This window comes from Glycine max, chromosome 7, assembly GCF_000004515.6.
Source record: "Glycine max cultivar Williams 82 chromosome 7, Glycine_max_v4.0, whole genome shotgun sequence".
NCBI lineage: Eukaryota > Viridiplantae > Streptophyta > Magnoliopsida > Fabales > Fabaceae > Glycine > Glycine max.
The window spans coordinates 23290290-23362378 of NC_038243.2; the positions used below are offsets into that span (position 1 = coordinate 23290290).

Below are 72089 nucleotides of genomic sequence, written 5' to 3' on the forward strand. Positions count from 1 at the left end.
TAAACTCGAATGTCCCGTTGGCACGCTAAGCACAGTTGCGTGCTAAGCGCGTAATACGAATTTTAGTTTTTAAAAAGTAGAGGCAGAGGAACTTGGGTTGCTACCATTGCACCCAAACCTCTGCAACCTCACATCCCTAAGCATTCTTTTGTTTTTGCTGTGTGCTTACTGCTCCTCTGCATCCTTTTTGCTTCCTTGCAATGACAATCCAAGTAAGTTAGCATTTCTACTTTTACTTTCATGCTCCAAACCTGAGGATAGTTGATTTATAGTTTTAGTGACTAGTATTGTTGTAGGTTAGGTTACTTAGTTTCAGGGTTAGATATTTTAGGACTTTAGGTAGTTTAGAAGCCCATTAGGGGCAATGTGGTTAAAAGGGGTGAAAACCCCTCTATATCTTTCTGGGATTCACGATGAACGCGCTAAGTGCACTTGCTACGCTTAGCCTATTCATCACAATTGTTAAAAATTTTTAGGATTTTTGATGATCGCGCTAAGCCGACCATGTTGCGCTAAGCGCGTTCATCGTGGCTGTTGAACCATAACGATGCGGATGCTAAGCACACCTAAGCGCTAAGCGTCAATGGTATACTAAGATACTCATAGTAGTTCTGGCGCTAAGCCCATCTTGTTGAGCCAAGTGCCACTTAGGTTCTGTTTCTTTACCTTCATAATAACGCTAAGTGCGCCTATGCACTAAGCCTCAATGTCTTTCTATTGAGGCTGAGCTAAGCGCCAGTATGCTGCGCTAAGCTCCAATCATCTTCTGTTTCTAAAATTGTAGACTTAGGGCTAAGCGTAGCTATGCGCTAAGCCTATTATGTAGAGAAAAAAATGTTTTCTGTGTCTTCGAGCTAAGCGCCAGCTCGCTGTGTTAATTTTGTAAGGCGCGCTAAGCTTAGCATGCTGCGCTAAGCGCTAAGCTTAGCATGCTGCGCTAAGCGCTCAGCTCTATTTTCTGTTAAATTTTTCTGTTTTCTTGAGAATAAACCTGTACTAATCTCTTGTGTTTTGTCTTATATTTTGCAGATGGCTTCTAGGAAAAGGAAGGCACCGTCTACACCTACCCAAGTCAGATTTGATAGATCCAGATTCACTTCCCAAGAGGCTTGGGAAAAATACACTGACATTGTGGTGCCTCATAAGCTTTTACCAGAAAGGAATGTGGTGGTCTACTATACAGTGTTTGATGAGTTCAAGGGGGAACTCGAGAGATGCCACTGGGATGAAGAGTTGACTGATTTTGTTGACGACAACATTGATGTTGCCATTGTGAAGGAATTCTATGCAAACCTCTCTGACCCCGAGGACATCTCACCTAAGCAGGTGAGGGTGAGAGGTCATCTAATTAAGTTTGATGAGGATACTCTCATTTGATGAGGATACTCTCAACACATTCTTGAAGACCCCTGTTGTTGTGGAAGAGGGGGAAACACTTTGTGCATATTCCAGATTTGCACTCCTGAGGCCAGACCCTCAGGAGTTAGCTGTTAAGCTCTGTATCCCATGGAGGGGATTCAAGCTTAATGCTGATGGTTATCCGTTGAAGATATTGAGAAAGAACATGACCACCCTAGCGCAGACATGGAGTGTTCTATCCTTCTCTAACCTAATTCCTACCTCCTATACTTCTGATGTCACCCTAGATAGAGCCAAACTCATTTATGGCATCATCATGAAGATGGATATGAATTTGGGGTACCTCATTTCCCACCAGATCTCCCTCATAGCACAACATGACAATCCAGACTTGGATATCGTGCCTTGATCACAGCTTTATATAAGGCTAGGGTAGTTCAGTCATATTCGAGGTCCCTAGAGAGCCTGAGTTTGACCATTAATTTGGCATATATTAAGAAGAACTGTTGGAATCTTGATGATCTAGCAGTAACTTTCAGAGGACCTAGGAAAGCCAGGGGTAAGAGATCTGAGGCCCCTTCCACTTCAGCACCATCAGAGGCACCAACACCTTCTTCTTCTACAGTACTTCCCTCTCCATACACTCAGACTCCAGTTATTCCTCCTACATCCACACAGATTCCACTTCCAGCTCCTCTCTCTACAGGTCCAACAGATTTTATTTTTACTCCACAGATGCTGCACTCTATGCTCCAGATCATCCATAGGGGGCAGTCGATCATCATGCAGAGCATTCAGGGCTTGGGCTTGCCCTCCATTATGAGCACGGAGGAGTTTGATGCTCAGGTGGCCTGGCCAGGAGACCAGCCCCCTTCCTTTGGAGGGGGTGGGGCCTCTGCAGCCCAGGAGCCTATGACTTAGGAGCCACCAGCATCAGCACCATTGTTTGCGCCTAGCAAGTGTACCGGATGGCACAAGTAGTATAAAATGGTAAGAACCGAGTATCGAACTCTCGGAGAACTTGTGTTATTTGGCAAGCTATTTCGGTAAATAGGTGTCTGGTATGAAAAGATGATTATGGTTATGAATAGGTATGTAAACTATCTATGCAAAAAGAAAGAAAATCACGCAAGAGAAATGTTCTGTAAAAACAAGTAGAGAACGTGTTGGTCTTCCTAATAGGTTCCTGATGCTAAAACGGATGTTCTCTATCTAACAATGCTCATGTATTCCTATGTTGTCTCCTGGACTGCTAGACCCCGATTCCTCATGATAGCCTAGCCTAATCCTGATCAAGCCTCGTCTGCAGATTCCTCTTCTAAGACTAAACTCAGCCATGACTGCATTAAGACACACATACACAACTAAGTTCTTGTACCCTGATTCCTCATGACAGTACAACAACTTAGCCACGTACTATCAAGGACTTTAGAATCAGACCAGCTTCCACTATTGAATGACCCTAACAAAGCATCCATCTACGTGATCAAGGTAAAGGCATACTAGGATGAAAAGTAGATAGCACAGAGAACACACAAAACATCATTACATAGATAGAAGTATATTTACATCAGGTACCTATAGGGAAGATCCAACAGAGGATTTAGCTTTCCATAGTCCGGAAACCTCCTTTACAACATAGAGAATAACAAGATGAAAGATTGCAAAAATACAAGTGCTGAGGATGTCTCCTTCAGCTCTAGGATCTCACAATCACTCACAAACTCATCTCAAGCTCTCAGAACGGCTTCTGCTTTGAGCTCTCGTCTCTACAAATCTTCACACAGCAAAATCTCTCAGAACTCTCTGGAACTTGGACCTTTCTCTCTCTAGAACTTCCTAAACATGAAAAAGCTTCAAGCCAAGGCCAGATTCTTGTGCATGCAGAGGTTTCTAAAGAAAAAATGCCAAACTCTCTCAAAAAATATGATTTCTAGCTTAAATAGGTGGGTTGGTCTGTGCTCTCGTGCTTAGCGCAAATCTGAATTGCTTAGCGTGCATAAGTGGATTTCGACTTAGCGCGCTTCTATCACTTAGCGGATGAGCTGAAGCGGTGCACTCAGCGAACCTGACAGCTCATCTTCTTCTGGATTCTTCCTCTCGCTTAGCCATTGAGTGTCACGCTTAGCGAATGCTCGCTAAGCCAGCAGATTGGCTTAGTGAGAAGGTGAAAACAACACTTTTACCAATTCGCCTCCTAAAATTGAGAGAAATTGATTATTAAACACACAAAACAAAAGTATAAATTATCTATTACCTATATTTATCAGAAAGTACTTATAATATTACAAAACAACTATAAATTGGAGGATTTTGATACAATATACACAAGTTTTATACACAAAAGTTAGTCCTTTTCACCAACTAACAACCATCACCAGCAGCAGTAGAGGAGGAGACAACACCAGATCAGACCACATAGCCATCTCCATCCTCTGCACCTGCTGCTGAGGAGACTCAACCATCAACACTGGATCTTAATGAAGACCAGCCACATGAGGAGTAGGACATTTAAATTTTTTGCATTCTGAACACTTTAGTTATTCTTAGTTATTTTATTATTATGTCATTTAAATTTTAGTTTTTATGTTTCCGTTCTTTAAATTTCAGCATTTGAATTTCAGTAGTGTAGTTGTTTGTTTGCTTGTACAAAAAGCTTGATTGAACAGTGAATTGGTTGAACTTTGTATGCAGTGGCTTGTTTGGTATGAAATGAGTGTTTGAAAATGAGTTGATTGAGCAAATGTATGAATTCAATGGATTGGAATGATTGGATGATTCTGTTGATCAAGTTTGCAGTCATTAGAAGAGAATGAGCATGTGATTGGAAGTATGTCTGAAAATGTTAGTTGGTTGTCAGATTGATTATGAAGGAATGCATTAACCATATCCTAGTGAGAGTGTGATCCTTAAATTTTGAGAGAAATGACTATCATTTAGTACTGATTTTTGTGTGAGTCTCTAAAGTATGGACTGGATACATGAATTTGAGGATGATGAAGGCCATGTTTGATTATGAATAGCTACATAGCTAAAAAGCTGACCATATGTTTGAATGAATTATCCCTTGCAACCAGTTTGAGCCGAATGAATTGATTGATTGATTGAACCTAGAGCCTATTCAGTTGTATCTTCTGCTACCTTATTTTAGATTGTAGGAGAACATCATCCACTGAAGCTGGGTTCTGTCATACCCTAATTTCGTCCAGGGACCATTTTTTGTCGGCATGCGACCTTCGTTTGACCACCTCAAATTGTTTAACACCCATCATTGTGGAATCCTTAAAGTTCTGAGATGTTTCGAGAAGAAACCGGTCAAAAACACAAAAAAGGGGAGTGTATTTAGCAAAGTTGGGTGTGTGTAAATAAATTGTTACACTCTAATTTCATCCGAGGACCATTGTTGATCGCTTCAGAAGGCTTTACACTCATCGTGGTGGAATCCGTAAAGTTTCGTGAGATTTCGGGAAAAAAAATGGGGGGGTGAACTTATCAAGATAGGGGTGTAAATAACAATTCTAATCTAGGCCCTTCCGGAACATTTTGGAAGTTGGGTTGCTAAAGGAGGAAGCAACTGGGTGGGAAGCTCCTCCACGTTGTTGAAAAATGGTTTTCGGGGCTTCCATGGCTTCCATAATGGTTCTGTAAAATTTATGAAAACCTTGGGTAAGCATATTTCACTTAAAATTGGTGAAAGGGAAGAGAAAAAAAAAGATGAAAATGAAATCCAAAACACTTCCGTAAGGCTTCCATAACTTTTTCGTAATGTACGAAAAGGGGGGTGAACTTAGTAATTGGGTGCGCTAAGAAATCTTCCTCAAGAAGCCTCTGGGCGGCAAACACCTCCCTTTTTCCCTATAAATAAGGGAGGGGGGGCTGTTTCAAAATATTCATGACCCCTTGGCTATGCATTTCGGCTGTTTTCGGTGAAAAAATGTGTTTTCGTGAAGAAAATCCAAGCCGAGGTGCTTCCGTAACGCTTCCATAAGTGATTATGTGGAAGTTCTTCATCGTTCTTCACCATTCTTTGTTCGTTCTTCGCCGTTCTTCAGTCTTCAATTCATTCTATGCACCCTTAGTGGTCCCTACTTGTTTTGTGTACTTTCACTTTAATTTCGCTTACTTTCAATTTTCTTTTCTTCCGCTTTAATGAGCTTTTAACCGTTTATTTAAACTGTTTTCTCGCCTAATAAATGATAAAATGAATTTCAACCGATCATTTGTGTTGTAATCTCGTTTAATCACCGTTAAAATAAAATCTAACCGATCGTTCACACTGTAACCACGGTTAAACCAAAAAAGGCAAGATAATAATAAAATAATGAAAATATCTTCGAATAAAATAATAAAAAAAAATCAATCAGACATTTTTCTTTGGAAGTTTCCTTGAATGAATTGACTAAATAACCAAAGTGAAACTAAAGCGAAAATCAACTCACAAATCAAGCTTTGTTCGCAAAAATCACTAAAAACCATTTTAAGGTCCAACGCCTTAAACGGTCCTCTTTGCTTTTATCGGTCAACATGGACCGTTCAAAAGCATAAAATCAACATGTAACTTTACCTCTTTTGCAAGATCTACGTAGGTCTGATTTCCTCATCACAATTGAGGATACGTAGGAGCAAAAGCCCCGCTTTTGTCGACCACCCCAAGAGATCGTTAATGGTCCAACGTCTTAACGTTTCTCTCCTTTCAAAAACAAAGAGATCGTTAATGGTCCAACACCTTAACGTTTCTCTCCTTTCAAACGAATCAAAAGACCGTTTAAATGGTTCAATGCCTTAAATGACTTTTGTGCGGTTAAAATCGATCTTGCGGAAAAAAAATCAAAACAACTTAACCCACGTTTAGTGCTCAAAGAACTACGTAGATCTGATTTTCTCATCGCAATGTAGGATATGTAGGAACGAGGGAAACACCCTTGTCGAGCACAAAAACATAAAAAATACAAAAGGCATAAAAACTTAAAAAGGGGAAAATAAAACAAATCGAAGACATGATATTGCACACTTGGTTAAAGGTTGTCGTGCCTTGTGACGGACGCGTGGGGTGCTAATACCTTCCCCGTGCGTAAAAGCAATTCCCGAACCTTTCACACTTAAAGTTCGTAGACCACACCTTTTTGGTTTTTCTGATGTTTCCTAAAATAAACATTGGTGGCAACTCTGCGCGCCTTCCTCCTTTGGAAGACGCACCCGTAAGCCCTCGCGTCGCCCTCCTGCCAAAGGGTAGGTTGTGCAATATCATGACTTCCTCTTTTGTCAGTTTCCTTTTATTTCCCTTACGTTCTTGCATATAACTCTTTGATGCTTTTAGTGTGTTTTTAAAATGTATGCATGAGATAGATATTTATTCATTTGATGCACACAAACACCAACACTATTTGTACACACGGTGAGTTGAAAAGGGGCCCAATACCCGGTCAAGAGAGATATGATCACCTTGGGAATTATCACTAAAAGCCTTTTAGTTCCTCTCGTTTAGGTCCCTAAAATAGGGATACAAAGCGAACACGTTGCGTGCCTTTTAAACACTTCCATGCATATAACCTAAATGTCATGTACGCCTTTGCTGTATGATTATTTGTGGGTATTGCCATACTGTGTACATCTCCGTGTTGCGCGTCTGCATCATGTCATCACGCATGCGTTGTATGTTGGTCTCATCTTTTGTCACGATATTGCCATACTATGTACATATCCGTGTTGCGCGTCAGCATCATGTCGTCACGCATGCGTTGTATGTTGGTCTTGCTTTTGTCACGAGAAGCCAGAAGGTCCATATCACCTTCTTAACTGCACACATGGGGCACTGTGCCCCCGAATGCATTTTTTCGGGCTCTCGTGTCCGTAAATGCATTCATATCATGCATCGCATAAGCATCTCTTTATGGCATCGTAAAGGACGTATCGTTCCTGCATTTGTCACTTATCATTTCATGCATTGCATTTGCATAAGTCATTTCATCACCATGCATCTGCATCTAACATGTTTTTTTGCATACCATTTGTTTCCATGTTTACTCATACGTGATCCTTGCATTTTCCTCTGCAAAACAAAAACAAAAAAAGGAAGCATGAAAATTCACGTTGCATTCTTAGTTGCATATGTTCATTACCATGAGCCAACCATGTTGGGATCATAAACCTGTTTCACTTAAAAACAAAATGATTGAACATGGTACTTAATGCATGGTTAACTAAGAAAATATGTTTCTTCAGGCATCTCAATTTCATAATTACATTTTCCATGCATAGCATACGTATTCCCGAGCCTTTCATCTCTATGAAATGTTGTCGAAGTATTGGCAATCAGAATTGTCATTCCTTGGATTATAGGGTTGAACCAAGCTCATGCTTTTACGAAAAGGTTCATCAAGTCAAGTTGAAGTATGGAAGTAACCATCTTGCAAAAATTGGGGCAAAAGATGGATCAGGTTACATCACTGCTTCATCTACTGCCAAACACATTTAGGGCTGTTGATGTCCTTGTTACTTCCAGTTTCACCTTGACAAAGATGTCATGGACCATGTTGAAAATCTAAATTGATTCAACCCCATGTCCTGTGTAAAAATTCGCAATAATTCAATTGTGCATCATTCGCATACATCTATGCTTTTCATTGGTTGCATTGCTCATTGCATTCTTTTCTTGAAAAAAAATGAACTTAATCATTGTTATCAAAAGGAAAGAACACGTTTTACGGTGCCATTACCGAACCCGTGCTAGAGCTAGAGTAATGGGTGAAGTAGAAGAGGTGCAAGAGCAGATGAAGGGTGACATAGAGGCCTTGAAAGAGCAAATGGCCACAATGATTGAGGCCATGATGAGCATAAAAGAGATAATAAAGGTCAATGCGGTTAAAATAGCCGCTACCAGCACCATTGCTGAGGTGGACCTACCCCCCCAATGAGAATGTCAATAACTCTGCTCCTATACTCATTCAGAGCCAACAACCTCAATCTAATCATGCACATGTCTCTTGACCCATGGGGGAGACACATGAAATGCCCCACCACAATCTAGCCGACTTCGAGCCTTGCCTCGGATATGCCACTGAAGGGCAAGCAGTTAGTGATATACCCCTGCAAAACACTTTGGAGGGCCCTCAGTATCACCCACAACCACACGTCTTGCATTCCACAACGGGTACAAACCCTCATGTTATGGCAGAAATTGGAAAGTTGGATCGTCTAGAGGAAAGGCTCAGGGTCATTGAAGTATGTGAAGATTATGCCTTTGCTAACCTAGAAGAGTTGTTGGACTTTGACAAGTACAAGGGAACTACTTGCCCTAAGAACCATCTAAAGATGTATTGTCGGAAGATGGGGGCATACGCAAAAAGATGAAGAACTACTTATACATTTCTTTCAAGAAAGTCTTACTGGGGTAGCTGTTACCTAGTACACTAACTTGGAACCTTCTCGAGTCCATTCATGGAAGGACCTAATGGTTGCCTTCGTTAGGCAGTGTTAGTACAATTCTGATATGGCTCTAGATAGGATGCAACTATAGAACATGTGCAAAAAGGAGCATGAATCCTTCAAAGAATACACCCAAAGGTGGAGGGATCTGGCAGCCCAAGTGGCACCCCCAATGACGAAAAGGGAGATGATAACAATGATAGTTGACACATTAACAGTGTTCTACTATGAAAAATGGTGGATTACACACCTTCAAGTTTGACGGATTTGGTCTTCGCTAGCGAAAGGATTGAAGTGCGTCTGAAAAGAGGCAAATTTAATCATCCTGCTTAGAAGAATGAGAAAACTGGGCCAAATGAAGAGGGTGAGAATGAAGGAGAAACCCATGTTGCGACTGCCGTTCCTACATGGAAAATCCCCCACCAGCTCAACAACATCATTACTCAGCCAATATCAGCCCTTCTCATTACCCACCACCCAGTCATCCACAAAGGCGATCCCTAAATCAACCACAAAGCCTGTCTACCGCACTTCCAATGATGAACACCACCTTTAGCATAAACCAAAACACCAACCAAGAAATGAATTTTGCAGCGAAAAGCCTGTAGAAATCACCCCAATTTTAGTGTCCTATGTTGACTTGCTCTCATATCGACTTGATAATTCAATGGTAGCCATAACCCCAGCCAAGGTTCATCAACCTCCATTTCTCCGAGGATACGATTCGAACGCAACATGTGCATATCATGGAGGAGTTCCGGGACATTCCACTGAGCACTGTATGACTTCGAAGCGTAAGGTGCAAAGTCTAATTGATGCGGGTTGGCTAGAACATGAGGAGAATCACTTGTGAATCCTAGCATTGATAAGTGACACCACACATGGGGCAATTTTGAAAGCTATTGTTAGATGTCTCTATTGACTCATCAGGATTTTCAAGTTTATGCCATTATTGTAAATCACAGTTACAATGCTAAATAAAATGAATAAATTCGACATCTTTGTCCCTCATCTTGTCATAATTACATCTTTGCTTCCACTAGAATGTGGGTGTAGGCCATTGGTTTGTTTGCTCAAGCGACCCGCGCTCCTGAGTTTGGACTTCCAAAACAGTTCAATCAGAAATTACTTGTGCTACACATTTGGTGAGGATGCCTTAAACAACGAGTAAAGCAGAAAAGTTCAAAAAATAAAAGGAAAAAGCATTTGATTTACTGTGTTTTCAAGTAAAATATAGACGTTCATGTGACCTCATTTTATCATTCCGGAAATTTTGTCTTTTTTAGAGAGAAGTGAGTTATCAAGAATAGGAGTCATTTGACTTAATCCGTCAATTGAAAAAATCCTTCAACTATTTCTCATCCTTGGAAAATTCTTTTTGCAAGAATCAACCGCTTCTTTCATTCTTCCTTGCTACAAAGTTGTGAAAACAAAACAACGATGGGTACCTCAGAGCCCTACATTGGGGCAATGAAAGGCACCATGCAAAAACCTCAAGTGAACCTAGGGGCAGATTAGAAGTTCTCACCCAATAGGTTCCCTACTACAAGGTCATGACGAAAGACAATGATTGGTACCTCAAAGTCCTACACTAGGGCAATGAAAGGCACCATGCAAAAACCTTAAGTGAACCTAGGGGCTGATTAGAAGTTCTCACCCAATAGGTTCCCTACTACAAGGTCGTGACGAAAGACAATGATTGGTACCTCAAAGCCCTACACTGGGGCATTGAAAGGCACAATCCAAAAACCTCAAGCAAACCTAGGGGCAGATTAGAAGTTCTCACCCAATAGGTTCCCTGCTACAAAGTCATGACAAAAGACAAGGTTGATACCTAAAAGCCCTACACTAGGGCAATGAGGGGCATCGTGCATGAGCCTCAAACGAACCTAGGCGCAAATCAAAAGTTATCACCGGTCGATGTTTTTAAATGAAAAAGGGGGGGACAAACCTTGGGATTTCAATGGATTGATTAAACGGCTCCATTGTCATCACCCCAAAATTGTGAGGTGACTAAATCAACAAAACATACACTCTGAGGGAGTTCCTGAAGAGATTTGCAAAAGATTGGATGAGGTTGCATGAATTATCAGCTCTTTCAAAAGGACAGTCAATCCGTGTTTTCCAAAAAAATCAAAATCAAAAAATAGGGAAAGAACGTCATGAACATTGTACAACTTTCCATTGCATTGCATTGTTGCATACGAAGTCCGCATTTACCGCATTTTTAGACAAAGGTTGCATGCATTAGGCTCCCTAAATATCATGTTAACTGCATAGATTTCCTACATCTAATGTCCAATCTTTTTGAATTTTGGATGACCGACCCTCTCAATGAGTCAATCTCTTACTTTCTCATAAGGGTGGACTCTTCGGTACCAGTACCCTCACCTTCAGAGGGCTGCACGCCCTCCCCTTCAGACGATTGTGCATCCTCGCCTTTAGAGGACTACATGTCCTCCCCATCAGAGGGCTACACGCCCTCACCTTCAAGGACTACATGTCCTCGCCTTTAGTGAGCTGCACTCCCCCGCCTTCAGAGGGCTACACGTCCTCGTCTTCCGAGGACTACACGTCTTCACCTTCAAAGGACTACATGTTCTCGCCTTTAGATAGCTGCACTCCCTCGCCTTCAGAGGAGTACACATCCTCACCTTCAGAGGATTACACACCATCAGAGGACTACAAGTCCTCGCATTCAGAGGGATACATGCCCTCGCCTTCAGAAAACTACACATCCTCGCCATCAGAGGGTTACATGCCCTCACCTTAAGAGGGCTAAACGCCCTCACCTTCAGAGTACTACACGTCCTCGCTATCAGAGGACTACATGTCCTCCCCTTAAGAGGGCTACACGTCCTCGCCTTCAGAGGACAACACATCCTCGCCTTTAGAGGGCTGCACTCCCTCGCTTTCAGAGGGCTACATGCCCTCGCCTTCAGAGGACTACACGCCCTCGTCTTTAGAGGATTGCACTCCCTCACCTTCAGAGGGCTACACGCCCTCGCCTTTAACAGACTACACGTCCTCGCCTTCAGAGGACTACACGTCCTAACCTTCAGAGGACTACACGTCCTCACCTTCAGAAGGCTACATGCCCTCGCCTTCAGAGGACTACACGTCTTCGCCATCAGAGGGCTACACGCCCTCACCTTCAAAGGACTACACGTCCTCGCCATCAAAGGGATAAAGCCCTCAACTTTAGAGGGCTGCATGCCCTCACCTTCAGAGGACTACACGTCCTCCTCTTCAGAGGGCTACACGCCCTCACCTTCAGAGGACTACACGTCCTCACCTTTAGATGGCTGCACTCACTTCCCTTTAGAGGGCTACACGCCCTTGCCTTCAGAGGACTACACGTCCTCGCCTTCAGAGGACTACAAGTCCTCACCTTTAGAGGGCTACATGCCCTCGCCTTCAAAGGACAACATGTCCTCGCCATCAGAGGGCTACATGTCCTCGCCATCAGAGGGCTACATGCCCTCCCCTTCAGAGGGCTACATGCCCTCCACTTCAGAGGGCTACACACCCTCACCTTCAAAGGACTACACGTCCTCACCATCAAAGGGCTACATGCCCTCAACTTCAGAGGGCTACACGCCCTCACCTTCAGAGGACTACACGTCCTTGCCTTCAGAGGGCTACATGCCTTCGCCTTTAGAGCGCTGCATGCCCTCGCCTTCAGAGGAGGCTATCCTCCGCCCTTAATGCTTAATCAAGGCTTGCGATCGTAGGTAAGGGGCTAGTAGTTTGCTTTTATCAGTTCCTAGGCACCCCCTGATATTGTTGGGCGACCAACTGTGTGAGCACAACTAGAGAGGGAGGCTATCATGCAGCTACTATGCATACCAGGTCAAAATTTCACCCAGACCACCACAGGGAGACGAGTGAGGATCATGCGGACCACCACAACTCCGATCTCCCCCTGCCAAAGTGTCAGTTGGTTTGTGCCATCATGACATAGGTAAGTATGCACATCGCTCAACTGACTTCTGATGTCATCTACTGTTTGCAGGGATCGCGTTCGTAAGACAGCTAGTGGACCCGGAGAAGTCCAATAGGGTCCTGGGGTTTCCAACTCTGATTACGGGCCTCTGTCAGTTCTACGGGGTGCCTGTCGCCCCCAGCAAGGTCATCAGGCCCCCTACTAACTGAGCTTTCATCAAGAAGTACTGTGCCCCCAAGCAGGCACAGGGCGAGACACCACAGCATGCCATTGGGGACGGGACTCTTACACCGCCACCACCTCCAGAGCCCCTCAGCTCATCTATAAAGGCTGGAGCGTTGCCTACGACCCGTGACCGACCAGTAGGCGACCTAGTACCTTTTAAATTTCAGCTTGTTATTAGGTAGCAAAAAAATACCTCACAATATATATATATATATTGTGAGGTATTTTTGCTATATATATATATATGTTTAGGTAGCAAGATACCTTGGATACGCATGTATATAGCAAAAATAGCTCACAAAAATATACATTTGTTTAGGTAGCAAAATACCTCATGAAAAAAAAAATAGAAAACAGAAAAGTAAAATAAAAATACTTTGGTTGACTAATAGCCAGCATGCTTTTGAAAAGAATTAACTTCCAGTTTTTCTTTGAAAAAGATTCACCGATCAAAACAAAGGGTTTTGTTGAACAAATGTGTATACACCTGAAGGGTGAATGTTGTAAAAATTTTCCCGAACACCTAAACTGGACTCAGATGAATGCATGAATTGATAAAGGAGCATATTTTGAAAACACTGGGTTGACTTAATAGGGAAAATGAATTCTGAGCCCTAGTGTCACATGACCATAAAAACTTGATGCTTGAGTGTCCACATGGGTGCGTGCATGACCAGTTTTGCATAAAATTTCCAAATCATCATTGTTGCATGTGTGTCATGGAAATAATGTGGGACATCCGCTTTATCCCTGAACCACTGGCCAAACCCACACCCTGACATATATCATTGATGTGCCATTATTTTCTCCTATTTCTTAACCCTTTTTGCACCATTTTAATTACTGATTAGTCTTAATTGTCAAATTAATTAGGCAGTTTTATTATTTGGGCTCATTAAGCTAATTTGATGTTTTTAATCTAATTTCAAGAATTAATGAAGCATTGGGCTTGAATCAAGAATTGGGCTTGGACTTGAAGTGGGCAGACTATTTTATTCTACAAAATTTTATCTTATCTAGAAATTATTTAGATTTGATCTCATCTAGATATTATTTCATCTAGATCTTATCTTATCTTATCTAGATTTGATTTTATTTTATTTATGGGCTTGGATTTAAAACAGATTTGTAAGCTTTGGGGCCTGGAAAACTATATAACAGCACCAAGGTTCTAGTTTAGGCTCTCTTCTCTCTCTCTCCCCCCTCTCTGTCTCTCTCTCTCTCCTCTTTCGTTTTGAGTTTTAGGCTTCTCTTCTTCTTTTAGATACTTTTTTGTTTTGCAATTCTAGTTGTTACTTTTCGTTTTAGCAATAAAATTTTGCTCTCTATTGATTAATGAAAGGCTAAGTCTCCAGCATTGTTTTCTCTTGAGGATCAAGCACAGTTCTCTTTGAGGTTCTATTATTACTATTAAATTCTGTTCAGTTTTTCCTCTTCACTAATTACTCTGAATTTGTTGCTATTAATTCATGCATGCTTAGTGCTTGATTAATTGTCTCTGCGCTTAATTTACGTTCATGCTTAATGATCGTTTATGATTAATTGGTGTATGTGTTTCTTAATCACATAATGAATGCCTTATATTAAATTTCGCTTAGTAATTTAATTTAGGGTTTGATTAAGTGGTTGAACTGATGAAGGATAAACTCTCGTAACCTAGGATAAGAGACTTGCTTGTGAATCAAGGGGAAGCAACGTGTTTTAATTCTGATATTTTCTATTTCAATTTTACTCGCTGTTTAAGATACAAAAACAACAAACCCCCCCAATTCATTACTATTTTCCTACTATCTGTTATGAACATTTGGTTTATCATTGCTCGTTGGGAAACGACCTAGGATCACTTCCTAGTTACTACATTTTAATGTTTATTTGATTTGGGTACGACCTCGATCAAATTTGGCGCTATTGCCGGGGAGCAGTGTCCAAAGGTTCATAATAGCTAGTGATTCATGTTTTATGTTTAGTTGTTTTAAGTTTTCGTGTTGTGTTAGTGTTGTTTAGTGTCGTTTAGTGTCTTGTTATTTTGTTTAGTGTGTTGTTTTGTTTTAGCTTTTCTGTTTAGCGCTTTCCCTATTTCAGTTTTTGTGTTTTGCTGTGAATAGTGCTTTGCGACGGATTTAGCGACCACTTTTGCTGATCTGGAAAACACAGTAGTAGTGCAAATCCCTTAGCGACTTAATTAATGACTGTTGTTGACAATTTAATTGGCGATTTTTGTTTTGATAGTTAAGGTTGTTATTTTTGGCTGAATTTTGGTGTGGTAGGTTCTTTTGATCCATATTTTGTGGGAAAAATAGTTGTAGCCCTTTGTTTGGTCAGATTTGAAAGTTCCAAAAAAGTAGTGAATTTGATTTTTGTCAAAACTTCAAACGGTCATAACTTTTGCTCTGAGTATCAGAATGACTATTATTATATATGTATTTGGGGTAGAAAAAAATTTCCCATATTGTGGCAACCTACCAAAGGCCGGCTGAGGTCTCTAGCTAGCCAAAATCGTCTGTTTACTAGTTTTTTTTTATTTTTCAAGTTTTATTGTTTTATTTTTCTAAACTTTCCTTAGGTAGTTTCCATAGTTAGCCTTTGAATTTTTGCCTTAAAATTTTTGTGCCACCTTTTCATGATTTTAGGGTGTTGCTCACAAAATTTCAAGTCATTTGGATATCATTTGAGGGTAGCTGTAGTTCAAACCTACACTGTTACTTACATAAGAAGGCAACTAGTTGTGCATTCTGAATGTATTGTATGACTAGGGGCAATCCATCTGACTTACAACCCTTTGATCCTGAGATAGATAGGACATTTCATAGATTAGTTAGGCATTATTTTGTACCTTTTGAGCATCCTGAGCATTCTATTATTGGTGAGTCTGAGCATTTTGTGGTTGATAATTTCGAGCATCCTGATTTTGAGCATTATAGTTTTGAACATTCTGAGAATATGGCACAACCTCCACCCCGTGAGAGGACTCTAAGGGAAATGGCTACACCTGATTTCACCTACAAAAGCTTGTGCATCCAATACCCTGATGAGGATGTCCCATATGTTCTTAAAACTGGACTGATGCATTTGCTTCCAAAGTTTCATGGCCTTGCAGGTGAAGACCCGCACAAACATCTGAAAGAATTCCATATTGTCTGCTCCACCATGAAACCCCCAGATGTCCAGAAGGATCACATATTTCTGAAGGCCTTTCCTCATTCTTTAGAGGGAGTGACAAAGGACTGGCTTTATTACCTTGCTCCACAGTCCATCACGAGTTGGGATGACGTCAAAAGAGTATTCTTAGAAAAAATTTTCCCTGCTTCGAGAACCACGACCATCAAAAAGGATATTTCAGGCATTAGACAACTCAGTGGAGAGAGCTTATATGAATATTGGGAGAGATTTAAGAAACTATGTGCCAGTTGCCCTCACCACCAGATTTTTGAGCAGCTTTGTCATACCCTAATTTCGTCCGGGGACCTTTGCTCGATGACGTGCGACCATTCTTTGGTCCTCGTGAGGTGCTTGGCACCCATCATTAGGCAATTTGTGAAATTCCAGGACATGCCGAAAAACCAAAAAAATATTGATGCACAATCCGTAAGTTTCCGTGACACACCGGAAATCAAATGGAAGCATCGTTGCATAATTAAGTGAGGTTCCGTAACATTCCGTAAGTCAAAAAGGGGATGATTATGTAATCCGCAAGGTTCCGTAACATTACGGAAAGAAAACAAGTATCGTTACGAAATTCGTAAGTTTCCGTAACTTTACGAAAAAAGAATCACCAAAAAACAGCAGAGGGGGGTGTACTTAGTAAAAATGGGGGTGCAAATAGCACCCAGGCCCACTTGGGCCCTCCAGAATATTCCTCCAGAAGGCGATTGCTTCTGGAGGAAGCAACCCTGCTCGCCTGGGCGAGTTGAGCTCGCCTGGGCGAGCTGGGCGGCAACCACCTCCCCTATTTTGCTATAAATAGGGGAGGAAGTGAAGAAGGAAAGGGTTCAGCCCCTTAGGCACTTCTCTCTCTTTCGAATTTACTTGGAAAAATTGTTTCCGTGAAGAAAATCTAAGCCGAGGCGCTTCCGAAACGTTTCCGTAACGTTTTTCGTGAGGAATCTCGCAAAGGTTTCAACCGTTCTTCGACGTTCTTCATTCGTTCTTCATCGTTCTTCGATCTTCAACGGGTAAGTACCTCGAACCAAGCTTTTCGATTCATTCTATGTGCCCGTAGTGGCCCACATTGTGTTTCGTGCATTTTTATTCTCGTTTTGTTTACTTTTTATACCCCCTGTTGACGTGCTTAAGCCATTTTACTTAAGTCATTTCTCGCTTAACTTAAAAATAAAATAAGTTCCCACCGAACGTTTGAATTGTATTATCCATTAACTTCGGTTAAAATCAATTCCGACCGTTCGGTCGTGCCGTAACCACGTAGGAAATCAAAAAGAGGTAAAAAAATAATATAATAATCAAAAAATATCTTTTAGTAAAATAAAGCGGAAAATCAATCGGACGTTTTCTCTTTGGGATTTCTCATTCTTAATCGAATTGATTAATAACTAAAGTGAAACTAAAGGCTAAAATCAATTCGCCTAGTCAAGCTCGTCCACAAAAATAGGCTTTTGAAGTTTGTCATCTCAATTTCTCACTAAGTAAAATGGATCATTTTTAAGGTCCAACGCCTTAAAATGATCACCTCTTAAAGTAAAAAAGAATCACTTGATAAAAAAGAACTACGTAGGTCTGATTTCCTCATCGCAATTGAGGAATACGTAGGAGCAAAGGGAAACACCCTTGTCGACCACAAAAAGAGAAAAATATAAAAAGGGTATAAAGGATATAAAGACATAAAAAGGGAACATAAAAAATCAAAGTCATGTTTGCACATTCGATTAAAGGCTGCCGTCCCTTGGGACGGACGTGTGGGGTGCTAATACCTTCCCCGTGCGTAAAAACAACTCCCGAACCTTTCACTTAAAAGTTCGTAGATCGCGTCTTTTCCGGTTTTTCCGACGTTTTCCTCAAATAAACGTTGGTGGCGACTCCGCGCGTATTCCTTTCGTGGAACACGCTTCCCGCGAGTCTCGCGTCGCCCTCCCGCCGAAGGGTAGGTTGCGACAGTTGGCGACTCCACTGGGGACTGTTTTTTAGAGAGTTAGGCCATTTAATCTTGTGCAATGTTTTATCATGACTTTCTCCTTTGTTGGTTTCCCTTTATTTGTCTTATTTTCTTGTGTATATAAACTATTTGTTGCTTTTAGTGTGTTTTAGAATGTATGCATGAGGTAAATATTTATTCATTTGATGCACACAAACACTAACACTATTTGCACACACTGTGAGTGAAAAAGGGCCCTATACCCGGGTTCATGGGAGCATAAGGAGTGGAGGTGAATCTGTGATCATGCTAGGTCTCCGACTTGCTTGATTACAGTGAACCCTCATCTAGAGCTTTTCTCTTTGAAAACTTATTGTTGCTAGTAGTCCCTACTGCTGCAATATGTTCTTCGAAGGGGATGATACCTCTAGAAACCATCAAGAGAGATATAACTACCTTGGGAATTATTGCTAAAAGCCTAGTTAGTTCTCTCCCTTATAGGTCCCTTCAATAGGGGCACGAAGCAAACACGCTGCGTGCCATTTTTCACACTGCCATGCATGAGTATCATATACCCTTTTGCTTATGTTCGGTAAATATTGTCATACTGTGCACATTCCCGCATTGTGTCTTTTGCATAGGCATTGCATATGGGTTCTGTCTTGATCCCTACTGTAAACAAACCAACGGAGGGTCCGTGTCGCCTTCTTAAAAACGTGCGTTGGGGCATTTCGCTACCCCTAGATGTCGTATCTAAGAAGGTGACAAATTCCCCGGACCCCCGTATTCGTAAATTGCATCTGTGTCATATGCATTTCTTCATGCATTCATCCATCCCACCCATGAGATATCGGAGTTTTGATTTGCACCAGCTTTTGTCTCACTTTAGTAAGCATGGGAACAAATCAAACCGGCAAGAGGTTCTACCAAGTCAAGGTCAAAAGCCCAGATACCACCAGCATCAAGGAATTAGGGCGGTTGATGGAACCCCTCCAAATGCAAGCCTTCCGCAAGACTTACGGAAAGATCTTAGAGTTGACCATAGCAGAGGTGTCCATAGAATCCATTGCATCACTCACCCAATACTACGACCAGCCTTTGAGATGCTTCACATTCGGAGACTTCCAATTAGTACCAACCATTGAAGAATTTGAAGAAATTCTAGGATGTCCTCTCGGGGGAAGAAAACCATATCTTTCCTCCGGATGTCTCCCCTCTTTGAGCAGAATTGCAACTGTGGTCAAGGATTCAGCAAGAGGTTTGGACCGCATAAAACAGACTCGGAACGGCATAGCGGGTCTACCACAGAAGTACCTAGAAGACAAGGCGAGGGGTATGGCCAATCAAGGAGACTGGATCCCGTTTATGGATGTGTTAGCTTTGCTAATTTTTGGGGTCGTCCTCTTTCCAAACGTGGATGGTTTGGTAGACCTAGCAGCAATCGACGCTTTCCTTGCCTACCACCATAGCAAGGAAAGTCCGGTGGTAGCTGTCTTGGCAGATCTATTTGACACATTTGACCGAAGGTGCGAGAAGAGTAGCGCACGAATCATGTGTTGCTTACCCGCCCTCTGTGTTTGGTTGGTTTCACACTTGTTCCAACAAGACACAAGACATCCATGTCCGCTCCTGAGCCATCGCTCGTGTACTGAAAAGAGGAGAATGGATTGGGACCAGCTCTTGGCCGGGATAGGAGGTAGAACAATCAGTTGGTTCCCCCGATGGAAGGAAGGAAAAGAAGGAGTCCTTTTCTCATGTGGAAGATACCCAAACATTCCGCTGGTAGGAACGAGGGGTTGTATTAATTACAATCCCACGCTCGCTATAAGACAACTAGGGTACCCCATGAGGGGAGCACCGACGGAAGAAAGCATGTCTCCTTTCCTTGTGAGGGATCTCGGCGCACAAAATTCCAAGACTATACAAAGAATCCATAAGGCATGGGAAACCCCGTTAAGGAAAGATCAAGAGCTTAGAGGCATTCGTAATGGCATCATTGGTGGGTACCACGAATGGCTGAAAGTTCGCATACGAGGTTTAGATTGGCTCGCCAAGTTAAAAGTCGTCAGCGAAGAGAATTTTGAAGCACCGGAAGAGGACGAAGAAGTCCAAGCTCTCAAAAGCGAGTTAGGAAAGGCAAAATTCGCCAAGGAGAAGTTCAAGTTGGCTGCTACACACGTTCGGAAGGAGTGTGCCGGGTTACGGGAAGAGAATGCAATTACCGCAAGAGCCCTTGAACAAGAGACCAAGAGGGCTCGCAAGGAAGAGTATGGCCGGAACAAATTTCGCGGAGCTCTATGGGGTAGCAATAATGAACTCAAGTTGCGAAGGGAAGAAAGGGACCAGTCGCGAGCACATAGCATGGTTCTGAAAGAGGAGTTGATTGCTTGTTCAAGGTCCAAAAGAAGCTTGTCTCAGCGTTTATGCGAGACAGAGACCAACATGTTAGCTATCATCGCCAAGTACCAAGAAGAGTTAGGTCTAGCCACGGCCCACGAGCATAGAATCGCGGATGAGTATGCCCAAGTATATGCGGAAAAAGAGGCTAGAGGAAGGGTGATCGACTCTTTACACCAAGAGGCAACCATGTGGATGGATCGGTTTGCTCTTACCTTGAACGGGAGTCAAGAACTTCCCCGATTGTTAGCCAAGGCCAAGGCGATGGCAGACACCTACTCCGCCCCCGAAGAGATTCATGGGCTTCTCGGCTATTGTCAGCATATGATAGACTTAATGGCCCACATAATTAGAAATCGTTAGGAAACTTGTATGGTCTCTCAGACCTTGACTAGATACGACTTCCTTTTTGAAATAAAATGAGTTGGTCCCATGTTTTAAAAAAAAACTTGTGCAAATCAAATCACTCCTACATTTCATCTCTAGCATGCATTTTCTTTCTTTACCCACTCCTCACGTTTGGTTTTTTAGGGAAAAACACCATAACTAAACGCGCCGCAAGGGATCCCTATCGCACCAGATCCAAATCTAGAACGATGGGTGATCAAGAGGAGACGCAGGAACAGATGAAAGCCGACATGTCGGCTCTAAAAGAACAAATGGCCTCCATGATGGAGGCCATGTTAGGTATGAAGCAGCTCATGGAGAAGAACGCGGCCACTGCCGCCACTGTCAGTTCGGCTGCCGAAGCAGACCCGACTCTCTTGGCAACTACGCACCATCCTCCCTCAAACATAGTAGGACGGGGAAGGGACACACTGGGGCACGATGGCAGCCCTCACCTGGGATACAACCGAGCGGCTTACCCTTATGGATTGCCGCCCAACTATTCACCACCCATCTTGCAAGAAGATGCGGGCCACATTGCTTCTCCCGTCCATGAAAAAGAGCCTCCTCAGCAGCCCGACGAAGTCCATAAAGACCCTCAAGATTATGCTCGGAGGGATGTCGACTTTTATCCCCCGATCCCCGAAGGGCCGGCACCCGGCACGTTGCCTCAACCCAACATCGCAGCATCGCCAATAGTTTTGTCCATGGAAGGGCCGCCCCCGGCAACTGAAGAAAGGAGGAAGCTCGATCTCCTTGAGGAAAGATTGAGGGCTGTGGAAGGATTTGGGGACTATCCGTTTGCAGACATGACGGATCTTTGCTTAGTACCAGATGTTGTTATTCCCCCGAAGTTCAAAGTGCCGGACTTCGACAAGTATAAAGGGATGACTTGTCCCAAAAACCATCTCAAAATGTACTGCCGTAAGATGGGCGCTCATTCTAAAGATGAAAAGCTGTTGATACACTTCTTTCAGGATAGCTTGGCCGGAGCTGCGGTAGTGTGGTACACTAATTTGGAAGCTTCCCGTATCCGTACTTGGAAGGATCTGATTACCGCCTTCCTAAGGCAGTATCAGTACAATTCTGATATGGCTCCTGACCGTACTCAACTGCAGAATATGTTCAAGAAAGAGGGTGAAACCTTTAAAGAATATGCGCAGCGATGGAGGGATTTGGCGGCACAAGTAGCTCCTCCCATGGTTGAGAGAGAGATGATCACGATGATGGTAGACACTCTGCCAGTGTTCTACTATGAGAAGCTAGTGGGTTACATGCCGTCCAGCTTTGCGGATCTGGTGTTTGCCGGGGAAAGAATCGAGGTTGGATTGAAGAGAGGAAAATTTGATTACGTTTCCTCCACAAACGTGAATGCCAAAAGAATCGGGGCGACAGGGGCAAAAAGGAAAGAAGGAGATGCCCATGCCGTCTCTTCAACACCCGCGTGGGTCAAACCCCAGCAAACACCTCATGGTACCCATCAGTACGCGCAACATCACCCGAGCTTCTCGGCTCATGCGGGGAACGCCTCTAGTTCAACACCCGTGCAGCCTAAGGCACCCACCCAGAGGGAAGCTCCCCAAGTTCCAACTCCAAACACGACTCGACCGGCCGGTAATTCCAACACGACAAGGAACTTCCCTCCGAGGCCATTGCCGGAATTCACCCCGCTCCCAATGACGTACGAAGATCTTCTACCATCCCTCATCGCCAATCATTTGGCCGTGGTAACTCCCGGAAGGGTCCTCGAACCCCCTTTCCCGAAGTGGTATGACCCTAATGCAACTTGCAAGTACCATGGGGGTGTCCCAGGGCATTCCGTCGAAAAATGCTTGGCCCTTAAATACAAGGTCCAACATTTAATGGATGCCGGATGGCTGACTTTCCAAGAGGATCGGCCCAATGTGAGGACCAACCCGCTCGCCAATCATGGAGGGGGAGCAGTTAATGCAGTTGAATCCGATAGGCCGCACAGGTCTAAACCTTTAAGGGATGTGGCAACCCCTAGGAGGTTTATCTTTGAGGCCCTACAAAAGGGAGGTGTAATTCCCCATAGTGGGTGTAAGGAGGATTCCTGTTTGCTACATTCCGGCGAGATGCATGACATGGAGACGTGTTTGGAAGTAGAGGAATTGTTACAACGGATGATAGACCAAGGTCGACTAGAAGTCGGCATTGAAGGAAAAGAAGAGCAGCATATATGCATGCAATCTACGGAGGGGAGCGGTGTTGCGAAGCCCAAACCCTTGGTGATATACTTCACTAAAAGTGCAGCCTCGCAAAAGCCCGGGCACCCCTTAATGGCCAAACCTGTTCCTTTCCCGTACCAAAATAGTCACGCGGTCCCGTGGAGATATACACCTCCGGGGAAGAAGGAAGAAGAAGTCACTGACGTCAGCTTGCTGTCAGCTAAAGTAACAAATATCACGGGGCTGAGTGGTGTGACCCGTAGTGGTCGTGTGTTCGCACCTCCGGACCTACCAGTCCAACCCGCCGACGTCAAAGGAAAAGGAAAAGTGGTGGAGGAACAAGATGGCAAAGCACCCCACGCTTCGAATAAAGATATTCCAGCAAAGGGGCCCTTAGAGAAAAAGGATGGTAGAAAGGAGGTGTCGCTAGAGGAAGCCAGCGAGTTCCTTCGCATAATTCAGCAGAGTGAATTCAAGGTTATCGAACAGCTCAACAAAACCCCGGCTAGGGTCTCGCTGTTGGAGTTACTTATGAGCTCCGAGCCTCATCGGGCTCTGCTAGTAAAAGTGCTGAACGAGGCTCACGTGGCCCAAGATATCTCGGTAGAAGGTTTCGGAGGGCTGGTCAACAATATCACTGCCAACAACTATCTTGCCTTCGCCGAAGAAGAAATCCCCGCCGAGGGGAGAGGGCATAATAAGGCTTTACACGTGTCAGTCAAGTGTATGGACCATATCGTAGCCAAGGTACTCATCGATAATGGTTCCAGTTTAAACGTGATGCCTAAGAGCACTTTGGAGAAGTTACCATTCAATGTTTCCCACTTAAAACCAAGTTCAATGGTGGTTCGGGCCTTCGACGGCACTCGCCGAGAGGTTAGGGGAGAGATCGATCTCCCAGTACAAATAGGCCCTCACACCTGTCAAGTAACCTTCCAAATAATGGATATTAACCCCCCCTACAGCTGCCTGTTGGGGCGCCCGTGGATCCACTCAGTGGGAGTCGTGCCGTCTACGCTCCACCAAAAGCTGAAATTCGTAGTGGAGGGGCACTTGGTCATCGTGTCAGGCGAGGAAGATATCTTGGTAAGCTGCCCATCCTCCATGCCTTATGTGGAAGCCGCAGAAATCGTTAGAAACTGCTTTCCAGTCTTTTGAGGTGGTCAGCATTTCCTCCGTGGACTCCCTCTTTGGGCAACCTTGTCTGTCCGATGCAGCGGTAATGATGGCCCGAGTTATGTTGAGGAACGGTTTTGAACCCGGGATGGGTTTAGGAAAAAACAACGGCGGCATAACTAGCCTGATAAATACTCAAGGAAATCGTGGGAAGTATGGTTTAGGCTATAAGCCCACTCAGGCAGACATGAAAAGAAGCATTGCGGGAAGGAAGAACAATGGTCAAAGTTCGCATTGGAGACAAGAAGGTGAAGGAAGCCCGCCCTGCCACATAAGTAGAAGCTTTATAAGTGCGGGTTCGGGAGACAAAGGTCAAGCGTTCGCGATATGCGAAGATGATATTCCGAGTACTTTGGATTTGGTACGACCATGCTCTCCTGATTTCCAGCTGGGAAATTGGCGAGTGGAGGAACGCCCCGGCATTTACGCAACAAGCATAATGTAAACCTTTACGGTTTTAAAAGCTCTATAGTTGGGCCTAGGCTTTAGAGTTTTCATTTTGTTAAGGCTTTGTGTCTTTTGTTTTTGAATTTATAATACAAGGATCTTTCTTCATCTGTTCCTGGTCTCTACCCATTCTCATTCATTTGCATGTTTACTTCTTTTTCTAAAACGGCAGATTCGATGACGAGTCCCCCGAAGGTACTAATACCTGGGACCCGTCTATCAACTTCGAGCAAGAAATGAATCAAACGGAAGATGAAGGAGATGAGGATGTGGGACTTCCTTCAGAACTAGAAAGAATGGTCGCCCATGAGGACCAAGAAATGGGGCCTCATCAAGAAGAAACAGAGCTAGTAGACTTAGGAATTGGCAGTGGAAAGAGGGAAGTAAAGATAGGTACAGGCATTACCGCACCTATCCGTGAAGAATTAATAATCCTGCTAAAAGACTACCAAGACATCTTTGCTTGGTCATACCAAGATATGCCCGGTTTGAGTTCTGACATTGTGCAGCACCGATTACCTCTAAATCCCGGGTGCTCCCCGGTAAAACAGAAATTGAGGAGGATGAAGCCCGAAACATCCTTGAAGATAAAAGAAGAAGTGAAGAAGCAATTTGACGCTGGATTTCTGGCCGTCGCTCGGTATCCAGAATGGGTTGCCAACATCGTACCAGTTCCTAAAAAAGATGGGAAAGTACGAATGTGTGTAGATTATCGGGACCTGAATCGGGCCAGTCCCAAGGACAATTTTCCTTTACCACACATCGATATCCTCGTAGATAACACGACCAATTTCGCTTTATTTTCCTTCATGGACGGTTTCTCTAGTTACAATCAGATAAAGATGGCGCCCGAGGATATGGAAAAGACTATTTTCGTCACCCTGTGGGGAACGTTCTGTTACAAGGTGATGTCCTTTGGACTCAAGAATGCCGGGGCAACTTATCAACGGGCCATGGTAGCTTTGTTCCATGATATGATGCATCAAGAGATCGAGGTCTACGTGGACGACATAATTGCTAAATCTAAATCTGAGGAAGAACACCTTGTCAACCTGCGGAAGTTGTTCGAAAGGCTTAAGAAATATCAATTAAGGTTGAATCCCGCTAAGTGTACCTTTGGGGTCAAATCAGGGAAATTGCTTGGTTTCGTTGTAAGCCAGAAAGGGATAGAGGTAGACCCCGAAAAAGTGAAGGCTATCCTTGAGATGCCGGAACCCCGTACAGAGAGGCAAGTCCGAGGGTTCCTGGGGCGCCTGAATTATATTGCCAGATTCATATCGCAGCTCACCGCCATTTGTGAGCCGTTGTTTAAACTCTTGCGCAAAAACCAAACTGATCGGTGGAATGAGGATTGCCAAGAGGCTTTTGGAAGGATCAAAAAGTGCTTAATGAGTCCTCCCGTGCTTATGCCACCAGTACCGGGAAGGCCTCTCATTTTGTACATGACAATCTTGGACGAATCAATGGGGTGTATGCTGGGGCAACATGACGAATCCGGGAAGAAAGAGCGCGCTGTTTACTACCTAAGTAAGAAGTTCACGACCTGTGAGATGAATTACTCCTTGCTCGAAAGAACGTGTTGTGCTTTAGTATGGGCGTCCCATCGCTTAAGGCAGTACATGCTGAGCCATACTACCTGGTTGATATCCAAAATGGACCCGGTCAAGTACATCTTTGAAAAGCCAGCTCTCACAGGACGAATCGCCCGGTGGCAAGTCTTGCTATCTGAGTTTGATATAGTCTACGTCACCCAAAAGGCGATAAAAGGAAGCGCTTTGGCAGATTATTTGGCTCAACAGCCTCTTAACGACTACCAGCCCATGCATCCGGAATTCCCGGATGAGGACATCATGGCCTTGTTCGAGGAAAAGTTGGACGAAGATCGGGACAAATGGACTGTATGGTTTGACGGAGCGTCAAACATTCTAGGTCATGGCGTTGGGGCAGTGTTGATCTCTCCGGACAATCAATGTGTACCTTTCACAGCCAGGCTAGGATTCGACTGCACCAACAACATGGCCGAATATGAAGCATGTGCCCTAGCCGTCCAGGCAGCAATTGACTCCAATGTCAAACTACTCAAGGTGTACGGCGACTCAGCGTTGGTAATCCATCAGCTGAGAGGGGAATGGGAAACTAGAGATCCCAAGCTGATACCCTACAAAGCCTACATCAAGGAATTGGCTAAGACTTTCGATGAGATCTCCTTCCATCATGTTCCCCGCGAGGAAAATCAAATGGCGGATGCACTTGCTACGTTGGCATCTATGTTCCAGCTAACACCGCACGGGGACCTACCCTACATTGAATTTCAGTGTCGTGGAAAACCCGCACATTGTTGCCAAGTGGAAGAGGAACGGGACGGAAAGCCTTGGTATTACGACATCAAGCGGTATGTCGTAAGCAAAGAATACCCGCCAGAGATTGCCGACAACGATAAAAGGACTTTGAGGAGGTTGGCAGCCAGTTTCTTCATGAGCGGAGGCACACTGTATAAGAGAAATCACGACATGACACTCCTGCGATGTGTGGATGCCAAGGAGGCAAATCACATGATCGAGGAAGTCCATGAGGGCTCGTTTGGAACGCACGCCAACGGGCATGCTATGGCCAGGAAGATCTTAAGAGCAGGTTATTACTGGCTTACCATGGAAAGTGATTGTTGTGTCCATGTGAGGAAGTGCCACAAATGTCAAGCATTCGCGGATAATGTCAATGCCCCACCGCATCCTTTGAATGTCATGTCCGCCCCTTGGCCTTTCTCCATGTGGGGAATAGATGTCATCGGGGCCATTGAGCCCAAGGCCTCGAATGGTCATCGCTTCATCCTCGTAGCAATAGATTATTTCACCAAGTGGGTCGAGGCGGCTTCATATACCAATGTCACGAGGAATGTGGTGGTCAGGTTCATTAAGAAGGAGATCATCTGCCGATATGGTTTGCCAAGAAAGATTATCACGGACAACGGCACCAACCTGAATAACAAGATGATGGGGGAAATGTGCGAGGAGTTTAAAATCCAGCATCACAATTCCACACCCTACCGGCCAAAGATGAATGGAGCCGTGGAAGCAGCCAATAAGAATATCAAAAAGATTATCCAAAAGATGACCGTGTCATACAAGGATTGGCACGAGATGCTCCCATTCGCGTTACACGGTTACCGGACTTCAGTGCGAACGTCAACTGGGGCAACGCCGTTCTCATTGGTATATGGGATGGAGGCGGTGTTACCATTTGAGGTAGAAGTCCCGTCATTAAGGATCTTGGCAGAATCCGGATTAAAGGAATCAGAGTGGGCTCAAACACGCTACGATCAACTCAACCTCATTGAGGGTAAGCGCTTAACGGCCATGAGTCATGGGCGCTTGTACCAGCAAAGAATGAAGAGCGCGTTCGACAAGAAAGTACGCTTACGCAAGTTCCATGAGGGAGACCTTGTGCTAAAGAAAATGTCCCATGCTGTCAAGGACCACCGAGGGAAATGGGCCCCGAACTACGAAGGGCCTTTTGTTGTGAAGAGGGCTTTCTCCGGAGGAGCCCTGGTGCTTACCAACATGGATGGCGAAGAGCTACCTTCACCCGTGAACTCTGATGTCGTCAAACAATATTATGCTTAGAAGCTGGGGCAATTAAGGATGTCGCTGCATGTTCTCTATCTTTATGCGTTTTCTAGATTTCCCCCCAGGGATTTCCGGTCCGTTGTATCTCTTGTTACGATCTTTCAAAGAAATGAACATGGATTTGAGGCTTTTAGTCCTCACATTAGTTTCACACCTTGCGTTAATTTGTGATCGCCTGAGCCCTTCCGCTCAGTTCATGGGATCCCCCAAGCGCTTAATTAAAATTGAACCTGAACCAACTTTCCCTAAATTTTCTGCGTTTGAAAACATTCATGCATACGCATACGCATACGCATGTATATTGTTGTGGTAAAACAGGGGCAGGATCACCTTGGGCTACCTTCTGGAGTGAAGACAAAATATGAACGGCAGGAACCAATCAAGGTAGGGTAATGATGCGGCCAAGATTGGCCATACCTGGTTGTTTATTACTTGCAGGTACTTAAGGATGAACGCAAGCGGGATGGGGTCACGACCGACTGATCGTTGCTCTTCTCTGTGCGAAACAAGCAGGGAATGTCGCTGCAAGGCAGCCCCGTATCCTTTGTATTTTGCAGCTTTCTTTTACTATTTGTTTGTTTTAAAAAGGAAAAGGGTAATAATAAAATAAGTAATCAACGCCTAATTCTAACCTAAGTAAGTTCAAGTTAGGCAAAATGCTAATCCATGAGAAGGAAGGGGACATGGTTAATGTTCCCCTCAAAAAAAAAAAAAAAAAAAAAAAAAAAAAAAAAAAAGTGCAGGTTAGCTCGCCTGGGCGAGCCACCCCTGCACCAAATTATAAAAATGACGAAAGGGGGGGCGTTTTTACATTCAAAAACTTCTTTTCCCCCCTTTCAAAAGCCATACCCACGGGATTGACGAATTTGCAGCCCTAGGGTCATCCTTTTTCGCATTTTTTGATTCCGTTTTGCGCTTTTGTTCATCACCAACAAGTAAGTATTCCATCCCTAAGCTTTCTAGCTTTTCATTGGTGTATTTTGATCTCCTTTTGGTGCTCTAAATTGTGGGAGTATGTTCAAATATATGGGGCAATTTTGATTTGTTTTCTTGCTTGATTAGGTTGAATTAGGGGTTGGTATGAGATGGCCCTAGGCCTATAATGCATTTTGAAACAATAGGACATGCCACATTGTCCCCGTTCTCTTGCTATTGATGCCTAAACGCGCGCCCACCAAGTGTTCGGTGAAATGCCTCAATGGCATTAGCGTGTGACTTTTGTAAGGAGACAACCCATGGGGTATTTTGGTTTGTGCATATTTTCTATTTTTTTTGGAATGTGTATTCATTCCCGAAAAAGGCTAGAGTAATTGCCCCACATATATCCTAGTCCTAGAAATTGAAATTTTATGCAAAAAGAGCACAAAAGGAGGTGCATGTTGGGTAAAGTTACCCCTTTTTTGGCCAGCAATCAGCTATGGGCCACGCTACAATATTTTCCCTATGCCTAGATGGTTAGGAATTTTGCTCATCATAAATGTGTAGGTTTAGAATAGGTAGCAAAATACCTTTGGCAATTTACACTTTGGGTATGATAGCAAAATACTTGGATGTATGTACATATAATTTTTGGTAGTCAAAATGTCTCACAAAAATATACATAAATATGTTGCATGTTATGTAAAGAAGATACATTACCAAAAAATGTATACCTTTTAATTTGAATACAATTTTAGTCAGCAAAGGAAAATATACTTGAATTTGCATGCGGCTTTAGGTAGCAAAAACTTGAAAAGAGCATGAAATGTAGCACCTTATTGTGTAGATAGTCAAGATTCATCATGAAGTTTGTGTATGTATAGGTATTAGAAATACCAAGATGTGCACATGTGCAATTTTTGGTACCCGAAAATGCTTTGAGTATGCATGTATGTGAATTTAGCCAAGGAGATGTGTGTGATGTAAGTAACAAATACACCTTGGAAGTACGTGTAAATAATCTAGGTAACGAAGCTGCCTTGATTGTATATGGGTGCATTTTTTTCGGAGAACGTTTGTAAGGAAATATGCGCATAAGCTTGCTCTAAATTTACATTGATGTTTGTATTTATGGGAGGAGGTTATATGCCATTTTTGCTTTAAGAGTAACGTCCCACTGGTAAAACTAACTTTCCAAATGTTTGCCTTCGCAGGAATGGCCCCGAGGAAGCTTGCCTCAAAGAGGTCCAGGAAGGACAAGGCGGCCGAAGGAACTAGTTCCGCCCCGGAGTACGACAGTCACCGCTTTAGGAGCGTTGTACACCAGCAACGTTTCGAAGCCATCAAGGGATGGTCGTTTCTCCGGGAGCGACGCGTCCAGCTCAGGGACGACGAGTATACTGATTTCCAGGAGGAAATAGGGCGCCGGCGGTGGGCACCACTGGTTACTCCCATGGCCAAGTTTGATCCAGAAATAGTCCTTGAGTTTTATGCCAATGCTTGGCCAACAGAGGAGGGCGTGCGTGACATGAGATCCTGGGTTAGGGGTCAGTGGATCCCGTTCGATGCCGACGCTATCAGCCAGCTCCTGGGATATCCGATGGTATTGGAAGAGGGCCAGGAATGCGAGTATGGCCAGAGGAGGAACCGGTCTGATGGGTTCGATGAGGAGGCCATCGCCCAGCTGCTATGTATACCGGGGCAGGATTTTGCCCGGACTGCTGCAGGGAGGCGAGTGCGAATCATGCGCACCAATATGACCACCCTGACCCAGATATGGATGACGTTGCTCCTCAGCAACATCCTGCCCACCGATCATAATTCCGACCTCCCCATGCCTAAGTGCCAGCTGGTGTACGCCATCCTGACACGGATGAGCATCCATGTGGCTCAGTTGATCGCTGATGCCATATATATTTTTACAGGTATGGCGCCCACTAGGCACCCTTTGGACCCAGATAAGTCCAACAGGGCCCTGGGATTCCCCGCACTGATCACAGGACTCTGCCAGTCGTTCGGAGTCCCCGTTGCACCTACCAAGGTGATTCGGCCGCCCATCACCCGGGTTTTTATTGAGAAGTACTGTACCCAGAGACAGGCTCAGGGTGATGCTCCACAGGCCGCAGGCGTGCCACCGCCACCTCATCAGGCTGGCCAGGCTGGGGCATTTGACATAGAGCAGTATTTACGGCATTTGGTTCGCCAGCAGGCGGCCAACCACCGAGCACATGTACGGACCCATGACTGTCTGTACCAGATGAGCCTTAGCATGCAGAGCCAGGGCTTCGCTTCTTTTTCATGCCCTACTCCAGACCAGTTCAGGGCAGAGGTAGCATGGCCCGGTGATTGGCCCGAGGCCCAAGCAGGAGAGGCACCCCCAGAAGCTCCCGGCGATGGAGAAGAAGCCCATGAGGATGAGGAGATGGCCGATTTGCTTGACTTCTTGGGAGGGAGTGGAGACACGTGACTGGGAGATCCCCAGATTCATGTTTTCTTTCATATTTCTTTTGTCATTTTTATTCTATGTTATTGTTTTGACTTGAGAGACTAATGTTTGTTTTTGTTGTTTCGATTGTCATTTGTACAGTGCATACATTTTTGTTTAGATTGGTGCGTTAGTATTTATATATCCTTACTATCGATGATGTTTGAAATTCTGGAACCGTGTAGAGTTCTTCGTTTAGGAACATCGTCCAAAAGTATATATGTAAAATAAACAAAAAAAAATCATGATAAAAATAAAAATAGAAAAGAAAAGAAAATGAAATGGAAAAGAGAACAAAAGGGAAAGAAGAGGGCAAGTAAAGAAAAAGAGAGCAAATAAGAAAAAAGAAGAAGGCAAGTAAGGAAAAAGGTGGAAAAAGAGAAAATAAGTTGTCTAGCTAAAAAACGACATGCTTTTGAAAAGAGACGATTTCCAACTTTTCTTTGAAAAAATTCTGATCATAACTAATTTTTGGAAAATGTGTCTACACCTGAAGGGTGAATGCTGTGAAATTTCCCCGGACGCCCGAAATGGACTCGGATGAATGCACAAATTGATAAAAGAACATATTTTGGAAACATTGGGTTGATTAAAATAGAGGAAATGAATCCTGAGCCCTAGTATCACATGACCATAAAAATTTGACACTTAAGTGTCCGCATAGGTGCATGCATGACCAGTTTTGCATAAAGTTTCCAAATCATCATTTTTGCATTTGTGTCATGGAAATAATGTGGGGCATCCCTTTTTATCCTTGAGCCAAACCAAACCCTGACATGTATCATGTCTAGCCATTCTACAAGCCTTGAGCCAAAATCCTGACTCACCATAAACCTTACCCTCGGAAGCAAAGAAAAAAGAAGGAAAGGGAATTTCCAATCAAAGAGAAAGCAAAAGAGGAAGGAAAGGAAATTCCCAATCAAAGAGAAAGCAAAAAAGGAAGGAAAGGAAATTCCCAATCAAAGAGAAAGCAAAAAAGGAAGGAAAGGAAATTCCCAATCAAAGAGTGGGAGAAAGAGAAAAAAGAAAAGAAAGGAAATTCCCAACCAAAGAATGGGAGAAAGTAAAAAAGAAGGAAGCTCCTGGTCAAAGAAACCAGAAGAAATGTGCAGAGAGGTCTTTAGACCAGACAATATCTGAACAGTACAGAATTGTCACCAAATGAACAAGAAGAAGGAAAGGAAACCACGACCTAAAATGGTCTTCTCCCTTTGATTACCAACCAAAATCCCGTGCGCTAGCGACTTTTTTTTTCCCTCGCCCCGCACTAAACAAAAACAGAAAAAGAAAAAAGCCAGAAAAATCAAAAGCCAAAAACACACAAAAGCCGAAAAACCCACCAAAAGAACCCATTCCCAAGGGAAGCCCTATTGATCCATGATCACGCATGTAATTTTTGATTTGATAGGAAATAATTTGCAAAGTCAAGTCATGACATATCTATGGTTCGGAATTAGGATGAAACACTTACCTGTGCGAGATTGATACACTTTGAGTGGATTTCTTCTATTTTTGTCGAACCCAGTGTTTCCTCTAAATGGTCATTTAGAAACGAAATGCTAACATCCAAAATCTCATTTATGGTTATGGGAGATTTCATCAGCAGACTCTCCTTCCCCGGTAGACGCATTGTTTTTCACTCAAAAAAGCATATGGTGCTCTAAATCAGTTGGAATATTTGTCTCTTTGCTAAAGCATGTTTGCATTTTAGTGGAGAAAACACCGAGACTTTTTCAAGTCTCACAAGTTACCCAGAACTACGTAGGTCTGAGTTCCTCATTGGAGGATACGTAGGAGCAAGAGCTTTGCTTTTGTCGGCCGCCCCATAATCTTTGTCATACTGACCCTGAGGTCATGTGACGTGCACCCTTGTATCATCCAGAGGCGGCGGGCCCGATGACAAGCAGAGACCAAGTTTGGTCATTCTGCACCCTTGTATCATCCAGAGGCGGCGGGCCCGATGATACGCGGAGATACCTTACGGTTATCCGCACCCTTTTGTCATCCAGAGGCGGCGGGCCCGATGACAAGCAGAGACCAAGTTTTGTCATTCTGCACCCTTGTATCATCCAGAGGCGGCGGGCCCGATGATACGCGGAGATACCTTACGGTTATTCGCACCCTTTTGTCATCCAGAGGCGGCGGGCCCGATGACAAGCAGAGACCAAGTTTGGTCATTCTGCACCCTTGTATCATCCAGAGGCGGCGGGCCCGATGATACGCGGAGATACCTTACGGTTATCCGCACCCTTTTGTCATCCAGAGGCGGCAGGCCCGATGACAAGCAGAGACCAAGTTTGGTCATTCTGCACCCTTGTATCATCCAGAGGCGGCGGGCCCGATGATACGCGGAGATACCTTACGGTTATTCGCACCCTTTTGTCATCCTGAGGCGGCGGGCCCGATGACAAGCAGAGACCAAGTTTGGTCATTCTGCACCCTTGTATCATCCAGAGGCGGCGGGCCCGATGATACGCGGAGATACCTTACGGTTATCCGCACCTTTTTGTCATCCAGAGGCGGCGGGCCCGATGACAAGCAGAGACCAAGTTTGGTCATTCTGCACCCTTGTATCATCCAGAGGCGGCGGGCCCGATGATACGCGGAGATACCTTGCGGTTATTCGCACCCTTTTGTCATCCAGAGGCGGCGGGCCCGATGACAAGCAGAGACCAAGTTTGGTCATTCTGCACCCTTGTATCATCCAGAGGCGGCGGGCCCGATGATACGCGGAAATACCCGAGTGGTTATCCGTATAAACATTCTTTTGCTATCTGTAAGACAGAACGCTTGATAGCATGCAGAGACTGACATAGTCTTCTGCACCTTTTGTTCCTCCGGGAACAACAAGTCATTTACATGCAGAGACTGACAATTTAATTGGCGATTTTTGTTTTGATAGTTAAGGTTGTTATTTTTGGCTGAATTTTGGTGTGGTAGGTTCTTTTGATCCATATTTTGTGGGAAAAATAGTTGTAGCCCTTTGTTTGGTCAGATTTGAAAGTTCCAAAAAAGTAGTGAATTTGATTTTTGTCAAAACTTCAAACGGTCATAACTTTTGCTCTGAGTATCAGAATGACTATTATTATATATGTATTTGGGGTAGAAAAAAATTTCCCATATTGTGGCAACCTACCAAAGGCCGGCTGAGGTCTCTAGCTAGCCAAAATCGTCTGTTTACTAGTTTTTTTTTATTTTTCAAGTTTTATTGTTTTATTTTTCTAAACTTTCCTTAGGTAGTTTCCATAGTTAGCCTTTGAATTTTTGCCTTAAAATTTTTGTGCCACCTTTTCATGATTTTAGGGTGTTGCTCACAAAATTTCAAGTCATTTGGATATCATTTGAGGGTAGCTGTAGTTCAAACCTACACTGTTACTTACATAAGAAGGCAACTAGTTGTGCATTCTGAATGTATTGTATGACTAGGGGCAATCCATCTGACTTACAACCCTTTGATCCTGAGATAGATAGGACATTTCATAGATTAGTTAGGCATTATTTTGTACCTTTTGAGCATCCTGAGCATTCTATTATTGGTGAGTCTGAGCATTTTGTGGTTGATAATTTCGAGCATCCTGATTTTGAGCATTATAGTTTTGAACATTCTGAGAATATGGCACAACCTCCACCCCGTGAGAGGACTCTAAGGGAAATGGCTACACCTGATTTCACCTACAAAAGCTTGTGCATCCAATACCCTGATGAGGATGTCCCATATGTTCTTAAAACTGGACTGATGCATTTGCTTCCAAAGTTTCATGGCCTTGCAGGTGAAGACCCGCACAAACATCTGAAAGAATTCCATATTGTCTGCTCCACCATGAAACCCCCAGATGTCCAGAAGGATCACATATTTCTGAAGGCCTTTCCTCATTCTTTAGAGGGAGTGACAAAGGACTGGCTTTATTACCTTGCTCCACAGTCCATCACGAGTTGGGATGACGTCAAAAGAGTATTCTTAGAAAAAATTTTCCCTGCTTCGAGAACCACGACCATCAAAAAGGATATTTCAGGCATTAGACAACTCAGTGGAGAGAGCTTATATGAATATTGGGAGAGATTTAAGAAACTATGTGCCAGTTGCCCTCACCACCAGATTTTTGAGCAGCTTTGTCATACCCTAATTTCGTCCGGGGACCTTTGCTCGATGACGTGCGACCATTCTTTGGTCCTCGTGAGGTGCTTGGCACCCATCATTAGGCAATTTGTGAAATTCCAGGACATGCCGAAAAACCAAAAAAATATTGATGCACAATCCGTAAGTTTCCGTGACACACCGGAAATCAAATGGAAGCATCGTTGCATAATTAAGTGAGGTTCCGTAACATTCCGTAAGTCAAAAAGGGGATGATTATGTAATCCGCAAGGTTCCGTAACATTACGGAAAGAAAACAAGTATCGTTACGAAATTCGTAAGTTTCCGTAACTTTACGAAAAAAGAATCACCAAAAAACAGCAGAGGGGGGTGTACTTAGTAAAAATGGGGGTGCAAATAGCACCCAGGCCCACTTGGGCCCTCCAGAATATTCCTCCAGAAGGCGATTGCTTCTGGAGGAAGCAACCCTGCTCGCCTGGGCGAGTTGAGCTCGCCTGGGCGAGCTGGGCGGCAACCACCTCCCCTATTTTGCTATAAATAGGGGAGGAAGTGAAGAAGGAAAGGGTTCAGCCCCTTAGGCACTTCTCTCTCTTTCGAATTTACTTGGAAAAATTGTTTCCGTGAAGAAAATCTAAGCCGAGGCGCTTCCGAAACGTTTCCGTAACGTTTTTCGTGAGGAATCTCGCAAAGGTTTCAACCGTTCTTCGACGTTCTTCATTCGTTCTTCATCGTTCTTCGATCTTCAACGGGTAAGTACCTCGAACCAAGCTTTTCGATTCATTCTATGTGCCCGTAGTGGCCCACATTGTGTTTCGTGCATTTTTATTCTCGTTTTGTTTACTTTTTATACCCCCTGTTGACGTGCTTAAGCCATTTTACTTAAGTCATTTCTCGCTTAACTTAAAAATAAAATAAATTTCCACCGAACGTTTGAATTGTATTATCCGATAATTTTGGTTAAAATGAATTCCGACCGTTCGGTCGTGCCGTAACCGCGTTGGAAATCAAAAAGAGGTAAAAAAATAATATAATAATCAAAAAATATCTTTTAGTAAAATAAAGCGGAAAATCAATCGGACGTTTTCTCTTTGGGATTTCTCATTCTTAATCGAATTGATTAATAACTAAAGTGAAACTAAAGGCTAAAATCAATTCGCCTAGTCAAGCTCGTCCACAAAAATAGGCTTTTGAAGTTTGTCATCTCAATTTCTCACTAAGTAAAATGGATCATTTTTAAGGTCCAACGCCTTAAAATGATCACCTCTTAAAGTAAAAAAGAATCACTTGATAAAAAAGAACTACGTAGGTCTGATTTCCTCATCGCAATTGAGGAATACGTAGGAGCAAAGGGAAACACCCTTGTCGACCACAAAAAGAGAAAAATATAAAAAGGGTATAAAGGATATAAAGACATAAAAAGGGAACATAAAAAATCAAAGTCATGTTTGCACATTCGATTAAAGGCTGCCGTCCCTTGGGACGGACGTGTGGGGTGCTAATACCTTCCTCGTGCGTAAAAACAACTCCCGAACCTTTCACTTAAAAGTTCGTAGATCGCATCTTTTCTGGTTTTTCCGACGTTTTCCTCAAATAAACGTTGGTGGCGACTCCGCGCGTATTCCTTTCGTGGAACACGCTTCCCGCGAGTCTCGCGTCGCCCTCCCGCCGAAGGGTAGGTTGCGACAAGCTTCTTCTCCAATATTTTTATAAAGGACTCAGTAACATGGAGAGAAGTATGACAAATGCTGCCAGTGGTGGAGCCTTAGGAGACATGACTCCTGCTGAAGCCAGAAATTTAATTGAGAAGATGGCTTCCAACTCCCAGCAATTTAGTGCCAAAAGTGATGTTATTGTCATTAGAGGAGTGCATGAAGTAACCACAAATTCATCTTCATCAGCCGAGACTAAGAAACTTGAAGGTAAACTAAATGCCTTGGTTAACCTGGTAACCCAACTGGCCGTGAATCAAAAATCTGCACCTGTCGACAGACTCTATGGTTTATGCTCCTCTGCCTACCACCACACAGACCTTTGCCCTTTTGTGCAACAATCTGAAGCAATTCAACAGCCTAAAGCTTATGCTGCAAACATCTACAATAGACCTCCTCAACCTCAGCAGCAAAATCAGCCACAACAAAACAATTATGACCTCTCCAGCAATAGGTACAACACCGGGTGGAGGAATCATCCCAACCTTAGATGGTCGAATCCTTCACAGCAGCAACAACAACAACAACAACAACCTTATTTCCCGAATGTTGCTGGCCCAAGTAGACCATACGTTCCTCCACCAATTCAGCTGCAATAACAACAACAGTAACAACCCCAAAAACAGCAAACAGTTGAGGCCCCTCCGCAACCTTCCCTTGAAGAACTTGTGAGGCAAATGACTATACAAAACATGCAGTTTTAACAAGAGACCAGAGCCTCCATTCAGAGCTTAACTAACCAGATGGGACAATTGGCTACGCAGTTAAATCAACAGCAGTCCCAGAATTCTGACAGATTACCTTCTCAATCTTTCCAGAATTCCAAAAATATGAGTGCCATTGCATTGATGTCGGGAAAGCAGTGTCAAGGACCTCAACCAGCAACATCTTCCTCATCTGCAAATGAACCTACCCAACTTCACTCTACTCCAGAAAAAGATGATGACAAAAATTTAAAGAGTAAGTTACCTAACAATTTCTATGCAGGTGAATCTTCCACTGGTAATTCTGATTTACAGAAGCAACATATCCCTCTTCCAATCCCTCCAAGAGCAATTTCCAACAAAAAAATGGAAGAGAAAGAGAAGGAGATATTGGAAACATTTAGAAAAGTAGAGGTAAACATACCTCTGCTAGATGCAATAAAGCAAATTCCAAGATATGCTAAATTCTTGAAAGAGTTGTGCACTCATAAGCGGAAGCTTAAAGGAAGTGAAAGAATTAGTATGGGCAGAAATATCTCCACATTGATTGGTAAATCTGTTCCCCAAATCCCTGAAAAATGTAAAGATCTAGGTACATTCAGCATACCTTGTATTATAGGGAACAATAAGTTTGACAATGCCATGCTAGATTTAGGAGCTTCTGTTAGTGTTATGCCTGTGTCTATTTTTAATTCTCTATCTCTTGGTTCTTTGCAGTCAATTGATGTGGTAATTCATTTAGCTAATAGAAGTGTTGCCTATCCTGTTGGTTTCATAGAGGATGTCTTAGTTAGAGTTGGCGAACTTATTTTCCCTATCAATTTTTATATTTTGAATATGGGGGAGGGATTTTCTAGAGGATCAGTTCCCATCATTCTAGGCAAACCTTTTATGAAAACTTCTAGAACTAAGATAGTTGTATATGCAGGCACACTATCTATGGAGTTTGGTGATATAACTGTTCATTTTAATATTCTTGATGCTATGAAACACCCATCTGAAGATCTTTATGTATTTCGTGCTGAAATAATTGACCATAATGTTCTTTGGTTTTGGTTTTGCTAGTTTTGTTGGATTTGTTGATTTTGTTAGTTTTTTTGGGTTTCTAGTTTAATATTTTAGGTCAATTCTGTTTGCATGTACAACTTTGCACATTTTTCTTTGAATTATAAGATATGTTCAAGTAATGGGTAATTGTTTTGAAAATAAAAGTCTCTTGACATTTTGTGATTTGAAATCCTTGTTTTTCCTCTACATGTCATGATAGTTTTGAAAGCTCAATTTTAAAGTGATAGGTTTACCTTTGTGAGAATTTGAGCCATCCATCATAATAATAGTTTGGTGTGTTTTGCCCCATTGATTGCTTGCACAATTGCCTTGGCTTGATTCTTCTTGATGCTTCCTAATTCACATGTATATTTGGAAATGATTTAAGCAATTTTGTTCTTATAAGCCTTTAGCCAAATGGACTTACCTTGAATTAATTCCTTTGATAGCCCTTTTGAGTCGTGTTTCCCTTTCCTTGTTTTGAAGCTTACTACAAGCCTTGAGTGAAAAACCATGATATCACCTTACCCTTAAGGAATTTTGGAGCTTTGGAATTGTTTTGGGAATAAGTGTGGGGGGGGTTTTGTTGGCTATGCTTCATGATGCATTTTTGGGCCATACTGATGTACATTGTATATGGGTTAAATGTTGGACATGCCGCTTAATGATTTGCTAGTTCTCAAATGTCACTATTAAAAAAAAAAAGAAAAAAAATTTTAAGTTGAAATCAATTCGAAAAAAAAAGAAAAGAAAAAGAAAAGCAATAAAGTTGAGTGAATAAGATCTTAAATGGAAAAAGAATGACGAGACTCTTGGCTCTACTCTTTGCATTTAAAATTTTATCTTTAGGTTTTCTTATTTTTTTTTAATATGCACTTATTCCCCATTGCTCCTCTATTCCTTTGGGATTTAGCTATTTATTCCATATTTTTCCCTACCTTGTCCTTGGCCCCTTTACAACCTTAAAAGACCTTTTGATCCTCATGTGCTTCTGTTTATGGGTTGATTGTCAATTTTAGAATCTTGCCAAGTTTATGTGGTGTTGGTTTTCATGGGTGCTTTGAGGGTAAATAGTAGCCTAGACACTTGAGAGATAGAGTGTATATCTTGTGAGGCTTTATCACTTTTCATTCTTGAGCTGATTAACTAGTTTGCCATGATTGGGTTGCTTGGATGATTTTCACGAATGTCTTGACTCTTTGGATCTCTTCATGTTAGATGTTACCCATTCCTTTCATTCCTTGATGTTCATTGAGAAATATGTAAATGTTTTTGTTTGTCTTTCTTTGATATCCTTGGATTTTGTTCTTTGTTTCATTTTGCCCAGGAGTGCAAAAGGCTAAGTATGGGGGGTTTTGATGTGCCATTATTTTGTCCTATTTCTTAACCTTTTTTGCACCATTTTAATTACTGATCAATCTTAATTGTCAAATTAATTAGGCAGTTTTATTATTTGGGCTCATTCAGCTAATTTGATGTTTTTAATCTAATTTCAGGAATTAATGAAGCATTGGGCTTGAATCCAAAATTGGGCTTGGAATAATTAGGCAGTTTTAGGCTTCTCTTCTTCTGTTAGATACTTTTTGGTTTTGCAATTGCAGTTGTTACTTTTCGTTTTATCAATAAAATTTCGTTCTCTATTGATTAATGGAAGGCTAAGTCTCCAGCGTTGTTTTCTCTTGAGGATCAAGCACAGTTCTCTTTGAGGTTCTATTATTACTATTAAATTATGTTCAGTTTTTCCTCTTCACTAATTACTCTGAATTTGTTGCTATTAATTCATGCATGCTTAGTGCTTGATTAATTGTCTCTATGCTTAATTTACGTTCATGCTTAATGATCATTTATGATTAATTGGTGTATGTGTTTCTTAATCACATAATGAATGCCTTATGTTAAATTTCGCTTAGTAATTTAATTTAGGGTTGGATTAAGTGGTTGAACTGATGAAGGATAAACTCTCGTAACCTAGGATAAGAGACTTGGTTGTGAATCAAGGGGAAGCAGCATGTTTTAATTCCGATATTTTCTAATTCAATTTTACTCGCTGTTTAACTTACAAAAACAACAAACCCCCCTCAATTCTTCACTATTTTCCTACTATCTGTTATGAACATTTGGTTTATCATTTCTCATTGGGAAATGACCTAGGATCACTTCCTAGTTACTGCATTTTAATGTTTATTTGATTTGGGTACGGTCTCGATCAATGATGTCCAGCCGTTCTACAAGCCTTGAGCCAAAATCCTAACTTACCATAAACCTTGACCCAGGGTGAGAATGTCCATCCTTGCCCTCGGAAGAAAACAAAGAAAAGAAAGTTCCCGATCAAAGATCAGAAGAAAGCAAAAGAAGAAAATTCTCAATCAAGATTGGAAGAAAGCAAAAAAAAACGAAAGAAAAATTCCCGATCAAAGATCGGAAGAAAACAAAATATACGGAAAGGTCTTTGGACCAGACAATATCTGAACAATACAGAATTGTCACAAGTAAACATGAAAAGAAAGAAAACCATGACTTGAAGTGGTCCCCTCCCTTTGATTGCCAACCAGAATCCTGTGCGCTAGCGACTTTCTCGCCATGCACTAAACAAAAACAGAAAAGGAAAAGGCCCAAACACTCAGAGCCAAATTCCTCACCAAAACACCATTCCCGAAAAAGTCCTGTTGATCCATGATCACACACGTAATCTTTGATTTGATAGGAAATGATTTGCAAAATTAAGTCATGACATATCTAAGGTTCGGAATTAGGATAAAACACTTACCTGTGTGAGATTGATACACTTCGAGTGATTTTGTTCTATTTTGTTGGACCCAGTGTTTCCTCTAAATGGTCATTTAGAAACGAAATGCTAACATCCAAAATCTCATTTATGGTTATGAGAAAATTTCATCAGCATACTCTCCTTCCCCAATAGACACATTGTTTTTCATCAAAAAATCATATGTAGCTCTGATCAGTTGGAGGTTTTGTTTCTTTACTAAAGCATGTTCGCATTTTAGTGAAAAAACACCGAGACTATTTTAGTCTCACAAAGTCAAGAACTATGTAGGTCTGAGTTCCTCATCACAAATTGAGGATACATAGGAGCAAAAACCTCGCTTTTGTCGATCGCCCCACCTTTAGCTATCCGTTAGACTCAGAGTCCGGTAGCATGCAGAGACTAACGTCGTCATCTGCACCTTTTGTCAACCAAGGGCAAGCGAGACCGTTGACACGCAGAGACTAACGTCGTCTTCTGCACCTTTGTCATCCAGAGACGACAAGTCCGATGACATGCAGAGATACCCAAGTAGTTATTCGTACAAACAATTTCTGTTAATCCTGACCCGAGAAGTCAGGTGGCAAGCGGAGATACCCAAGTGGTTATCCGTACAAAACGATTTCTGTTAATCCAGACCCGAGAAATCAGGTGGCAGGCAGAGATACCCAAGTGGTATCTGTATAAACACTCTTTTGCTATCCATCAGACTCAGAGTGCGGTAGCATATAGAGACTAACATCATCATCTCCACCCTTTTGTCAACCAGGGTGATGTAAGCTCCATTGGAGCTTGTAGGCCTAGGATCTTCTTCATCAATGGATTCCTTTGCTTCTTGGAAGATGAATGGAAGCGGAATGGAGAAGGAAGAGAGAGAGGAGATGCCACTTCAAGGAGAAGATGAGTCTAGAAGAAGCTCACCACCATAAGAGGCCATGGATAAGAGCTTGGAGGAAGAAGGAGATTAATGAAGGGAGAAGGAGAGAAGAGCACAAACTTTTGTGCTCTAAAAGAGCTCTAAAATCTGAATTTTAATATTCAAATTATCAAAGTTCAAAAAATGCACACACATGACCTCTATTTATAGCCTAAGTGTCACACAAAATTGGAGGGAAATTTGAATTTCACTTGAATTTCAAATTGAATTTGTGGAGCCAAACTTTGAAGCCAAAATTTCACTAATTATGATTAGTGAATTTTAGTTATGCATCAGCCCACTAATCCAAGATCAATTCCAAGATTCTCCACTAAATGTGCTTAGGTGTCATGAGGCATGTAAAACATGAAGGACATGCACAAAGTGTGACTATATGATGCGGCAATGGGGTGTAGTAAGCAAATGCTCACCTCCCCCTCTAAAATTTAATTGGATTGGGCTTCTACCAATTCAATTAAATTTATTTCCAACCACACACATCAAATATTCACCTAGTGCATGTGAAATTACAAAACTACCCCTAATACAAAAACTAGTCTAGGTGCCCTAAAATACAAGGGCTGAAAAATCCTATATTTCTAGGGTACCCTACCTACATTATGGAGCCCTAAATACAAGACTCAAAATTAATGAAACCTTAATCTAAGATGTATAAAGATAAGTGGGCTCATACTTAGCCCATGGGCCCGAAATCTACCCTAAGGCTCATGAGAACCCTAGGGTCTTCTCTTGCATATTTGGCCCAATCTTCTTGGAGTCTTCTATCCAATGCCCTTGGAGGATAGGATTGCATCATTCCCTCCCCCTTGAAAAGGATTTGACCTCAAATCCAGAGGTTCTTGAAACTCATGGATTCTTTCCTCAACACCTATAAAAAGAATAAAAACATATGTATTAGTGATGTTGGGTATGTTAGAGTACGGTAAGGACTCAAAACCCCTTTCCTGGCCATCTTCCCATGAGAGAATATAGTTTCTCACCAACTCAATGAGTGGTGCTACAAGTATAGAAAAATATGGGACAAACCTTTTGTAAAAGTTTGTTAAGATATTGAAGCCCCAAATTTCCCTTATACTTGGTGGAGTAGGCCACTCAGGAATGACCTTTATTCTCTTAGGGTCCATGGGAAGCCCTTGATCACTATTTAAAATGTTAGGGAAAGTAATGGAATAAAACATACCTTTTTCTTTATTTTCGTGTTGATTATTCCTACAAAAAATTTCGACAAACCTAAGGTGTCCCACATGAGCACCTAGGTTTGCATTGAAACAAAAAATAAGAACAAACCTACCTAATGAGTCCCTATGTACACAAATCATGAAGATGTTGGGTGCATGAGTGATTTTACAAAAGAGTGCTGCACCACTCAACACATTCATCATACCACCTATCATAGGGATTTGGTGCCTAATAATACCTATTTTAGGCACCAACAAAGCACAAGGATTTAAGCTCTTGCGAACCAAACCCTCATCCAACAACTCCTTTACTTGAGGAATAACCTCAAGCTCAGGAGGTATGGCGGTGCTAGGGGATGTTTCCCTTGATAGGAGAAGGTATAAAGATTGTTTAAGAAGGAGTGCTCTTTTAATATCACCTTTTGTTGCAAAATGATTTTCCTTCTTAACAATCTTCTTGGAGGAATCCTTTTCCTCCTTTTCCTTCCCCTTGGCCTTTGAAGACAAGGCCTTACTATCCTTCTTTTTCTTTTGTTTTTCTAGTTTTTCTTCCTCATCCCTCTTATCTTTCATAGTTAGTTGATCTTTGGCCACCTGTGAAGGTGTTTGAGGATGCAACACAAATTTAGTGCCAAGATGAGCGAGGGTAATTTCATTAGTTAGACCATTGTAAATGATCTTCCTATCAAATTGCCATGGCCTTCCTAAAAGAATATGTCTTGCCTCCATGGAAACTACATCACAATTAACTTCATCCTTTTATGTCCCAATGGAGAAAGGTACCTTCACTTGTTGGTTAACTATCATTTCCCCTTGCTCATTGAGCCATTGAAGTTTATAAGGTTTTGGGTGGGGAATGATAGTGAGGTTCAACTTGGAAACTAATCTTGTGCTACAACAATTGCAACAAGATCCACTATCCACAATGAGAGAACAAATTTTATCTAATATTTTGCATCTTGTATGAAAGATGTTCTCTCTTTGGGATTGAGATAGATCACAAGATTGACCTCCAAGGAGCCTTCTAACCATTAAGAGGTCACCTTCTTCATGGGGGTAGACTTCCTCACTAGACTCTTCACCCCTTACTTCATCTTCACTTCCACTAGAGGAAGGGCAAGAAGTAGTCTCCTCTTGACTACTAAAAATGTCTTGACCCCTCATGATCATGGCTTTCTTTTTGGGGCATTGAGAGGCAATGTGACCTCTCCCAAGACATTTGAAGCACTTAATGTTGCTAGTCCTTTCTTGGTAACTAGTCTTAGGGGTGGATTTCTCTATGGTCTTACCCTTATCTTCCTTGGGTTTTGAAGGTGCAGCCCCAAAAATTCCTTGGGCTTGGTCCTTCCTTGGATAAGAGTGAAAGCCATAAGATTTTGAAGAAGGCTTTCTTTTAAGTTGTTGCTCCACTCTTATACAAAGTTGGACTAGCTCATCTAGATTCCTATATGGAAGGAGTTCAACCTTATCCCTCACTTCCAAATTAAGCCCACTAAGGAACCTAGCTATGCTTGTTCTTTCCTCCTCCCTAAGTCCAGCTCTTAAAAGGAGTAGTTCCATTTGTTGTCTATATTCTTCAACACTCATACTCCCTTGTCTAAGCCTTTGGAGCTTGTTCATAAGCTCCCTTTCATAGTAGCAGGGAATGTGCCTCTTCCTAAGGGCACTCTTAAGATCATTCCAATACTCTACTAGAGGATCCCCATGAATCCTTCGTTCCCTAACAAGGGAAGTCCACCAATAGAGGACATACCCTTGAAAGCTAAGGGTAGCCAATGGAACTTTTCTCTCTTCACTAATATGATGGCAAGCAAAGAGTTGTTCAACCTTCATTTCCCAATCTAAGTAGGCCTCAACATTATCTTTTCCATGGAAATATGGGAGGCTAATGTTAACCTCTTGAGGCCTTCTATCCTTTACTCTTCTTTGGGAGTGATGTTTAGTATGGAGCCCTCTATAATAGTCTCTAAGTTCTTCACTTAAACTCTTGCAAGAGTCATGACTACTATAGGAGGCATGTTTTTCTCTTTTCATTTCTTTCATTATTTTTCTTCTTTCTTCCTCTCTTATTTTCTCTCTTTCATCTAGACTTATTTCTTCCACTCTTTTTTTACCTTTTTCTTATCTCTCTTGTTTTTCTTTCCACAACTTAAGGGATCTTAACTCATCTAATATCTTATACAAGGGGTCCTTAGGAGTAGAACCCTCACCATTAACACTAGATGAAGAATGAAGACTCATGTTGGTTCCTAAGTTGTTTAAAGAGGTGTGAAAGATAAGGTAAAAACTAATTGGTAAAAGGCAAGCTACCTAGGCGGTTTGACAATGGAGAGTAAAGGAAATAAGCTATGAAAGTAAGCAACAAATTAAAGTGCAAGAAATGCAAATTAGGCGGATCCTAAGAGTGTTTGGATGACCTCATTTAAGGTTCCCAACAAAACACTCACTATCCTAAGGGAAAATTGCCTAAAATTATTGCACACAAATGGAAGTAGGGACCTATTGGAGGCTCCCAACTTACTTCCAATGAAAGGCCTTTTTGTTACAAAATTTGAAAGCAAAGCAAATTGCCAATTACAAAATTACAAAAAAAGTCCTTAATTGTGATGGCTATTCTCTCTTTGGTGTTTCACTCAATTTAGAGTTCTTCTTTGTCAAATTGTTCTTAAGGTGGTTGGCCCCTTGCTTCTTTACTCAAATTCTTCAAGGTATGACACCAATCCTCTTTTCCAATTCCCTATATGGCAACTCACAAGCAAGGAAACAAAGAGACAAGCAATAACCAAAGACCCAAAAAATGAAATGAAAGCTAAACCAATAGATTTTTAACAAGACAAATTTTCAAGGATTATTCAACAATTAAAGCAATGAAAAGCACACAAAAGCAAGCTAGGACTCAAAGAGAAACCTAGAATGGCTCTAGAGTAGAGTAGAAAAACTATAAAAAAAAAAGACTCAAGAAACCTCTAGTTTTGGCACTTGTTTTCACAACAATTTTCAATTGAAGTTTAAGAACTAAGATTTTTATAACATAGACACCGATTATAGAATAAATTTTAAGCCAAAACAAGAAGCACACTTCCCGTTCACTTTTTTTTTTCCAGGACACTGATTTTTCTGCCAACTTGTGTGATTTTTATTATTTTTTTCTTTAATCCAAATCTGTTGGTTCTTTTTTATAATTTAAGTCCAGATGTGTAGAAAATTCAGTTAACATTTCAGCTCAAAAAACATAGTGAACAATTCCCAGTAATTTATACAAGTTCATATGTTCAAGCTGCCAGCACCAGCGATTTCAACCTAGAAATCAAGAGTAATGTTTATGTTGCTTAAGGCTTGGATAGTTACAATTTTTGTTTCCTTATGCTCAATTATCTTGGATAACACAATTCAAGAGAGCTTAAGACTTATTTTATTCACAAATCCAGCCACAACTCAGCACCACAACTCAACTTCATCATAGGCATCATGTAGGAATCTTAGAAAACAAAAAAGAGTTCAACAACAAGACTACTTCTAGGAATTGATTTAGAACATGTTATGAACTAAATAACATGCATGAATTAGACTCAAAATTCAAAAGATAGGCTAAGAATGACAAGAATACATGAACAAATGTATCTAGAATTCAATAAACATAATAAAAATTCAACACAAACTTAGAACATAATGTGACAATTACTATGACTAAACATGACTCTAAGACAACATGGATTAAGTGATTTACACTTAGATTTTTGTGTTTTTTTTTTCTAATCAATATTTTGGAAGAAAATTTAGATCTAAGGTTCAGCACAAGAGTATTATGAATGAAAAATGATAGAACCTAAAATCAACACAAAAACATGATTCAAGAGTAGATCTACAAAATTTGAACCATAGAAATGCAAGAACAAATGTAGATTTAAGATTTAATCGGTTTGTTTTGTTTGAATCTACTCTAAACAGCACCAAACCACAAGACAATGGAGGATATACATGGAGAATAAGATGAAGAACAAGGAATTAAAGAGAATTCACCGAACAAAAAGATAGAGGAAGCAAAAGAACATCTCCTAGATGAAGATGCTCTTGATACCACATGATGTAGGCTCCATTGGAGCTTGTAGGCTTAGGATCTTCTTCATCAATTGATTCCTTTGCTTCTTGGAAGATGAATGGCAGTGGAATGGAGAAGGAAGAGAGAGAGGAGATGCCACTTCAAGGAGAAGATGAGTCTAGAAGAAGCTCACCACCATAGGAGGCCATGGGTAAGACCTTCGAGGAAGAAGGAGATGAATGAAGGGAGAGGGAGAGAAGAGCACAAATTTTTGTGCTCTAAAAGAGCTTTGAAATCTGAAGTTTAATATTCAAATGATCAAAGTTCAAAAAATGCACACACATGACCTCTATTTATAGCCTAAGTGTCACACAAAATTGGAAGGAAATTTGAATTTCACTTGAATTTGAAATTGAATTTGTGGTGCCAAACTTTGAAGCCAAAATTTCACTAATTATGATTAGTGAATTTTAGTTATGGTTCAGCCCAATAATCCAAGATCAATTCCAAGATTATCCACTAGATGTGCTTAGGTGTCATGAGGCATGTAAAGCATGAAGGACATGCACAAAGTGTGACTATATGATGTGGCAATGGGTGTAGTAAACAAATGCTCACCTCCCCCTCTAAAATTTAATTGGATTGGGCTTCTACCAATTCAATTAAATTTATTTCGAACCACACACATCAAATATTCACCTAGTGCACGTGAAATTACAAAACTACCCCTAATACAAAAACTAGTCTAGGTGCCCTAAAATACAAGGGCTGAAAAATCCTATATTTCTAGGGTACCCTACCTACATTATGGAGCCCTAAATACAAGACCCAAAATTAATGAAACCTTAATCTAATATGTACAAAGATAAGTGGGCTCATACTTAGCCCATGGGCCCGAAATCTATCCTAAGACTTATGAGAACCCTAGGGCCTTCTCTTGCATCTTTGGCCCAATCTTCTTGGAGTCTTCTATCCAATGCCCTTGGGGGGTAGGATTGCATCACAGGGGCAAGCGAGCCTGTTGAAACGTAGAGACTAACATCGTCTTCTGCACCTTTGTCATCCAGAGATGGCGAGTCCTATGACATGCGGAGATACCCAAGTGGTTATCCGTACAAACGATTTCTGTTAATCCTGACCCGAGAAATCAGGTGGCAGGCAGAGATACCCAAGTGGTTATCCGTACAAAAGGATTTTTGTTAATCCTGACCCGAGAAGTTAGGTGGCAGGTGGGGATACCTTATGGTCATCCGCACCTTTTGTCAACCAGAGACAAACGAGCCGTTGACACGCAGAGACTAACATCGTCTTCTGCACCTTTGTCATCCAGAGACGGCAAGTCAGATGACATACGGAGATACCCAAGTGGTTATCCGTACAAACCAACTTCTATTAATCCTAACCCGTGAAGTCAGGAGGCAGGCGGAAATACCCCAAGTGGTTATCCATACACACACAGTTCTGCTACCCCGACCTGTGAGAAGTTAGGTAGCATGCGGAGACGCCCTATACAGTAATCCACACATATTTCGAAGACGACAATGTCTTCCCCTAAAAAACTTCAATATCATTTTCCCCTGTGCTTCGTAGGACTTGACATCCTTTGTTTGTACATTTTAAAAAAAAAAAGGAATTTCAATATCTTCATGCCTTCACGGGTTTTACTGCTTGGATTTGCGCTAGTGGCCGGTTGGGTAAAGATTCAGCTCGAACGAAATTAGTGTCTTATCATTACTTCCTTTTTATCTCCAATAAAAAATAAGTAAAGAGGGGAAACTGTCATACCCTAATATCATCCGGGGACCATTGTTTGTCGACATGCGACCTTCGTTTGACAACCTCAAAATGTTTAACACCCATCGTTGTCGAATCCGTAATGTTTCGAGAAGAACTGGTCAAAAACACAAAAACAAGAGTGTATTTAGCAAAGTCGGGTGTGTGTAAATAAACTGTTACACTCTAATTTCATCCGAGGACCATTGCTGATCGCTTCGGAAGGCTTAACACTCATCGCGGTGGAATCCATAAAGTTATGTGAGATTTTGGAAAGAAAACGGCCAAAAACACAAAAATGGGGGGGGGTGAACTTATCAAGATAGGGGTGTAAATAGCAATTCGATTATAGGCCCTTCCGAAACATTTTGGAAGTTGGGTTGCTTAAGGAGGAAGCAATTGGGCGACAAGCTACTCCGCGTTGTTGAAAAATGGTTTCTGTGGCTTCCGTAAAATTTCTGAAAACCTTGGGTAAGCATATTTCACTTAACGTTGGTGAAAGGGAAGAGAAAAATAGATGAAAATCAAATCTGAAACACATTCGTAAGGCTGTCGTAACTTTTCCATAAAATACGAAAAGGGGGGTGAACTTAGTAATTGGGGTGCACTTAGAAATCTTCCTGAAGAAGCCTCTGGGTGGCAAGCACCTCCCTATTTCCCTATAAATAGGGGGCGGGGGCTGTTTGAAAATATTCATGACCCCTTGGCTATGCATTTCGGCTGTTTTGGGTGAAAAAATGTGTTTTCGTGAAGAAAATCCAAGCCAAGGTGCTTTCGTAAACGATTCTGTGGAAATTCTTCCTCGTTCTTCATCATTCTTCACCATTCTTCGTTCGTTCTTCGTCGTTCTTCAGTCTTCAACTGGTAAGTTCCCAACATTGAATCTTTCAATTCATTCTATGCACCCTTAGTGGTCCCTACTTGTTTTGTGTACTTTCACTTTAATTTTGCTTACTTTCAATTTTCTTTTCTTCCGCTTTAACGAGCTTTTAACTGTTTATTTAAGTTGTTTTCTCACCTAATAAATGATAAAATGAATTTCAACCGATCATTTATGTTGTAATCTCGTTTAATCACTTTTAAAATAAAATCAAACCGATCGTTCACACTGTAACCACGGTTAAACCAAAAAATCCAAAATAGTAATAAAATAATGAAAATATCTTCGAATAAAATAATAAAAAAAAATCAATCAGATGTTTTTCTTTCTAAGTTTCCATGAATGAATTAACTAAATAACCAAAGTGAAACTAAAGCTAAAATCAACTCACAAATCAAGCTTTGTCCGCAAAAATCAGTAAAAACCATTTTAAGGTCCAACGCCTTAAATGGTCCTCTTTGCTTTTATCGGTTAACATGGACCGTTCAAAAGCATAAAATCAACATGTAACTTTACCTCTTTTGCAAGAACTACGTAGGTCTAATTTCCTCATTGCAATTGAGGATACGTAAGAGCAAAAGCCTCGCTTTTGTCGACCACCCCAAGAGATCGTTAATGGTCCAACGCCTTAACGTTTCTCTCCTTTCAAAAATAAAGAGATCGTTAATGATCCAACACCTTAAATGACTTTTGTGCGGTTAAAATCGATCTGGCGAAAAAAATTCAAAACAACTTAACCAATGTTTAGTTCTCAAAGAACTACGTAGGTCTGATTTCCTTATCGCAATTGAGGATACGTAGGAGTGAGGGAAACACCCTTGTCAACCACAAAAAGATAAAAAATACAAAAGGCATAAAAAGACATAAAAACGTAAAAAAAGGGAAAATAAAACAAATCGAAGACATGATATTGCACACTTGGTTAAAGGCTGTCGTCCCTTGTGACGGACGCGTGGGGTGCTAAGACCTTCCCCGTGCGTAAAAACAACTCCCGAACCTTTCACGCTTAATGTTCGTAGACCACACCTTTCCGATTTTTCCGACGTTTTCCGCGAATAAACCTTGGTGGCGACTCCGAGCGCCATCCTCCCTTGGAAGACGCACCCGTGAGCCCTCGCATCGCCCTCCCACCGAAGGGTAGGTTGCGAAAGGTTCAAAGCAAATTTGTCCCAAATTTGGGGGAGGCATTGGGTAAGGATGGAAACGGTCAAAGAAAATAGTATAAGATAAAATCTAGATGAAATAATATCTAGATGAGATAAAATCTAGATAAGATAAGATTTGGTAGAATAAAATTGTCTGCTCTCTTGAAGTCCAAGCCCAATTGCTTATAATTCTCCTGAAATTAAATTAAAAACACAAAATTAATCCAGTAGGCCCAAATGATAAAACTGCATAATTAATTTGACAATTAAGGCTAATCAGTAATTAAAATGGTGACAAAAAGGGTTAAGAAATATGAGAAAATGATGACACATCAAATCCCCTCACACTTAACCTTTTGCACTCCTGGGCAAAATAAAAAAAAAAAAACAAAGCAAGGGACAAATCCAGAGACATTAAAGAGAAACAAATAGACACAACAACAATTACAAATTTCTCAATGAATCTCAAGGAATGACAAGAATGGGTAACATTCAACACGTAAAGAGTTAAAGAGTCAAGGCCGTCATGAAAATCATCCAAGCATCTCAAACATGGCAAGATAGTAAATCAGGTCAAGAATGACAAGTGATAAAGCCTCACAAGATATGCACTCTATCTCTCAAGTGTCTAGGCTACTGTTTACTCTCAGAGCACCCATGATAACAAACACCACATAGACTTGGCAAGACTCTAAAATTGACAACCACATCACAAGAACAAGCACATGAGGATCAAAAGGTCTTTTAAGGTTGTAATGGGGCCAAGGACAAGGTAGATGAAAGTATGGGATAGTAGCTAAAACCCAAAGGAATAGAGGAGCAATGGGAAATAAGTGGGAAGTAAGAAAAAGTAATAAACCCCAAAACCAAAATTACAAATTAAGCTTTAAAAAGTAACCCAAAACAAAATCAACCAAGTCCTCAAACCAATTCAAGTCTTCAAACCAAGACCTCATTTATTCAACTTCCCTTTTTTTGTATTTTTTTTTTAACATGAATAGTAACAATTGAAAGCATTTGAAAAATAAAGCAACAATTAGGCAATATATGTATATACATTAAGCATGGCCAAAATACATCATCAAGCATGGCCAACAAAAACATATCATCCAATGAAACATACCCCCCCCCCCCCCCCCTTCACACTTATTCCCAAAACAATGCCAAAGCTCCAAAATTCCTTAAGGGTAGGGTGAAATCATGGTTTTTCACTTAAGGCTTGTAATGAGCTTCAAAACAAAGAAAGGGGAACATAGGCTCAAAGGGGCTATCAAAGGAATTAATTCAAGGTAGGCTCATTTGGCTAGAGGCTTATAAAAACAAAATTCCTAAATCATCTCCCAACATGCATGTGAAGCAAGAAGTATCAACAAGAGTAAAGCTAAGGCTATTGTGCTAGCAATCAATGGGGCAAAACACACCGAATAAAATAGATGATGATGGCTCAAATGCTCACCAAGGGTAAATCTATCACTTTCAATTCGAACTTTCAAAACTAACTTGACATGTAGAGAAAAACAAGGGTTTCAATTCACAAAATGCCAAGAAGCTCCTATTTCAAAAACAATTACCCATTACCTGTACATAACCCAAAATTCAAAGAAAAACATGCAATGTTGTACACAAAACAAAAAACCAAAATAACAAAATTAACCTTAAAAAAACCTAATAAAATTAAACTAGAATACCCAACAAAATTAAAGAACAATCTCCCCCCCCCCCCCTCACACTTAAACAACACATTGTCCTCAATGTAGCACAATCATAAGATCAAGAAAAATCAAAACAATCAATAAATTTGGACAAGTGCAATAAAAGTAAAGAAGGAGACAGAAAAAGAAAACTCCCTAAGTCATGGCGGAAGAGAAGTAGAGTGAAGTAAGGAGGTCTCCTCCACCACTACATCCACTAAGGAGGGATTTGTGAGGAATGGTATTAGCTGGTGTCCATTGACCTTGAAGCCCTTATCTGTGGATTCACTTTTGATCTCAACTGTACCATAAGGAAAAACATTAGTCACCACAAAAGGACCAATCCACTTTGACCTCAACTTACCACTCATGAGTCCGAGCCTAGAGTTATGCAATAGAACTTTCTGTCCAACCACGAATGCCTTCTTAGCTATCAAGCTGTCATGGAACTTCTTGGTCTTCTCCTTGTAGAATTTGGAATTCTCATAGGCTTCTAAACAGATCTCATCTAGCTCACTTAGTTGCAACTTCCTTTCCTCTCTAGCCTAATCAATAGAGAAGTTGTAGGTCTTTACAGCCTAGTAGGCTTTGTGCTCTATCTCTACAGGAAGATGACATGTGATGCAATCCTACCCCGCAAGGGCATTGGATAGAAAACTCCAAGTAGATTGGGCCAGAGATGCAAGAGAAGGCCCTAGGGTTCTTATGAGCCTTAGGGTAGATTTCGGGCCCATGGGCTAAGTATGAGCCCACTTATCTTTGTAAATATTAGATTAAGGTTTCATTATTTTTGGGCCTTGTATTTAGGGCTCCATAATAGGTAGGGTACCCTAGAAATATAAGATTTTTCAGCTTTTGTATTTTAGGGCACCTAGACTAGTTTTTGTATTAGAGGTAGTTTTGTAATTTCACATGCACTAAGTGGATATTTGATGTGTGTGGTTGGAAATAAATTTAATTGAATTGGTAGAAGCCCAATCCAATTAAATTTTAGAGGGGGAGGTGAGCATTTGCTTACTACACCCCATTGCCACATCATATAGTCAAACTTTGTGCATGTCCTTCATGCTTTTCATGCCTCATGACACCCAAGCACACTTAGTGGAGAATCTTGGAATTGATCTTGGATTATTGGGCTGAACCATAACTAAAATTCACTAATCATAATTAGTGAAATTTTGGCTCCAAAGTTTGGCTCCACAAATTCAATTTCAAATTCAAGTGAAATTTGAATTTCCCTCCAATTTTGTGTGACACTTAGGCTATAAATAGAGGTCATGTGTGTGCATTTTTTTGAACTTTGATCATTTGAATATTAAACTTCAGATTTCAAAGCTCATTTAGAGCACAAAATTTCGTGCTCTTCTCTCCCTCTCCCTTCATTCATCTCCTTCTTCCTCCAAGCTCTTATCCATGGCCTCCTATGGTGGTGAGCTTCTTCTAGACTCATCTTCTCCTTGAAGTGGCGTCTCCTCTCTCTCTTCCTTCTCCATTCCGCTGCCATTTATCTTCCAAGAAGCAAAGGAATCCATTGATGAAGAAGATCCTAGGCCTACAAGCTCCAATGGAGCTTGCATCATGTGGTATCAAGAGCATCTTCATCTAGGTGATGTTCTTTTGCTTCCTATCTTTTTGTTCAGTGAATTCTCTTTAATTCCTTGTTCTTCATCTTATTCTCCATGTATATCCTCCATTGTCTTGTGGTTTGGTGCTGTTTAGAGTAGATTCAAAAAAAAAATAAACCGATTAAATCTTAGATCTACACTTGTTCTTGCATTTCTATGGTTCAAATTTTGTAGATCTACTCTTGAATCTTGTTTTTGTGTTGATTTTAGGTTCTATCATTTTTCATTCATAATATTCTTGTGCTGAACCTTAGATCTAAATTTTCTTCCAAAATATTGATTAGAAAAAAAAACACAAAAATCTAAGTGTAAATCACTTAATCCATGTTGTCTTAGAGTCATGTTTAGTCATAGTAATTGTCACATTATGTTCTAAGTTTGTGTTGAATTTTATTTTGTTGATTGAATTCAAGATACATTTGTTCATCTATTCTTGTCATTCTTAGCCTATCTTTTTGAGTCTAATTCATGCATGTTATTTAGTTCATAACATGTTCTAAATCAATTCCTAGAAGTAGTCTTGTTCTTGAGTAGTCATGTTCTATGATGAAGTTGAGTTGTGGTGCTGAGTTGTGGCTGGATTTGTGAATCAAAATAAGTCTTAAGATCTCTTTAATTGTGTTATTCAAGATAATTGAGCATAAGCAAACACAAATTGTAACTATCCAAGCCTTAAGCAACTTAAACACTACTCTTGATTTCTAGGTTGAAATCGCTGGTGCTGGCAGCTTGAACATACGAACTTGTATAAATTACTGGGAATTTTTCACTACGGTTTTTGAGCTGAAACTTTTACTAAATTTCTAAACATCTGGACCAAAATTATAAAAAAGGAACCAAGCGATTTGGATTAAAGGAAAAAATAAGAAAAATCTCACAAGTTGGCAGAAAAATCAGTGTCCAGGAAAAAAAAAGAAAAGTGAAAGGAAAGTGTGCTTCTTGTTTTGGCTCAAAATTTGTTCTATAATTGGTGCCTATTTTATACCAATCCTAGTTCTGAAATTTCAATTGAAAATTATTGTGAAAACAAGTGCCAAAACTAGAGGTTTCTTGAGTCTTTTTTTTTAGAGTTTTTCTACTCTACTCTAGAGCCATTCTAGGTTTCTCTTTGAGTCCTAGCTTGCTTTTTTGTGCTTTTCATTGCTTTAATTGTTGAATAATCCTTGGAAATTTGTCTTGTTAAAACTCTATTGGTTTAGCTTTCATTTCATTTTTTTTGGTCTTTGGTCATTGCTTGTCTCTTTGTTTCCTTGCTTGTGAGTTGCCATATAGGGAATTGGAAAGGAGGATTGGTGCCGTATCTTGAAGAATTTGAGTCAAGAAGCAAGGGGCCAACCACCTTAAGAGCTATTGGACTAAGAAGCACTCCAAATTGAGTGAAACACTAAAGAGAGAATAGCCACCACAATTGAGGACTTTTTTCTTTGTAATTTTGTAAAAGGCAATTTGCTTTGCTTTCAAATTTTGTAACAAAAAGGCCTTTCATTGGAAGTAAGTTGGGAGCCTCCGCTAGGTTACCCTACTTCCATTTGTGTGTAATAATTTTAGGCAATTTCCCCTTAGGATAGTGAGTGTTTTGTTGGGAACCTTAAATGAGGTCATCCAAACACTCTTAGGATCCGCCTAGTTTGCATTTCTTGCACTTTAATTTCTTGCTTATTTTCATAGCTTATTTCCTTTACCCTCTATTGTCAAACCGCCTACATAGCTTGCCTTTTACCAATTAGTTTTTACCTTATCTTTCACACCTCTTTTAGTGTTTATTTTGGCTAGTTTCAACCATAGTTTATTTTACCTTTTGTTTTCAAACCCCCAACAAGAAAGAACCATAACTTAGGAACCAACATGAGTCTTCATTCTTCATCTAGTGTTAATGGTGAGGGTTCTACTCCTAAGGACCCCTTGTATAAGATATTAGATGAGTTGAGATCCCTTAAGTTGTGGAAAGAAAAACAAGAGAGAAAAGAAAAAGGTAAAAAAAGAGTGGAAGAAATAAGTCAAGATGAAAGAGAGAAAATAAGAGAGGAAGAAAGAAGAAAAATAATGTCTCCTATAGTAGTCATAACTCTTGCAAGAGCCTAAGTGAAGAACTTCATGACTATTATGAAGGAAGGCATAGGTCACATCTTAGACCTCACTCCCATAGGAGAGAAAATGAAAGAAAGCCTCAAGAGGTTAACATTAAACTCCCATACTTCCATGGGAAGGACAATGTAGAGGATAATTTAGATTGGGAAATAAGGGTAGAGCAACAACTTAAAAGGAAGTCTACTTCAAAATCTTATGGCTCTCACTCTTATCCAAAGAAAGACCAAGGTCAAGGAATCTTAGGGGTGAGACCTTCTAAGCCCAAAGATGATAAGGGGAAGACAATAGAAAAGCAACCCCTTAAGGCTAGTATGCAAGAGAAGACTAGCTCTATGAAGTGCTTTAAATGTCTTGGAAGAGGACACATTACTTCTCAATGGCCCACCAAGAAAACCATGATTATGAGGGGCCAAGACATTTATAGTAGCCAAGATGAGGCTACTACTTCACCTTCCTCTAGTAAAAGTGAAGAAGCAAAATGGGAAGAATCTAGTGAAGAGATCTACCCCCAAGAAGAAGGACAACCTTTAATGGTTAAGGAGGAGTGTAAGGAGGTAAGTGTCTCCTCCAAGAGGTTAGCTAAGAAGGAAAGACATTTTGAAATAAAGACAAATATTAAAGAAATTTCCCTTCTTAGACAACCTCCACATTTTCTCCTTTGTAAAAAGACACTTGTTAGCATTGCCACATCTCTTAGGCTCGAGTTTATTCCTCAAGTAAAGTAGTTGTTGGATGAGGGTTTGGTTCGCAAGAGATTAAATCCTTGTGCTTTGTTGGTGCCCAAAATAGGTATTATTAGGCACCAAATCCCTAAAATAGGTGGTGTGATGAATGCTTTGGGTGGTGCAACACTCTTTTGTAAAATCACTCGTGCACCCAACATCTTCATGATTTGTGTACATAGGGACTCATTAGGTAGGTTTGTTCTTATTTTTAGTTTCAATACAAACTTAAGCACTCATATGGGACACCTTAGGTTTGTTATACTTTTTGGTAGGAATAATCAACATGAAAATACAGAAAAAGGTATGCTCTATTGCTTTACTTTTCTTAATTTTTTAAATTGTGATCAAGGGGTTCCCATGAACCCTAAGAGAATAAAGGTCATTCCTGAGTGGCCCGCTCCACCAAGTGTAAGAAAAATTTGGGGCTTCCAAGACTTAACAAACTTTTCCAAAAGGTTTGCCCCATATTTTTCTATACTTGTAGCACCACTCATTGAGTTGGTGAGGAACCATGTTCCTTCATGGGAAGATGCCCAGGAAATGAGTTTTCAGACCTTACCTTACTTCAACATACTAAACACCACAAATACATATGTTTTTGTTCTTTTTACAGGTGTTGAGGAAACAAGCCCAGAGTTTCAAGAACCTCGGGATTTGAAGTCAAATCCTTTTCAAGGGGGAGGGAATGATGCAATCCTACCCCGCAAGGGCATTGGATAGAAAACTCCAAGTAGATTGGGCCAGAGATGCAACAGAAGGCCCTAGGGTTCTTATGAGCCTTAGGGTAAGTATGAGCCCACTTATCTTTGTAAATATTAGATTAAGGTTTCATTATTTTTGGGCTTTGTATTTAGGGCTCCATAATGTAGGTAGGGTACCCTAGAAATATAAGATTTTTCAGCCTTTTTATTTTAGGGCACCTAGACTAGTTTTTGTATTAGGGGTAGTTTTGTAATTTCACATGCACTAAGTGGATATTTGATGTGTGTGGTTGGAAATAAATTTAATTGAATTGGTAGAAGCCCAATACAATTAAATTTTAGAGGGGGAGGTGAACATTTGCTTACTACACCCCATTGCCACATCATATAGTCACACTTTGTGCATGACCTTCATGTTTTTCATGCCTCATGACACCTAATCACACTTAGTGGAGAATCTTGGAATTGATCTTCGATTAGTGGGCTGAACCATAACCAAAATTCACTAATCATAATTAGTGAAATTTTGGCTCCAAAGTTTGGCTCCACAAATTCAATTTCAAATTCAAGTGAAATTTGAATTTCCCTCCAATTTTGTCTGACACTTAGGCTATAAATAGAGGTCATGTGTGTGCATTTTTTTGAACTTTGATCATTTGAATATTAAACTTCAGATTTCAAAGCTCATTTAGAGCACAAAATTTTGTGCTCTTCTCTCCCTCTCCCTTCATTCATCTCCTTCTTCCTCCAAGCTCTTATCCATGGCCTCCTATGGTGGTGAGCTTCTTCTAGACTCATCTTCTCCTTGAAGTGGCGTCTCCTCTCTCTCTTCCTTCTCCATTCCGCTGCCATTTATCTTCCAAGAAGCAAAGGAATCCATTGATGAAGAAGATCCTAGGCCTACAAGCTCCAATGGAGCTTGCATCATGTGGTATCAAGAGCATCTTCATCTACGTGATACATGGATCTGTTACAAAAATGGGTGCCTTGATCACTAACGATGGCTCTAGGGACTCCAAACCTGAAAAACAGATTAGATCTAACAAAATTCACAACAACTTTAGCATCGTTAGTTCTAGTGGGTTTGGCTTCCACCCATTTTGAAACATAATCAACAACAAGGAGAATATAAACAAAACCAAAAGAGACATGGAAATGCACCATAAAATATATACCCCGGACATCAAACACCTCACAGAATAACATGGGTTGTTGAGGCATTTGTTGTCTCCATGAAAGTGAGCTACTTGCTCTCTGAAAAGGCTCACAAGTGCTACAAATTATCCACGCATCCTTGAAGATGGTGGGCCAATAGAAACCGCAGTGAAGCACCTTGCGAGTTGTCCTCTGTATTCCAAGATGGCCACCTGGTGCGGAAGAATGAAAAAATTGCAGGACTTAGTCAATCTCATGGTCTGGAATGCATCTCCTAATAACCTGGTCACTGCACAACTTCCACAAATAGGGGTCATCCCAAATATAATGCTTAGCATCGCTCTTAATTTTATCATTTTGAGCTTTAGATGCTAAGGGAGGAAAAACAAAAGCAACCAAATAATTAACAATATTAGCAAACCAGGGAGTGGGGAGGGAATAAAAAATACTATACAGAATGTACAAATGGTCATCCGGAAAATCATCTTGAATGGGTGAGTCCTCAGTCGCATGCTCAATCCTACTCAGATGGTCAGCCATGAGGTTCTGTGCACCACTCCGATCACGGATCTCTAAATCAAACTCTTGGAGCCAAAGCATCCACCTGATCAATCTAGGCTTTGATTCAGCCTTCTTCAATAGGTACTTTAGAGCTGCATGGTTTGTATAAACAATAACACGAGTACCAAGCAAATATGAACGAAAATTTTCATGAGCAAAAACTATTGCTAATAGCTCCTTCTCTGTGGTAGTGTAATTTGCTTGAGCAGCATCCAAAGTTCTGGAAGCGTAGTAGATCACCCGAGGCAGCTTATCAATCTTTTGAGCAAGGACAGCCCCCAATGTGTAATTGGATGCATCGCACATTAGCTCAAATGGGGCTGTCCAATAAGGTGCCTGAATGATAGGGGTGGTAGTCACCACACACATGAGGCAATCAAAAGCCTCTTTGCATTGGTCATCAAAATCAAACTCCACCTCCTTTTGCAACAGATTGGATAGTGGAAGGGCCACTTTGCCAAAATCCTTGATAAAGCGCCTATAAAACCCTACATGACCAAGAAAAGAACAAACCTCTTGCACACAAGAGGGGTAAGGAAATTGTGAAATAACATTTATTTTTGCAGGGTCTACCTCTATGCCCCTACTAGAAATGATATCCCCTAAAACTATACCTTGTTCTACCATGAAGTGACATTTTTCAAAATTCAGCACAAGGTTAGTTTCAATGCATCTATTAAGAACTCTATCCAGACTATCCAAACATGCATCAAAAGAGGATCGATAAACAGTAAAATCATCCATAAACACCTCTAAGCAAGTCTCTAAAAAATCACTGAAAATGCTAAGCATACACCGCTAGAAGGTACCAGGAGTGTTGCATAGGCCAAAGGGCATCCTCCTATAGGCAAAAGTGCCAAAGGGACATGTGAATGTAGTCTTTTCTTGATCCTCAGGAGCAATATGAATTTGTAAACAACCAGAAAACCCGCAAGAAAACAATAATGAGACTTACCTATGAAGCGCTCAAGCATTTGATCAATGAAAGGCAGGGGAAAATGATCTTTTCTGGTTACCTGATTCAGCATTTTATAATCAATGCAGACTCGCCAGTTGTTTTGCACTATTGTGGTGATAAGCTCATCCTTCTCATTCTTGATCACTGTGAGGCCTGTCTTCTTAGGAACTACTTGGACTAGACTCACCCACTGGCTGTCAGAAATGGGGTAGATGATTCCAGCTTGTAAGAGCTTGGTCAGTTCCTTTTTCACCACATCTAGAATGACGGGATTGAGTCGCCGCTGTGGCTGCCTCACTGGCTTAGCTCCATCCTCTAAAAGTATCCTATGCATGCAGGTAGATGGGCTAATACCAGGAATGTCTACTAAAGTCCATCCAATGGCCTTCTTGTGCTTCTTGAGAACTAGCAACAACTTCTCCTCTTGCTTAGCAGTAAGGGAGGCAGAGATGATCACTAGATATTTTTCCTTGTCCTCCAAGTAAGCATATTTGAGGGTTGCTGGTAAGGGCTTCAACTCTAGTGTGGGTGGTGCCTGAACAGTGAGAGGAACCATGGTAGGAGAAGAAGAAGGTTCCTCAGCCTGTACCTCATAAAGCAAGTTAGAAGTATATGTACTTCCTGCAACATGGTTAATGCATTCTGACTCTAAAAAATCAACATCCAGAGGTAAAACACCCAGAAAATTAGAACCAGACTCAAATTTATATTCACTCTCAGCATAAAAATCAGATATAGGATCAAATTCGAACTCAGATTCAGATTCAATGCATAAGGAATGATAAGTATGAATATCAGATAAAAATGGATGTTTCCTACCATAAAGAACAGAATCAAAATCAAACATATAATCATCAAAAATCTGATCAATTATCTCAACACAAAAAATAGAATGATCCTTAGCTGGATGTTTCATGGCATCAAGAATGTTAAAATGAACAACAATATCACCAAATTCCATAGACAATGTGCCAGCATAAAAATCTATCTTGGTTTGGGCTATTTTCATAAATGGCCTGCCTAAAATAATTGGAACTGAACCATGGGAAAAATCCATCTTCCATATTAAGAACATAAAAATCAACAAGAAAAATAAGTTCACCAACCCGAACCAGCACATCCTCTATGAAACTTGCGGGGTAAGCGACACTTCTATTTGCCAAATAAATCACCACATCTATAGATTGCAAAGGTCCAAGAGATAAAGAATTAAAAATGGACAGAGGCATGACACTAACTAATGCTCCTAGATCTAGCATGGCATTCTCAAATTTACTGTTCCCAATAATGCAAGGTAAACAGAAAGTACCTGGGTCCTTACATTTCTCAAGAATGTGAGGAACAGATTTACCTATCAATGCTGATTGTTGGGCCTTTGAGCTTCCTTTTGTGGGTGCACAACTCCTTTAAAAACTTGGCATATCTTGGAATCTGCTTGATGGCATCTAGTAGAGGTATGCTCACCTCTACTTTTTTAAGGTCTCCAAGATCTCCTTTTCCGCTTCTTCCATTTTTTTGTTTAGAATTGCTATAGGTGGGAATAGAAGAGGGATAGGAGGCTGCGGTAAGTCATAATTACTAGAAGAAGGTCCACCTGCATGAAAATTTTTGTTAGGAAGCTTTCTCTTTTGTGCAACTATCTCATCTTCTTTTTCAGGTGTAGAATGAAGCTTGACAGGTTCAGGTGCAAGTGCAGGTGCTGCTACTGGTGGAGGCACTTGAATTTGGGAGAGGTATGCTCACCTCTACTTTTTTAAGGTCTCCAAGATCTCCTTTTCCGCTTCTTCCATTTTTTTGTTTAGAATTGCTATAGGTGGGAATAGAAGAGGGATAGGAGGCTGCGGTAAGTCATAATTACTAGAAGAAGGTCCACCTGCATGAAAATTTTTGTTAGGAAGCTTTCTCTTTTGTGCAACTATCTCATCTTCTTTTTCAGGTGTAGAATGAAGCTTGACAGGTTCAGGTGCAAGTGCAGGTGCTGCTACTGGTGGAGGCACTTGAATTTGGTTGCCAGACCTTAAGGTGATGGCACTCACATTTTTTGAATTCTGCACAGTTTGTGAAGGCAATTTGTCTGAATTTTGGGACTGAACTTGGTTCATCTGAGTAGCCATCTGCCCCATCTGATTTGTTAGACTCTGAATGGAGGCTCTTGTCTCTTGCTGAAATTGCATATTCTGGATGGTCATTTGCCTCGCTAACTCTTATAAGGAAGGTTGAGGAGGAGCCTCAGTTGCTTGTTGTCTTTGTTGTGACTGCTGTTGTATTGGAGGAGGAACATAAGGCTTGCTTGGGCCAACAACATTCTGAAAAGGAGGGACAGGTGTTGTTGTTGTGGAGGACTTGTCCATCTCAGATTTGGATGATTCCTCCAACCTGGATTGTATCTATTGCTTGATAGGTTATAATTATTCTACTGTTGTTGGTTTTGCTGCTAAGGAGGTCTATTATAAATGTTTGCAGCATAAGCTTCAGGTTGCTCATTGACTCCAGATTGCTGCAAAGAAAGACATAGATTTGTATTGTGATCTGCAGAAGAACATAGACCACAGACTCTTGCAACAGGTGCAGATGCAAATTTCTGATTCATGGCAAGTTGAGTTACTAGGTTGACCAAGGCATCAAGTTTTCCTTCAAGCTTTTTATTTTCAGTAGATGAAGATAAATCCGTGGCCACCTCATGGATTCCTCTAAGAACAATAGCATCATTTCTTGCACTGAATTGTTGGGAGTTGGAAGCCATCTTCTCAATCAAATTCATAGCTTCAGCAGGGGTCATATCACCAAGAGCTCCACCACTGGTAGCATCAATCATACTCCTTGGAGCACCCTCTTAAGGTCATCCCAGCTTAAAATGGACCTGGGAGCAAGGTAGTATAGCCAATCTTTTGACACTCCCTCTAGAGAATGAGGAAAAGCCTTTAGAAAGATATGATCTTCTTGGACATCAGGGGGCTTCATGGTGGAACAAACAATATGGAACTCCTTAAGATGCTTATGAGGATCTTCACCTACAAGACCATGAAACTTGGGCAGCAAATGTATTAGTCCAGTCTTGAGAACACATGGAACACCCTCATCAGGATATTGAATGCACAAGCTTTCATAAGTGAAATTAGGTGCAGCCATCTCCCTAGGAGTCCTCTCGCGAGGTGGAGGTTGAGCCATGTTCTCAGTATAAAAATTAGTAGTGGAATGCTCAAAATCAGAATATTCAAAATCACCCTCAACAGAATGCTCAAAATGCACAGAATGACCAGGATGCACACTATGCCTAACAAATCTATGAAAGGTTCCATCTATTTCAGGATCAAAGGGTCGTAAATCACCTGGATTGCCCCTAGTCATGCGCTATATGCAGCTAATAATGTGTTTCTCAACTAGCACCTAAAAAGGGTGTAAAACTACAACTATAGTCAAACGATATCCGAATAAGCTTAAATTTTGTGAGCAACACCCTAAAATCATGAAATGATAGCACAAAAAATTTCAAACAAAAATTCAAAGTCTAACTATGAAAAATACCTAAGAAAAGTTTAGAAAAATAAGACAATAATACTTGAAAAAAAAAAACTTAGTAAACGGCTGATTTTTGGAGCTTGGGAGACCTCAACTGGCTAAAGCAGGTTGTCACAATATGGGAAATTTTTTTCTACCCCAAATGCATATATAATAATAGTTATTCTGATACCCGGAGCAAAAGTTATGGTCGTTTTAAGTTTTGCTAAAAACAAGTTCCCAAAATTTTTGTCTCTCAAATACTACCACACTAAGTGCTCCTGGTATTTTTCACACAAAATATGGATCAAAAGAAGCTACCACAAAAAAATTCAGCCAAAAATAACAACTCTAACTATCAAAACAAAAATCGCTAATTAAATTGCAAAATCCGTCGCTAATTCCCAGTCGCTAATCACTGTTCAACAGTGTTCACAGCAAAACAAAAGGTTGAATCAGTCGCTAAACAGGGAATGCAACTGAAATGCAAAACAGAACGCTACACAAAATAACATAACTAAACACTATTATGAACTTTTGGCTCACTGCTCCCCAACAACGACGCCAAATTTGATCGAGGTCGTACCCGAATCAAATAAACATTAAAAATGCAGTATCTTGGAAGTGATCCTAGGTTGTCTCCCAACGAGCAATGGTCAACCAAATGTTCATAACAGATAGTAATAAAACAGTAACGAATGGGGGGGGGGGTTGTTTGTTTTTGTAAATTAAACTACGAGCAAATTTTAATTAGAAAATATCAGAATTAAAACACGTTGTTTCCCCTTCATTCACAGGAAAGTCTCTTATCCTACGTTACGAGAATTTATCCTTTATCAGTTCAACCACTTAATCCAACCCTAAATTAAATTACTAGGTGAAATTTAACATAAGGCATTCATTATGTGATTAAGCAACACATACACCAATTAATCATGAACGAAATTGATCATTAAGCATGAACGTAAATTAAGCGCAGAGACAATTAATCAAGCACTAAGCATGCATGGATTAATAGCAACAAATACAGAGTAATTGGTGAAGAGGAAAAACTGATCAGAATTCAATAGTAATAATAAAACCTCAAAAAGAGTAGTGCTTGATCCTTAAGAGAAAACTACGCTGGAGACTTAGCCTTCAATTAATCAATAGAAAATGAAATTGTAATAGAAAACGAAGAAATCTAGAATTATTCTCCAAAACAAAAAAAGCTAAAACAAAGAGAGGAGCCTAAAACTAGAACCTTGGTGCTGTTATATAGTCATCAGCCCCAAAGCTTACAAATCTGTTTTAAGTCCAAGCCCATAAATAAAATAAAATCTAGATAAGATAAAATCTAGATGAAATAATATCTAGATGAGATAAAATCTAGATAAGATAAGATTTGGTAGGATAAAATTGTCTGCTCTCTTCAAGTCCAAGCCCAATTCCGGATTCAAGCCCAATTGCTTATAATTCCCCAAAAATTAAATTAAAAACACAATTAATCCAGTAGGCCCAAATGATAAAACTGCATAATTAATTTAACAATTAAGGCTAGTCAGTAATTAAAATGGTGACAAAAAGGGTTAAGAAATATGAGAAAATGATGACACATCACACACACTATTAAAAAAAAAAGGGCATGTATGGGGTAGGAATGAATGAAAAAGTGAAGGTTATTGTATCGATGAATGCTCTCCTAGAACCTAAGTTTTTGAATCCTAGAAAAACCATGAATTGTTGGAATCCTAACCCCATTTCAAGCCTAGAAAGTCCTTCGGATTCAATTTTGTGTGTTCATTGTTGTATGATATGAGATGAAATGCAAAGGTTGGAACTTATGCTGGTTGTTTATGATGGAATAAGCCTAAACACTTGAGCTTGAGTGAAACAATGACGGTGAGGTTTTGGTTGATGATCCTTCCTTGCTTTCTGTCATGCTTACTAGCTTATTTTAGTTGTGAACCAAATGTGTATGCTCCTATCTTTGAAAAGCTGCATGCTTGTGAGAAGTAATTGATTTAAGCATTCCATGATATTCAGTTCATATGGTTAAATTCCTTTTTGAATCAAACACCATTTTCTTTTGATTGACCACTGTCTTTGTCACTTGAGGACAAGTGAGCTATTCTTTCTTTGGTTGAGGACAAGCAAAACTATAAATTTAGGGGAGTTTGTTAGTCGCCTTATACGACTAACTTTTGCATAGAAATTATTTTCCAAAACTTGTATAGTTCCCCAATTTATGGTTGTTTTGGAGTAATCTTGTAAATAAATATTGTTTTATGGTTAAAGCTGTCTTTAGAATATGTCCATTGGATTTAATGATGAAATCTGTGCATTTTCAGGTAAAAAAAAGGCTAAGTCATGAAGTGCAAAAAGTGATAGTTGAGCTTAGCTCAGTAATTGGGCAAAGCGCGATGGAGAATCTGGTAGAGCATCAACATCAAGGCCGCACGCTAAGCATGAGACTAGTGCGCTAAGCACAGCAGGTGTCTCCAGCTAGGCTCAGTGCACGACTGTTCGCGGTCGGCAAGTGTACCAAATCGCTCTAGTAGTATAAAACGGTAAGAACCGAGTATCGAACTCTCGGGGAACTTGTGTTATCTGGCAAGCTATTTTGGTAAATAGGTGTCAGGTATGAAAAGATGATTGTGGTTATGAATAGGTATGTAAACTATCTATGCAAAAAGAAAGAAAATCACGCAAGAGAATTGTTGTGTAAAAACAAGTAGAGAACACGTTGGTCTTCCTAATAGGTTCCTGATGCTAAAATGGATGTTCTCTATCTAACAATGCTCATGTATTCCTACGTTGTCTCCTGGACTGCTAGACCCCGATTCCTCATGATAGCCTAGCCAAATCCTGATCAAGCCTCATCCACAGATTCCTCTTGTAAGACTAAACTCAACCAGGACCGCATTAAGACACACATACACAACTAAGTTCTTGTACCCCGATTCCTCGTGATAGTACAACAACTTAGACCCGTACTATCAAGGACTTTAGAATCAAACCAGTTTCCACTATTGAATGACCCTAACAAAGCATGCATATACGTGATCAAGGTAAAGGCATACTGGAATGAAAAGCATATAGCACAAAGAACACACAAAACATCATTACATAGATATAAGTATATTTACATCAGGTACCTATAAGGAAGATCCAATAGAGGATTTAGCTTTCCATAGTCCGGAAACCTCCTTTACAACATAGAGAAGAACAAGATGAAAGATTGCAAAAATACAAGTGGTGAGGATGTCTCCTTCACCTCTAGGATCTCACAATCACTCACAAACTCATCTCAAGCTCTCAGAACGGCTTCCGCTTCGAGCTCTCGTCTCTGCAGATCTTCACTCAGCAAAATCTATCAGAACTCTCTGGAACTTGAACCTTTCTCTCTCTAGAACTTCCTAAACATGCAAAAGCTTCAAGCCAAGGCCAGATTCTTGTGCATGCAGAGGCTTCTGAAGAAAAAATGTCAAACTCCCTCAAAAAATCAAATTTCAAGCTTAAATAGGTGGGTTGGTCCGTGCTCGCGCGCTTAGCGCGAATCTGAATCACTTAGTGGGCATAAGTGGATTTCGACTTAGTGTGCTTCTTTCACTTAGCGGATGAGTTGAAGCGGTGCGCTTGATGACCTGGAGCGGTGTGCTTAGCGAACCTGACAACTCATCTTCTTCTGGATTCTTTCTCGCGCTTAGCGAATGCTCGCTAAGCCAGTAGATTGGCTTAGCGAGAAGGTCAAAACATCACTTTTTCCAATTTTCCTAATTAACCTGAAAACCTGAAATTGAGAGAAATTGATTATTAAACACACAAAACAAAAGTATAAATCATCTATTACCTATATTTAACATAAAGTACTTATAATATTACGAAACAACTATAAATTGGAGAAGTTTGATTCAATATACACAAAAGTTAGTCGTTTTCACCGACTAGCAACAACTGGCGCTAAGCTCGAATCCACTTACCCGCGCTAAGCGCGAGGGTGGCGCTAAGCGCAACGTCGCGAATTCAGAGCCTATTTAAAGCCTGTCTTGTGCAGAATTCGGGTACACTTTGACACACACTTTTACAGATTTTTAGACAAATTGTAGGCAGAAGAAAGGGCACGGATTCTAGAGCATACCACAGTGCCTATTTGGGGAAAAGAGCCCTAGAAGCTTCAAGAGGAGCAGCTTGTGCATTGAAACCTAGGTTTTGTAAGATTATTATTTTTTGTGTTTCTTTGTAATGGCTGGCTAAGCACCCTAGTTGGGGATTTCTAATGAACAGTTGATGTAAATACCTAATATCTAATTGATTAGGCTAAACTTTCGTAAGTTGCTTGAGCTGAGTCTAGTCTTACAAGAGGGATCTATAGACAAAACTCAATTTAAGTTAGTCTAAACCTAAGAGGGTTGTCTCAGTGGGGCTTAGTCCAATAAGAGGGATCTGAGGACGAAGCTTGGATTGATTTGGTCTAATGAGGGATCGAGGTTTAGTAATTTAGGCTACAACACAGAACACAAGAGCATGATTGATTAGAGAAATATATTTATATGCATTAGCTTGTTTGTGAGAAAGACCTAAGATTTCTACCTACTGCTATCACTTTTACTTACTTTGCATTTTATAGATTGAGCATAAAAGTTTAGTTTAAATTCTATTTGAAATTATCAATCATACATGTTCTCTCAACAATGTTTCATTTCTGAACTTAATTCAGGCTAACGTTAGTTCCCTGTGTTCGATACTCGGATTCATCCGTTTTAATTTTTAAATACTTGACGATCCGGTGCGCTTTCCGGCAAACCGAATTTCCCTTGAATATATTTGAACAGAGAAAAAGTGGAACAAAAAGCAACTACAGGGGAAATCCAACAACATACATGCATTTTTGCAAGGTATTTTGCTACCTATATCAGCATATATGCGTATTCAAGGTATTTTGCTACCTATATCTACATACATGCATTTTTGCAAGGTAATTTTGCTACCTATGTCAACATGCATGCGTATTCAAAGTATTTTTGCTACCTATATCTACATGCATGCATTTTTGCAAGGTATTTTTGCTACCTATATCAACTTACATGCATATTCAAAGTATGTTTGCTACCCATATCAACATACATGCATATTCAAGGTATTTTTGCTACCTATATCAACATACATGCATATTCAAGGTATTTTTGCTACCTATATCTACTCCATTTTGGGTGGCATTTTTTTGCTATATGTTCACATTTTATTTGCATATACATACACACTTGAGAGTTAATTTCATGTCATATGCTCCCATTTTGAGAAACATTTTCATGCCATAGTAACATATATGCACATTGGCAAAGCACTTGACTACCTATCCCACATGTATGCTTTGTTAGAAAGGTGCTTGCCTCTTGCTACCTATTCTAATACACATATACATGGTGAACAACATTTTCACATCATCTAGGCGCAAAGAATCAATGGTACAGCCCTCACCAACATGCTCCCACCTTCATGCCTTCTTGCATTCAAAAACAAAGGCTTGGGTTCCTAGGCCTAAGTCACATTTGGGCAACTATTCTAGTTCCTATGAAACTGCCTACGCACTCAAAAAAGGCAATCACATGTATACCAATTCGTTCCATAGGTTATATTTCACAAAATCATGCACAAGTTCCATTGAGGCATTTAACCAAGCACTTGGTGGGCGCATGTTTTGGCACGAATAACAAGGGAATGAGAACAATGTGACATGCCCCATTGTTTAAGAACACAACCTAGGCCTAAGGCCCCCACGACCCCCCAATTCAACAAAACAAACATGAATTCAAGGACAAATTACTTCATGGATTTGAGCAAATACATACAATTTAGAGCTCTAAAATGCATCAATGGAAAGCTAGAGAACCGAAGGATGGTGTACTTGTATGGAGTGAGCAAGAATACCAAAATGGAAGCAAAGTGCAAAAATGGTGGCTTGCGGGCTGCAAAATCATGATTTCCGCAAGCTTCTATGTCTCTTGAACGTTGGGGAAGGTTTTGGGTTGAATGAAGCTTTACCCCTGCCCCTCTTTTTATGTTTTCATGCAGATGATGCTCGCCCAGGTAAGCTAACTCTGCTTTTTTTTTTTTTGCAAAATTTGACTACCCCCCCCCCCCCCCGATTTGTGCTTTCTTATTTTAATTCCTAGGATTATGAACAAACTAGGCGTATTCAATTATGACTTGAGAAAAATAGATGAATAAATAACAGAAATTTAAAAGGTACTAGGCTGCCTCCTAGTAGTGCTTTTTTAACGTCTTGAGCCAGACAATGACACTAGGCAGTAAAATATGACTATGCTACCACTTACCTTTGTTTACCTTTGCCTTGAATTCGGCGTGGTATTGACCAAATCTTCGCTTATCCTCTGACTCATAGGATGACAAAAATGCATATGCATGCATGCTCATGATTAGGCCATTCAAGTGTAACAATTTAAACAAATGTTTATTATGTTCAATCTTACTTAAACGCTTGCGGCACCCTTATAGATTGAGTGAGATGGCTCAGTATTTAAAGAGTATGCATTCTAAAGCCATAACAGACACAATACAAGGGTTGAAATGCAAACCATCAATCCGATGTTTATTAAGTGTTGTGATCAAAGTTTACAAAGGACGGGAAAACTTTGGGAAGCCTTAGAGTACAATCATGTATTGACTCCCTAACTGCCCCAAGTGCTAAGCATAATATCGTTTGATGATATCGGCGTTCACGGATGAAGGCAACTCTTCATCTTCCATGCTGGCAAGCATCGGTGCTCTTCCTGAGAATGCTTTCTTCACAATGAAAGGTCCTTCGTAGTTTGGAGCCCACTTCCCCTTATTGTCTTTTTAGGCCTCAGATACTTTCTTCAAGACAAGATTCCCCTCATTGAACTTGCGCAGGTGTACCTTCTTGTTGAAAGCATTCTTCACCCGTCTTTGATACAAGCGCCCGTGGCTCATAGCTGTCAATCTCTTACCTTCTATAAGATTGAGCTTATCAAAATGCACTTGGGCCCACTCCGATTCTTCCAACTCGGACTCTGCCAGAATCCTCAAAGAGGGAACTTCTACTTCAAATGGCAGTACGACTTCTATTTTTTACACCAACGAAAACAAAGTTGCCCCAGTTGATGTGTGCACTGAGGTTTGGTAACCATG

The 72089-nt window shown here is 40.9% G+C and overlaps 2 non-coding genes across 2 annotated transcripts; both read right to left on the reverse strand.

The window, feature by feature from the left end:
* Positions 1-16273: 16273 nt before the first annotated feature.
* Positions 16274-16380, reverse strand: LOC113002228 (small nucleolar RNA R71). Its single transcript, XR_003267772.1, has one exon. It is a non-coding gene; the product is annotated as a small nucleolar RNA R71 (small nucleolar RNA).
* A 19274-nt stretch (positions 16381-35654) lies between these two features.
* On the reverse strand, positions 35655-35761 carry LOC113002227 (small nucleolar RNA R71). The gene has a single exon (XR_003267771.1). It is a non-coding gene; the product is annotated as a small nucleolar RNA R71 (small nucleolar RNA).
* Positions 35762-72089: the final 36328 nt, after the last annotated feature.